General features: G+C 36.4%; 2 protein-coding genes across 2 annotated transcripts in view; both read right to left on the bottom strand.

Moving 5' to 3' along the window:
- Positions 1-3,098, bottom strand: part of LOC111148399 (family with sequence similarity 151 member B) — a 30,597-nt gene extending 27,499 nt beyond the window's left edge. Inside the window, exon 1 of the mRNA XM_022504916.1 lies at positions 3,058-3,098. Within this exon, the coding sequence (XP_022360624.1) occupies positions 3,058-3,082 (25 nt within the window). The 5' untranslated portion in view covers positions 3,083-3,098. The remainder of the gene's footprint in view (positions 1-3,057) is intronic.
- Positions 3,099-16,636: 13,538 nt separating this feature from the next.
- On the bottom strand, positions 16,637-67,621 carry LOC111148275 (zinc finger FYVE-type containing 16). Its single transcript, XM_022504751.1, has 18 exons — positions 67,443-67,621; positions 52,680-52,788; positions 49,596-51,841; positions 48,583-48,679; positions 45,439-45,600; positions 41,718-41,860; positions 39,357-39,735; positions 37,743-37,865; positions 36,903-37,058; positions 36,098-36,322; positions 31,929-32,011; positions 31,084-31,188; positions 30,546-30,693; positions 28,760-28,840; positions 23,917-24,079; positions 22,999-23,104; positions 21,121-21,288; positions 16,637-18,342 (listed from the first exon to the last, which is right to left on the bottom strand). The coding sequence occupies exons 2-18, from the start codon at positions 52,747-52,749 to the stop codon at positions 18,181-18,183; spliced, it is 4,617 nt and encodes a 1,538-aa protein (XP_022360459.1). The 5' UTR covers positions 52,750-52,788; positions 67,443-67,621; the 3' UTR covers positions 16,637-18,180.
- Between the last annotated feature and the right edge of the window lie 4,468 nt (positions 67,622-72,089).

Below are 72,089 nucleotides of genomic sequence, written 5' to 3'. Positions count from 1 at the left end.
CAACTCCTTGCTCAGCAAGGAGTATGCTTAAGATTCTCTCCCTCTCCCTCCCACGCCTCAATCTCTCTCAAATAAATAAATACATCTTTAAAAAATAACAAAGATACTGTAACCTTCTGGAGTAGAACTGCCTGGTTTAAATTTTTCTTTTTCTATACATTCCTTTAAAAAAAAGATTTTATTTATTTATTTGACACAGAGAGAGAGAGAGAATACAGCAGGGGGAGTAGGAGAGGGAGAAGCAGGCTCCCCACTCTGGGGTCAAGTGACAGGGACACACTAGTTACCAGCTTCTGGAAGTTGTATAACAAAAAGCTGGAATACTGCTTGGCCACATCTCTTTGTCTTCATTTCTCACTCTTGTCCAATTCCAGGAGAAATCAGACTAACCAAAACTACTCTCCATTCGATCTACTGAAATTATAGATCAGGTAAATGTCACTTTCAACCAGGACCTTAAGATGCAACATTCCTATTCCCTCACCACTCCTTTGCAACATCATACTAGAAATACTACCTATGCACTAAGACAATAAAAGTAAATAAAAAGTATATAAATTGGGGAAGAAAATATAAAACAGTCTTTGTTCACAGACAACATGATTTTATATGCAAAGAATCTGAAGGAATCAACACAAAAACTCCCAGAATTAGTAAGTGATTTTTGCAAGCTTGAAGGATACAGGGTTAATATTTTTTAAAAAGTCAATTGTTTTTCCACTTACCAGCAAAAACAAGTGGAATTTGAAATGGAAAATGCAATACCATTTATATTAGCACCCAAAACCCAAAAATACTTAGGTATAACTCTAACAAAATATGTACAAGATCTATAAAAGGAAAACCACAAAATTCTAATAAGTGAAATAAAAGAACTAAATGGAGATATTCCATGTTCATGGACAGAAAGACTCAATATTGTCACAACATCAGTTCTTCCAACTTGATCTACCGATTTGAGCAATCACAATAAAAATCCCACTAAGTTATTTTATAGATATTGACAAACTGACTCTAAAGTTTATACGGAGGGCATAAAAACCAAAGTAGCCAACACAATCCTGAGGGAGAATAACAAAGAGGTGACACTACCCAACATCAAGACTTACTATAAAGCTACAGTAATCAAGGCCAGGCAATACTGGTGAAAAAACAGACAGAAAGATCAACGGAATAGAACAAAGAGCCCTGAAGTAAATGCCCTGTAAATATAAAGCCCTGATCTTTGGCAAAGGAACAAAGGAAATACAATGGAGTAAAGAAAATCTTTGTAACAATGATGTGGGAACAACTGGACGTCTACCTGGAAAACAATGAATCTAGAAACAGACCTTATATCCTTCACAAAAATTAAATGCAAAACTATAGAACTCCTTTAAGATAATATAGGAGAAAACCTAGATGGCCTTGGGTATGGTGAAGACTCTTTAGATACAACACCAAAGGTATCACCCATGAAAGAAAGAATAGGTAAGCTGAACTTCACTAAAATGAAAAAAACTTTTGCTCTACAAAAGATAGTATCAAGAAAATGAGAAAACAAGCCACAGACTTGCAGAAAATACTTGCAAAAGACATATCTGATATTGGACTGTTATCCAAAATATACAAAGAACACTTAAATCTCAACAGTAAGAAAATAAACAATGTGATTTTAAAAGTAGGTCACTTTACAAACCGTAAGAGACTCTTAATCTCACAAAACAAACTGAGGGTTGCAGGGGGATGGGGGTAGGGTGAGGGTGGTGGGGTTACCGACATTGGGGAGGGTATATGCTATGGTGAGTGCTATGAAGCATGTATACCTGGCGATTCACAGACCTGTACCCCTGGGGCGAATAATACATTATATGTTTATAAAAAAATAAAATAAATTAGAAAAAAGGTCACTTTATCATCATATATAAAGAAACGCCAAGCATTTGAAAAAGTCATTATATGTCATAATAGGTCATCAGAGAAACAGAAAACAATGAGGTACAACAACCCACATATTACAATATCCAAAAGCTGGAACCCTGACAACACCAAATGCTGGTGAGAGTGGAGCAAAAGGAACTTTCATTCACTGTTTATGGGAATGCAAAATGGTACAGCCACTTTAAAAGTTAGGCAGTTTCTTACAAAACTAAACATATTCTTATCATACAATCCAGCAGTTGTGCTCCTTGATATTTACCCAGAGGAGTTGAAAACTTAAGTTTTCAAGTTACAAAAACCTGCACGAGGATGTTTACATTGGCTTTATGCATAACGGTCAAAATTAGAAGTAACCAACATGTCTTTCAGTGGATCAATAGGTCAATAAACGTTGGTACATCCAGACAACCACCAGGAATATTACTCCAGTGCTAAAAAGAAATGAGCTCTCAAGTCGTGAAAAGAACCTTAAATGCACACTATTAAGTGAAAGAGGTCAATCTGAAAAGGCTACATACTGTATGATTCCAACTATATGACATTCTAGAAAAGACAAAACAACGACTAGTAGTTATAGGAGGTGGGTGCGAATAAGCGGAGCACAGAGGATTTGGGGATCAGTAGAACTATTTTGTATGATACCATAATGAGGGATACAAAGCATTAAACACCTGTCTAAACCGAAAGAACAGACACCACCAACAGTGAACCCAAAGGTAAACTATGGACTTCGATTATGATGTGTCAATGTAGAGTCACAAGAATCGGAAATGTTGGTATTAAGCGGAGGCTCTGCACGTATTCAGGTAAGGGGTATATGGAGAATCTCGGTGACTTCCAGCTCAATTATCCGATGAATCCAAAACCACCCTAAAAAAGAATTCCTTTTTTAAAAGGGCCCAATATTCTTGCTATTCTTGGCCGCATCATAGGCTTTAACACCCACGCGAGGAACCAAGATTCTAAGCCAGTCCACTGAGAGCGCAGCGAGGACCCCCATGAGCAACAGGGCGTGGTGCTGCCGCAGAAGTCTCGCAAAGCGCTCCAACTATAGGTCGGAGGCCAGAGAGCGTGCCGGACTGCGAGCCAATCGTGGGCAGCCTTTCAGGGACCCACAGAGGCGGGATCCGCGCTTACCAGGGCCCCCAGCGGTCGCTGTCATGGCGACGGCCAACCGCAGTCCGCGGAGGCGCGGAGCTGTGGGCCACCGCGGTTGAGCTTCACAGGTGGCGTGGAAACCCTGGAAACCCGATTCAACAAACGACACACAAAGGAGCCGCCTCCCTCGGGCCACGGACCTCCTAGGTGAGGTTTCCAAGCGGAGGCGGAAAGAGAAGCGGTGCGCACGCGCAGAGGCGAAGGCTCAGTTTCTCCAGCGCGCAGTCTCGAGGTTGGCGTGCGCGGTGCAAGTGTCGCGCGAGTTGCTCCTTTGAGAGAGTCAGAAAACGGGTAGTTCTGAAGAACTCTACGTCAGGGAAGGCGGAGGATGAAGCTCCAAGATTGAAAGAAGTCACTGGTGTGGGGTACGATTTTCCAAAGTTGAATATATTTTCTCTTTTTTATTTTAGTAACATCCTAAAATGACATGGAATCATTTCCTCGTAAAAACGAGTGTTTCTTCACAAGGGTACCAAAGTTAACTTAAAATTTTCTGTCTCCCTCTTCCTACCAGTGTTCATTCACGAAACACTTGTAGCAACTGGATTCTCTCACTCGTTGCCTTTTTTGCCCACAACTCTTTACTTTCCGCAGCCAAACTGAAACTAGAAAAAGACCTCAGTGGAAGGTCTCAGTCAGAGCACTGACATTTTCTCGCCCTGTGACTCTAATACATTTCAGTCAGTCGTAAAATTAGGATGACACATCACCGCACACATAACGCAAATGGCAGCCCTTCAGATTTTAATATATTGTAGTCTTTGCCCACTTGGGTTGTAATTATTTCAGTTTGTCTCCAGTCAGGCTTCCAGTGTTCTCTGGAGGTTCTCCAGCTGAGTCAAAAAGATTTCTTGAGTTTCAGAAAACGCTAAATTCTAATGATTTCAGTGTTTTTTTTTAAATCGTTGAGATATACAGTTGGTTGACTCCTATTTGATTTGCAGTTCCCTAATGATAAAAATGTTATCCATTTAAAGTGTCCAAGGCAGTGTATTCATAGAATTTTGTAACCACACCACAGTCAACTTAACATTTAAGTCACCCCAGGGCAGTTACTTTCCATTTCTTCCCCAGCGCTGTGCAACCACAAATCTACTTTTTGTCTCTGTAGATTTGCCTATGCTGGACACGTCACTTAAATGGAATCATACAGTGTTAGTCTTTTGTGACTGGCTTCTTTCACTTAGCATGTCTTGGCAAGGTTCCTCAGTACTGTAGCATGCATCAGTACTTTGTTCTTCGTAGCCAAGTAAAATTCCATTTTTGTATATACCACACTTTATTTGTCCATTCACCAATTAATGGACATTTGCATTGTTTCTGCTTTCGGACTGCTAATAACTAATACTGCTTATAAGCATTCGTGCATAGATTCTATATGGAAGTATGTGGAAGGAATTTCTCTTGAAGTAGAATTGCTGGTTAATATGGTAACCTTATGTTTAACTTTTTGAGGAATTGCCAAACAGTTTTTATTTTATTTTACTTTATTTTATTTATTTATTTGAGAGAGAGTATGAGCGGGAGGGGCAGAGAAAGAGGGAGAGAATCTCAAGCTGACTTCATGCTGAGTTTGGGGACTGACACAGGGCTTGATCTGAAGACCCTGAGATCATGACCTCAGCTGAAATCAAGAATTGGATGCTTAACTGACTGCACCACCCCTGCTGAACAGTTTTTAAAGGCAGATCTCCCGTTTTTGCATTCTCCCCAGCAAGGATTAAGAGTTCCAATTTCTCGGGGCACCTGGGTGGCTCAGTGGGTTAAGCCTCTGCCTTCGGCTCAGGTCATGATCTCAGGGCTCTGGGATGGAGTCCCACATCCGGCTCTCTGCTCAGCAGGGAGCCTGCTTCCCCACCCCCCCCCGCCTGCCTCTCTGCCTGCTTGTGATCTCTGTCAAATGAATAAATAAAATCTTAAAAAAAAAGTTCCAATTTCCCTATATCCTCAAGAATAACTGTTATTATCTGTTGATTTTTTTTAAAAAATTGTAGCTATCTAAGTGGATAATGAAGTAGTATCTCATTCTGGTCTTGATTTGCATTTCCCTAGTGATTAATAATATTGAGCATATTTTCAAGTGCTTATTGACTATTTTCTTTGGAGAAATGTTTATTCAAATCACTTGCCCATTTTTAAAAGAGATTTTATTTACTTATTTATTTGAGAAAGAGACAGAGAGAGAGACAGCACGCAAGCTGGGGGAGCAGAGGGAAAGAGAGAGAGAGAATCCCAAGCATATTTCATGCTGAGTGCAGAGCCCGATGCAGGGCTCAGTCCCATGACCTGAGATCATGACCTGAGCTGAAACCCCAAGAATCAGACACTTAACCGACTGAGCCACCCATGTGCCCCTTTTGCTCATTTTTCGTTGGGTCATTTGTGGGCTTTCTTTGTTGAATTATAAAAATTCTTTATAAGGTCTGACTCCTAGTCCCTTAACATACATGATTTGCAAGTATTTTCTCCCATTTTGTAGGTTGTCTTTTCACTTTCTTGATGCTATCAGCTGCACTTCAGAAGTTTTTATGGCCTATTGGTTATGGTATTAGGTCAGTTTTTGTAGATTTTACAGTTATGAATTGATTCAATTAAAATTACTCTTTACTGTTCATTTGTGAGAGCTGTACACTGAAGTATGTGTGGCATAAAACAATGATGTCTGAGATTTGGTTGAAAGTACTCCAGCAAAGAAATAAAGGGATAGATGAAACAAAGGTAGAAAATCTTGAAAATTGTTGAATCTGAGGTTTGTCATAGAATGGGCACATAGAGCTATATCATCCTATTCTCTCTACTTTTGTGTAGGGGAAAATATATTTTTATGCCAAATACATATCTGATTACTTTTTTTTGGCACAAAGGAAAGGTTTCATATGTTAAGGGTATATGGTGCATTGAAGGAAGAATAGCAGATAAACAGAGCCTTACGAGGTTAGAGTGTGAAAATTAAGCATTGACCTGAAAATTTCGAGATACTTTTGATGATACATATTTATAAATAGGAGTAAAGTGTGTACTGTTAGTTCTGAGTAACCTAATCTGGGTGGGAGTGGTAACTTTAAACAAGGTGAAGCCATTTGTGGAAGTATGACCTTTGATTTAGTATACATAACTCACTCTTGAGTAAGTATAGCTGGCCTTAGGATTTATTTTCCAGTCAGCACTTATGTGTATCTGTTTCTTTGTTTGTTTATTTGCGTGTGTATGTATATATACATATATATATGTAAAAAATTTTTTTACATGTATGGTTGACCCTGAACAATGTGGAGACATGGAGGGTTAGGAGCACTGACCCCCTGCACAGTTGAAAATCTGTGTATAACTTTTGACTTCCCCAAACCTTAGCTACTGATAGCCAACTGTTGACCCAAAGCCTTACCAATAATATAAACAGTTGATTAACAGACATTTTTTGGTCAGATGTATTGTATATTGTACTCTTACAAGAAAGTAAGCTAGAGAAAAGAAAATTAAGAAAATCATTAAAAAATCATAAGAGAAAGTAACATTTACAGTACTGTACTTAATCAAAAAAATCTGTGTATAAGAGACCTGCATAGTTCAAAACTATGTTCTTCAAGGGTCAACCGTGTGTGTGTATATGTGTATACATATAATATTTGTAAATATTAATATTTATGTTTACTATATTAAATATATTTTTTATAGTTTTCTGGTCTGTATCTTGTTCTTTACAAGTTTTCTGTCAGCCTAACTGCTTATTTTTTTAAGTATAAAGCAGTCTATCTTCAACCTCTGGTTGCCTGTAATTACTTTTTAATATGCCTACATTGATAGCTTCCACTTACTTTGATACCCTTTTCTCAGGCTTACTCTGCAGTTCAGAAGACTTTTTTTTTTTTTTTGTTTTTTCTTTTAGTTTTATTTTTTATAAACATATAATATATTTTTATCCCCAGGGGTACAGGTCTGTGAATCGCCAGGTTTACACACTTCACAGCACTCATCATAGCACATACCCTCCCCAATGTCCATAATCCCACCCCCCAGAAGACTTTTTTTTAAAGCAAACGATGCTTAATGTAATCTGCCAAATTTGGAGTCTGCAATGCATTCTTTCTTCTACATAACTTAATGCTAAAATCTGAGGATCCCACTAATTATAAATTCTCTAAATTTTGATTAAAAACAAAAAAACTAATGTAATTCAGTGTAATTCAGGGTTTTGAGAATTGAGAAATTAAATATATGTATATAACTTGGTTCCCTTTAGCTGCTTAAATTTTTTTTTAATTTAATGGATTTGTCAGACATTTTTGCTACTTCACCCAATTAGCTGTGTTTACTTACAGTGTTAAACAATTCATGAAAACACATATATTTATGGAATTAAAAATAAACCTTACACACCATGTAGAATATGAGCACTGGTTATAGTGAGAAGAGCAATGGTCCGAAGGAGACCATTGGGTTCTAGTTTCAGCTATGTGACCTCTAGCTATATATGTAGTCTTTGCGCCCTTGAACTAGGATTTCATTTTGTTAGTGAAAGTAGGGACATTTCATTAGATGACCTTAATGCTTTTTTTCTGCTTCTGAAATTATAAGCAGAGCCATCAAAGCTCTGCATAAATTTAATAGAGATTAGTTTGGAGAGTCCTAATTGCTAAAAAGTTTCTCCTTAAATTCCAATAGTTAGTTCCTAGATGTGTGACTTTAAGCAAGTTATTCTTTTATTATCTTGTCTATGAAATGCAATAATAAACCACAGGTAAATTTCCTTTTACTGAAGTCTGCTCTCTCTGGTAATCACCAAAGCCACTCCAGGTTTTTTTAAAAAAATTTAAGTGCCTGCAAGGTGTATTTTTTACTCTTCTTTTTACTTTTTACTTTTTAGTTTTAGTTTAGTTTAGTTACTTTTTACTTTGTAGCCTATATATTCCATTATATTTCAGAAAGTTTCTTGTAGATAGTATATAATCAAGTCTTGTTTTTTTAGCTAGTCTGTATGTTTTAATTACTATACTACACCATTTCAGTTTAATTTTTTATTTTGTTGGATTTAGGTCTACCACTTATCATTGTCTGTCTCTCTGCTTTTCAGTTCTGTTTTCCTTTCTGGCCTCCTTTCAAATTTTTTTTTATTATTTTATAGAATTTCATTTTAATTTATATATTGGCTTTTTAAAAATATCTCTCCATGCTATATATTTTAGTGATTACTGCAGAGTTTTATTTTTTTAAGATTTTATTTATTTGAGAGAGAGAGAGGGAGAGAGAGTACGAGTGGGGGGCAGGCAGGGAGAAGGAGCAGTCTCCCTGCTGAGCAGGGAGTCTGATGTAGGGCTTGATCCCAGACCCCAGGATCACTACCCGAGTGGAAGGAAGATGCTTAATGGACTGAGGCACCCAGGTATCCCTCTAAATGTTATTATACCAAACTTTTTATAATCTGCTTAGAATTTTTTACCACTCCAAGTAAAATATAGAAACCTTACTACCATATATGTCCTGTTATTCACCTCCCATTAGGATGTTGTTCTATGTGTATTAGATCTATATCTGTTAAGCATCCCACCAGACTGTTATAAATTTTTTATTTCAGTAGTTATACATATTTTAACAAACTTAAAATGTGAAAAAATACTCTATTCTATTTATTCAGATATTACCATTTCTATTGTTCTTTCTTGGCATTTCAGTGTTCCCTTTGATACCATTTTACTTCTCTATGAACTTTCTTTAGCATTTCTTTTACAGCAGTTCTACTGGCAGTGAATTATCTTAGTCTTCCTTTTTCTGAAAATGTCTTTATTTCACTCTGTTCCTAAAGGATGTATTTGTTGGTTAAAGGACTCTGGGTTGATAATTATTAGTATTTTTTTTAAGCACTTTAGAAGTAATGTTCCACTGTCTCTGGTTTCTGGTGAGAAATACAACATAATTCAAATCTTTGTTCTCCAAAAAGTAAACAGTGTCATTTTTCTCTGGCTGTTTTCAGATCTTTTCTTTATGTTTAATTTAATCTGTGTGGTTATGATATGCCTGGGTATGGTTTTTAACTTTTTAGCAATTTGCTGTGCCAGTATAAATGCTGTAAATATAATTTCATATAAACATATGTAAATTTATTTCTTTCACCAAATTTTGGAAGTTTTTAGCTACTATTTATTTCTTAAAATGTTTTTTCTTCTAATCTTTCTCCTCTTCTTTTGCATCTCCCCTAACATGAATATTAGATATTTTTATATTTTCCCATAAGTCCTCAAAGCTTTTCTTTTTCTTTTTCTTCTACTTTTTTCTCTGTTATTCGGACAGGATAATTTCTACTGAAATATCTTTAAATTTGCTGACTCTTCCCTTGGTTGTCTCCATCCTATTAAGACCCTCTGGGAAATTCTTTTATTTGTGTTTTTCACTTATAAAATTTCAGTTTGGTTCTTCTTTTTTTTTTTTTAAAGATTTTATTTATTTATTTGACAGACAGAGATCACAAGTAGGCAGAGAGGCAGGCAGAGAAAGAGAGAGAGGAGGAAGCAGGCTCCCTGCAGAGCAGAGCGCCCGATGTGGGGCTCGATCCCAGGACCCTGGGATCATGACCCGAGCCGAAGGCAGAGGCTTTAACCCACTGAGCCATCCAGGCGCCCCAGTTTGGTTCTTCTTTAAGACTTTATTTATTTATCTGAGAGAGAGCAAGCTAGAGAGAGAGCACAAGTGGGGAAGATGGTCAGAGAGGAAGAAACTTCTTTTTCTTCGAGGAGCAGGGAGCCCGATGAGGGGCTTGATCCCAGGACCCCAGGATCATGACCTGAGCTAAAGGCAGACACTGAACCTACTGAGCCACCAGGTACCCCTCAATTTGGTTCTTTTTATAGCTTCCATTTTTTTTTTGGTGAAGCCTTCTTCCCTTCCATTCATTTAAATAGTGTTTACCCTTGCTTTATGGGACATAATTAAAATAATATGTTAAGTCTTTTTCTGATGATTCTGAAATTTGAGAATTAGCTTTTGTTCCTTATCTTTTCCCTTGAGAGTTGTTTAGATTTCCTTTTGTTTTACATGTTGAGTACTTTTGAATTATTTCCTAGATATTTTGAATATAATGAAACTGTCAGTCCTGTTTAAGTCTTTAAAAGAATGCTTTTGTTTTGTTTTGGTTTTAGCTTGCAGTCCATCCAGTTAGTTCAGAACACATATCCTGGGCAGCTTTATGTGGGTTGAGGTTTCAATGATAATTTAATTTTCTTTTTTTTTTTTTTTTTTTTTTAAAGATTTTATTTATTTATTTGACAGAGAGAGATCACAAGTAGACAGAGAAGCAGGCAGAGAGAGAGAGGGAAGCAGGCTCCCTGCTGAGCAGAGAGCCGGATGCGGGACTCGATCCCAGGACCCTGAGATCATGACCTGAGCCGAAGGCAGCGGCTTAACCCACTGAGCCACCCAGGCGCCCCGATAATTTAATTTTCAACACCGTTGCAGTGCAGTTCCAATCTGCCCTGATTGTGCACCACCCAGTGGCCACTCTGAAACCTGCATACAAGCATACCTCATTTTATTGCACTTCACAGATACTGTTTTTTACTAATTGAAGGTTTGTGGCAACCCTGGGTCAAGCAAGTCTATCAGTGCCAGTTTTCTAATAGCATTTGTTCACTTGGTTTGCTCACTATGGTTTACTGAGTATCTTAAACTCACTGTTGAGTACTGCTTAGAAAAAAAAAAGATTCCTTTCAAAATGACTACTCACTGGGGCGCCTGGGTGGCTCAGTGGGTTAAGCCTCTGCCTTCAGCTCAGGTCATGATCTCAGGGTCCTGGGATCGAGCCCCGCATTGGGCTCTATGCTCAGCAGGGAGCCTGTTTCCCCTCTCTCTCTGCCTGCCTCTGCCTACTTGTGATCTCTCTCTCTGTCAAATAAATAAAATAAATAAAATCTTAAAAAAAAAATGACTACTCACTGACAATGCACCTAGTCACCCAAGAGCTCTGATGGACATGTACAATGATACTAATGTTGTTTTCATCCCTGCTAACACTGTATCCATTCAGCAGCCCATAGATCAAGGAGTCATTTCAATTTTCAAGTCTTATTTAAGAAATACATTTTGTAAGGCTATCTATAGCTGCCTAGATAGTGATTCCTTGGATGGATCTGGGCAAGTCAACTGAAAAGCTCCTGGAAAGGATTCTCTGGTGTAGATGCCATTATGAACATTTGTGACTCATGGAAAGAGTTCACAATATCAACATTAACATGTTTGGAAGAAGTTAATTCCAGCCATCATGGATGACTTGGAGGGGTTCAAGACTTCAGTGGAGTAAGTAACATCTTGTGGTGGAAGTAGCAAGAGAACTAGAATTAGTAGTGGAGCCTGAAGATGTGTCTGAATTGCTACCATCTCATGATAAAACTTGAATGGATGAGGAATTGTTTCTTAAGGATGAGCAAAGAAGTGGTTTCTTGAAATGGCATCTACTCCTGGTGGGGATGCTGCAAAGATCACTGAAGTGACACTAAAGATTTAGGTTAGGTGTGATTTGGGAGTGTTGACTTCCATTTTGAAAGTTTTGTGGGTAAAATGCTATCAAACAGCATCGCACGCTACAGGGAAACTGATTGTGAAAGGAAGAGTCAATCAATGCAGCAGACTTCTTCATTGTCTTATTTGAAGAAATTGCCACAGCCACCTCAACCTTTAGTAACCACCATCCTGATCAGTCAGTAGCCATCAACATTCAGGCAAGACCCCCTACCAGCAAAAAGATTATGATGTACTGAAAGCTCAGATGATGGTTAACATTTTTCACTAATAAAACATTTTAAAATTAAGGCATGTACTTTGTTTTTTAGACATAATCATACACTCAGTGGACTATAATATAGCATAAACGTAACTTTTTTATATCCACCAGGAAGCCAAAAAATTCAAAGTTGACTTGATTTATTGCAATACTCACTTTATACTCTACAGTAGAATACACAGAATCTCTGAGTTATGCCTGTAGTGACCTACGGTGTAGCTCAGCTGCTTCTGGTCAGTTTCATACATGCAGAGGTTGGGGGTGGTCCCAGGATTTTTATACACAAATTTGGAGGTTCACTTTCTTTAGTTCCTTCCTATGATCTTCCCCCACACACTCTGGTCCAAGATCTTCCTCCTAGGTCTTCTGTTAGAAAGTCAGGGCTTTAAGCCTCCCTTCACCATTCCCAGTATTCCACCCTGCAGTGTCTAACTGTGTGCCCCCATTGCATCTGTAGGTAGGGAGGAGTGATGCTGTTTTGCTATCTTTACCTTGGTGTACAGCAAGATTCTAATTCACAGGGTTTGCACATCATGAGGAGGGGGCTGCTGCCTTTCTGCATCTCCCCTGGAGTAAGTCAAATAAATTCGAGTCTGTCTCACAGCCCCCAACCCCTTTCCTGTTTGACTAGAGAGAGCAAACTGTTCCTTGGGCTCTGTGCTAGCTGGCAGTTCATTTTCCTGTTAGGTATCTGTAATTTTTTTTTTTTAAGATTTTTTTTTTTTTTTTTAATTTGACAGAGAGAGAGAGAGATCACAAGTAGGCAGAGCAGCAGGCAGAGAGGGGGAAGCAGGCTCCCTGCTGAGCTTAGAGCCCGATGTAGGGCTCTATCCCAGGACCCTGAGATCATGACCTGAGCCAAAGGCAGAGAGGCTTAACCCACTGAGCAACCCAGCCGCCCCTGTAATTCCTTATTTCTTCTGCTTGGAATCTAACTTCTTAAGTCTGTGGAGTAAGGTCTTTCATTGACTTTGAAAAGTTTGTATTCAAAAATATTTGTTGTATCCTTTCTCCTCTCTCCTGCAGCTAATTAAGCATATGTTAGGGCTTCTCACTATCTGCTCTGTATGTCTGTTTTTCTCCATCCTTCCGTCTTTTTGTCTTTCTGGCTGTACTCTGGATAATTTCTCCTGATTTGTATCCCTGTTTATAAATTCTGCCCACTGGCTGTATTATATTCTGCCATTTAAATCTATTTAATTAGAGCTTAACAGTCCAGTTTTTACATATTCTAGCACCATGTATATTCACATCTTTCCCCAATTAGCTCCATCACTTTGTATGGTTTCCCATTCCCTACAGGTACCTCATATTTGACTATTACTTAAAACACAGAAAGTGAAAATCTAATACTTGTCTAAAGGAATTTTTCATTATTTCTACTAATCTACTAACTTTTGGCTCTGGAGTAATTTCCTTATGTGACGGTTTCTATTTTAACTGTGTTGGTAAATGTTATATTTGAAAAGTAATTTGTGGCCTGCATTGAAGTTACTTTTCTAAGGGAGGATCTATGTTTTTTGTTTTTTTTTTTCCTCCTGGCACCTAGAGGAATCACCAGTGTGGAACCATCCTAAAACAAGTTTAAATGCTTATGATTCTTTGGGTGCTGCAGGCAATTCTAAATTTGACTAGTTTTATAATACTTTATACTTCTGGTTCATCCTCATCCAAAGGCTAAAAACGCTTTGGCGAGGTGGGGGTGGCCACAGGGAAGTACCGATTAGGTTCATGATACTGATTAGATTTACAACATTGTGTGGGCCTTAAATTTTGGTCTGTTCCCTCACCCCATAAGGTTGTCTCAATAGGACCCTATGCCCACTTCCCTTCTCTTTCTCTTTCCTTTTGCACTGAACATTCCTTACTGTCTTAATATCTTGATGCTTTCAGATGATTTTTGTATTTTAATCACCTTTGGTTTTTTTTGAAGGAGTATGGATCTAAGTATCCTAGCATACAATTCCCAGAAACAAGAAGTTTCCCACAATTGCATCCTTGTTCCTACTTGGGCAAACCCTACTCTTTTAATTGGTATTCTCTGCACTTTGCACATGCTACTTGTGGCATCTAATCCATAAGTGTTGATAGGAAAAATGCATAATTTTGTTAGCAAGTAATTACTTTTAGCAATTTATATGTATAGCCGCTCAAAAAATATACGTATCTTATATTAATTGTCTAATATTACTTGCTGCACATAAATCACTAGAAAAGTTAGCAGCTTAAAACAACATTATCTCACACAGTTTCTGAGATTCAGGAATCTGAAAATGGCTTAGTTTGGTGGTTCTCATGAGGTTGCAAACTTTGGAAGGCAGCTACTATTGGGGTTGAAAGATCCATTTCCACTCCTGTGGCCATTGGCTTCAGTCCCTTGCCGGTGGGCCTCCCCAACAGCCTGGCAGCTGGCTTCCCCAAGAGTGAGTGATCTAATAGGGGGAGAGAGACAGAGGGAAGAGGAAAGGATAGGAAGAAAGGGACAAAAGACAGAACGTGGGGAGAAATGCACCAAAGATGGAAGTGATAGCTGTTTACAACATAATCTTAGAAATGACATCCCAACCCCTCTGCCTTATTTTTTTGGTCACAAAGCCCAATAATGTTATGTGGGAAGGGACTACACAGTATGAACACCAGGAGGTAAGGATCACTAGGGACTTATCTTGGAGGTTGGGAAGCACTATATTTTACCAAAAGTCAATTAAAAAAAAAAAAAAAAGAAAAACTTTATTATATTCAGAGGTTCCTAACAAAGCACTTGCGTTAAACCCACTTCTTCATTTGTAGAAAGCATGAAAATATGGTTGTAATCTTATCAGTACAGATGTGCAAAATATTTCCCAGTGTTATATATTAAATTTGTCCAAGCTAAATCCAAAAGAAAGAATATAAAGATCTAAAACTAAAAATCTGATGTGAAAAAAATCTCAGTTAAATGGTAAAAGATAAATTTAGGTGGCAAACTGTCTGGTAGGGGAAAAAAAAGGTTTTAAATATAGCTAACTAAAAAATAAACTTGTAAGTGTCTTAGTAATAAAAAATTCTGTTATGAGAAAAACAGTCCTCCTACTGAAACATATAGTCACAATTCCAGTAATATGCTTTTATCAATCAAAAGTGGTTTGAGAAGGAATGAAACCTTTAAGATTCTAAGTATGAATCTCACAACTCAAAGTAAATTGAGGGAATCAATGTGTTCTTCAGTGTAAACACCATGCTACACTTTGTATAAATGAGAAGAGAAAAAAATACATATATCTATTTGTATTGCTACTACTACACCTAAACCAGGGGAAGATACGTAAGAAACTAATAAAAAGGATTACTTGGTTGAGACTGGAGGGTAGGAAGAACAAGGTAGATACATATAAAGTAGAAGGTAAAACTTGTATTGATAAGTTTCTTATTATTTTTCTGATTTCTGAAATACACACACACACACACACACACACACACACACACACACACACACATATATATATGATTGAACTGATAAATAAAACATTTATTTAATCACAAAGGAAAAATTAAAACCCAAGATGGGTTTATAGGTTTCTGGTTTATTTCAGGATATCTTCGATTAAAATGTGAGTTAGGTTATCAAAGCTATGCTTGTGCCTAAAAAAAGAAAAGTCTGTTCTTTACTTATAAAACAATATCAGAATCTAGGCTGTTATAAAATTAGGCAGTTGAGACACCATAGTCAAGCTTTTGCTTTTATGATTAAATCATAGGGTAAGATATTAATACAACACAGAAGACTCTCTAAAGCAAATCGCCTTAAAAGATAAAGTTCAGTCTTTTTACAATTACCTACTTTTCAGATTTTTATCTCTTACCTAGCCAAATTTCATGCCCACTATCCAATAAGTTCTCAGGTAGCCATCTTCTTAGTGGTATGACCAGCCTTCTGAGTTGTTTTCCTTTTTTGTTTTGTTTTGTTTTGTTTTTGGTGGGCAGCAAAGCAAAGTTTATTAAGTGATAGTATAAAGCTCCTGAAGAGGGAGGGGACCTGAGAGGGTTGCCTCCTGGGTTGTTTTCCAACCACATAGTCAAGATTCATATCTCTATTATAGCAGTAACTTTTACTTCGTTAATTACCTGTCTCATACATTCAGCTCCAATAGGGAAAGAACTATCTTACTCATCTTTCAACCAGTGAAGCTTAACAAAATGCTCTGCACATAGCAAGTATATAGACAAAGTGTGCTGGGTGGTTGCACAGAACAACTGGGCTAGATTTTACTTCGTATTTCAGAGTTTAGAGAAAGAGACCAGTATTAAAAAGCCTCAGATCAAAAACAGATCACTGCAGACTGAATACAAAGAACCATTCTATTTCTTTACATTTAAAAAAATTTAAAAGTACCAATGTGAAGAACATGACCAAATAAGTAACAACTGCATTCAGAAACCTACATCTACAAAGCATACTTTAAAATGTTTCTCCAAAGACACATTATTCCAATTTTTATTAAATGTAGAGACTTTTTGGAAACAAATCTAAAGCTATCCTATCATGGGAAGAGCTCTCCACCATTTGGTTATTTTTAAGTAATTTCAGGGGTGCCTGGCTGGCTTAGTCAGAAGAGCATGTGACTCTTGATCTTGGGGTCATGAGTTTGAGCCCCATGTTGGGTGTAGAGATTACTAAAATAAAAAATAAATAAAATAATTTCAGTATTCATAGGCTGTGCAACTACTTATACTGCAAAATAAACACACAGTATATAAAGAAAACGTAAACTGCTAAAAATAATCTTACACCATTTCAATACATTTCACAGGTTACTTTGTGTTGCCATTTTATTTAATAGCCACAACATTTTACATTGCTTATTAAGTAGCTACTTCCAGAAGACTAATAATCTCCTTCACAGGATATTTTTGGTTAGTACTACAGATGCGATTCAGTACAACCATGTGACCAGTGGAGTAAAATTCTGTCTCTCCTAGCCTGAGACCTTAGATCCTGAGTTATAATATAACCCTGACTTGGTCTTCAAGTTGAGATGCTTCATAAGTATTTTTCTTACATCAAGGCTATTTAGTGTAGTTTCTTTTTCTTGAGATATACAATGAGTGTTTTTGATACAAAAACATATACCATATAAGAATTAAAAAAGCAACAAAATAATGGTTGTATTTTATTTATATAATGTAAATGACAGAACTAAAACATCCCCTACACTTTTTTTTAACACAACATACTTCTTAAAATTTTGCTGTTTGAAGAGGAAGGTTCTGTAAGTTTCAAATACATAGAATTTAACTTATGTTAATATCCTGTTATAAAAATAACTACCATATAAAGAATTTGAAATATGCAAAAGTAATTAGTTCCTTAAAATGTGTATTTAATACATTGGTGTCGATGAAAATATGCAGACTTGACAACAAAGTTCTACGATTTAAAGGAGAAGTTAAAAAAGCCTGTTTTAGGCTTCATTTATTGCTACATAATGACTACTTCAAGGGTCATATGGCCTGTTGTCAATCCCTCTTAGAAGTGGTAAATAATGTGGGGTATATTTTGAAGGAAAAGAGGAAAATAATGCACTGCAATACAAAAATATTACCTATTTATAAATTATTAGACTTATAAAACACATACTGAATCACATGTTCTTGCTATAAAAACAATGTACTTAAATATAGAAGCACAAAATTCTGAAGCACCCACAATTATTTTAAGAATACCCATTTAATCAAGAAAAAAACATATATATATATATATATATATATATATATATAATAATTTGAGAAGAAAAAAGGCAAAATTCTGATTTTTAATCCAAATAATCAGAGTTTATCTAATCATGGAGGTAGGTCTCCACTCCAATTATATAAATAAGTTATCTGCCTTACTCAAAGAATCATCATATAAGACTAAGATCTGAAAACTGTGTCCTGAAATTCATTTTTAACAGACTTTAGAAACCAGGACCTGTACTGGCCTATGTAACAGCTATTTCCCTCATAAGGTTACACCTGAAAAGAGCCTTCATTAAAGTCATTCTTGGCATAACGAGGTATAAATAAATGCAGATATTTTGGCTTTGCATTTAAATAACACAGTAAATGCTACAAATTTATTAAAGATAGAAGAAATCCTTATCTTCGTACTTGTATTAAGTCAAAGCTTCAAAAACTGTGGGTCTCTTAAATTTTTAGAGATTTAAATATTGTGCTAATGATTTAAAAAGATAATTTCCTGCCTAAAAAGCAAAACTTACATGTTTCAAATAGCAAACATTTAGTGTTTGTGGCATTTCAGCTTTAGTGATTTAGTTTTAACAAATTAGTATGCAATATATGATTCATATCTTTCATTAAAAAAGATTTTCTATAATGAAAAATACTAATTCTATTTCTAGTGGTAAACTAGTAGAGTTGGAGGTCCCACCATGGATCACAGGGATTAGAGCACTATCAAGATCATTTAAATAATGTTGAGGAAGAAGTTGGCCTTCAGATCCTGCCTGAAATTCAACCTGCGGAAGAAAAGAATCTTGATAAGTCAACCCAAGAAAGTAAGCATTCTTGTTTAGCTCAGCAGATGAATATGAATTACTTTAAAATATATCATTCATTTTAAGCATGTTAAGAAAATGCTTGATATTTTACTCATAAAATGTTTCACATTCTCCTGTATTTCTTTTACCTTTTACATAAATTATCATTCTCTCTCCCACAGATATCATAAAAATTGTTTAAATGCCACTACTTCATACTTTAGGTTTCCTCTCAATGGACACGTAAACACACTAGAGAACCAAGGTTTTAAATAATTACCAACATGACTTAATAAAAACCTATAGTATTAAAAAATCTACTTAAACTGTTTTGAATTTGTTGTTGCAAAAATATTTAATATTTGAATTTAATGTTGCTGGTAAAAATTACATTTTAATGCATTTGACTAAAAAAATTAACAGGGCTGCTGAAATAAGTTATTACCTCTCTGAAAAAGGAACTTTTAACAGTGAGATAAAAATGTAAGTTCTTTACAAAAGAACTAGGAGTTTAACACAACCTAATTAAAGAAAAGCAGACCCTTAGTATATGACCTCATTCATGTTTAGATTAACCATTCTAATGAAAAACTTGCTTTAAAATAGATTATATTGGATGTTGGCAACAAATGAACATTAAAGTACTACTAGAGTACCATTTTTCACCTATAAAATTCATGAAGTTCCAAAGTTTGATTACATATTGCTTTGGTAAAGATGTAGGAAAAAGAACTTTCTCATACAAATTGTGGTAGAAACCCCTATTTGAGACAATATGGTAATATCTATTGAGTACATTCTTAGACCTGGCAATTCTACTTCTTAGAATGTTTGTTATACTCATACTTATGCAGAAGCAAAATACTGTGGATAACCTAAATGTCAATCAGTGCATACTAAATTTATATAAAAACTAGTTAAATAAATTATGGTACATTTATATAATCAACAACTACTATTAAAAAGAATACATAATAATATGAAGTATCTCTAAAATATACATCTTAAAGAAGCAAGGTCAAAAGCAAGTAAGAGTAAGGGGGGAAATAAAAAGGACTTACATATTTATTTGGCTGTATATGCAAAAAAAATCAGAGACTACAAAGAAATGGGTAACATTTGATTGCCTGACCAGGAAGGGAGGATGAGGAAGAATATGGAGACAGATTTCAGAGTTGGGAGTTAAAAGTGGGAAGGAGATCTTTCCAGGGCTATTACTTTTTATAACTCTACTGTGAACCATGTACATTGTAGCCTGGGGTCAGTATCTCAAGGGGCTACCCATTACAGAGATGACAACATGAGTATTGCTCTCTGGAAATGTTGAATAAGATGGTCCTATTATACACACACTTGTGAGATAACAGAAAATAATATATTGTTCTCTACCTCTGGATTCTGGTACCCAGCTCTTGAAACCCTTGTAATTTCTTAAGTGATAAGAACACTCTAAATATCTCTTGTTCTAATATTTGCATAGGGCTCCTAAAACCCTTGTACATTCCCAAGTGATAAGAGCACTAGGAATATCTTTTGTTCTAATGAGGTGACTCTGGGTGGGCTCCTGGATGGGGACTGGTCACCCGAAAGACCAAGCCATAATTAGAAGCTTTAGATTTGTCAATCCTATCCCTCATCTTCCAGAGAGGGAAGAGGGATTACAAAATGGGGTTAAATCATTCCTACATGAGGAAGTCTCCATAAAATACCTATAGAGGGGGGTTTAGAGAGTTTCAGGGCAGCTAATACATCCATAGGAGGGTGACACACCCCAATTCTACTGGGACAGATGAGAACCTCCCAAACCTCTCCCTATGTATATGTCTTCATCTGTATATCCTTTAATAAAGTGGTTAACATAAGTGTTTCCCTGTGTTCTGTGAGCAGCACTAGCAAAGTAATTAAACCCAAGGAGGGAGTTGTTAGAACTTCTGATCTACAGCTGGTTGGTCAGAAGCACGGCCAATAACCAGGGCTTATGATCAGCACCTAAAGGCATGTACAGGCACAGTCTTATAGGACTGAACCTTTAACCTGTGGCATCTGATGATATCTGGGTAGAGAGTGTCAAAATTGAGTTGAATTCCTGGATATCCTGCTGGTGTCTAAGAACTGCTTGTTGGAAGAGGGAAACTCTCTACATATTTGGTGACCAGAAGTGTCAGAAATGAAGTATTTTGTGTGAGTAGTAAAAGAGATTTCACAGGAAGAAAAAGCCAAAGTAGGGAAGAACTGCTTTTTCCTTACATGGGAAGGAAAAGACTAAGTTTTTCCTCTTTTAACACTTTTGGACTTTTGTAATTTTTAATCGTGAATTTACAATAAAGTCAGAATGAAAAAATCAAAAACCTACTTATCAAGCAGGACTGCTATAGTGCAGAGGTCAGCAAACTATGGCCTGTGGGCCAATGTGGCCCACCAATTATTTTTATAAACAAAGTTTCATTGGAACATGGTGAGCCATTAGTTATATACTGTCTATGGCTACTTGTGCACTATAATGGCAGGACTGAATAGCTGTAAAAGACATCATACAGCCCATAATGCCTAAAACATGTACTGTCTGGCCTTTTACAAAAAAGTTTGCGGACCCCTGTTGCGGAGAGTAAAGGTGATAATGTAGAGGAAGTATGTAGCACACACTGATGTTCAACATTTTAGTTCTCTTCATTCATCCCAAATAAAAAATAACTCCATTGGATTATTTTAATATATGATACATTCATTTAAAAAATACATCACAAAAACATGTCTCACCATATCAGTGTCAATGGAAACTCTGAGACCAATTTTATTCATCCCGTCTCTCTTTAGAGTTTTCAAGTGAGGGCACAGTGCAGCACTACAAGCCATGGCTATTTCTTTTGCAAACTGATAACGAGTTGCTGAAACAGATACATTCTGGTCCTTAAGAAAGTAGAACACCTGAAATGTATTTAATTAGAAAACAAGTCATGATTAAGATTAAAAGCAGCTTTAAAAGTACAATTGCTACTTTCAATTTAACTTTATTAATAAAATTCCAATTTTTTTAAAAAGATCTTATTTATTTGACAAAGGGATCACAAGTAGGTAGAAAGGCAGGCGGGGGGGGTAGGGGGAAGCAGGCTCTCCACTGAGCAGAGAGCCTGATGCAGAGCTCGATCCCAGGACCCTGAGATCATGACCTGAGCTGAAGGCAGAGGCTTAACCCAATGAGCCACCCAGGCACCCCAGAATTCTAATGTTAATGCCATAAAATTCATTAGTTAAAGGCAATGTGTGTGGGACACCTGGGTGGCTTAGTCAGTTAAGCATCTGCCTTTGGCTCAGGTCATGATCTCAGGGTCCTGGGATCCAGCCCCATGTCGGGCTTCCTGCTCAGTAGGGGGCGGGGGTTGCTTCTCCCTCTTCCTTTGCCTCTCCCCCTGCTGGTGCTCACTCTCCCTCTCTCTCAAATAAATAAAATCTTTAAAATTAAAAACAACATCAACAACACTGTGTGTGTAAATATATATTTTGATCTGTAAGTAGTAAAAGCCTAAAACCAAAGATTATGGACTATGGCATGACTTAGCTATTTTTACCTAAAATTAACTTGCTGCAACAAAAGCCCTATTAATTCAGTTTAGAGAAGTGTACTAATGAGTCCACCCTATAACATCACCTTCCTGTAAGGACATCTTAATAAAGTTAAGATCAAAGAAATAATGTTCTATAATTTTTTTGTTGTTGTTGTTGTTGTTAAAGATTTTACTTATTCATTTGACCGAGAGAGAAAGCACAGAGAGCAGCAGGCAGAGGGAGAAAGAGAAGGAGACTCCCCATTGAGCAGAGAGCTTGACCAGGGTTTGATCCTAGGGCCCTAGGATCATGACCTGAGCCAAAGGCTGACGCTCAACCAACAGAGCCACACAGGTGCCCCAATGTTCTATAATTTCTATATCCTCTATAGTTTCTATCTATCTTGTAATGCGTAAAAATCACATAGAATACAAAAAATATTAGTAACAGATTGCCTGACCCAGGAGGCAGAGTGAGTAGGAGTACAGAAGTACACTAAGGGATCGGGAGTCTATAATTTCATATCCTTTTAGTTTAAAAAAAGTTGGAACATGCAAAAATAATTTTCATATGTGAATGCTGACTATAAACTGTTATCTATAAAATATTTTATTTTGGGGGGTGCCTAGGTCGTTCAGTCAGCTAAGCAACTGACTCTTGATTCAGCTCAGGTTTTGATCTTGGGGTTGTGAGTTCAAGCCCTGCATTAAGTAGGCCCAGCATGGAGCCTACTGAAAATAAATAAGTAAATAAATAAGGTTTTTTTAAAATTTACGTATATATTTTTTGTAAAATAAGAGCAAAATGAAAATAATATGGTCAAATAACATATACTGTACAAAGATGGCAATGCTGCCAAAACTTAATTGTGAGCTGGCAGGGAGTACCAGCATACAATAGCCTGAAATAATCTTATAGAAACCCAAATCTGGTATATAAAAGGCAGTCTAGGGTGAAAATAAATGTGTGTTTCAAGATGTAATGTAAAAAGTATTAATAAGCTGCAATGAGAAATCTCCCAAGTTAAAAAAAATTTAAAAAGCCATATCCAAATACAATATGTAAAGGGAAGGAATCTTCTTTCTCAGTTACCTCTGTACACTTTACAGTTTTCTCATCGGTTTCAAAATCTGCTTCCAGTCTTATTTTTTCACTTGGAAATCCTTGTAATGATATTCCATCCACTGAACTAATAACACTATAGGATAAAACGTGTAGTATTAATACCAAATTGCTTTCTATGAAATATTAGATTTGAACAAATAAGGAGAAAATATATGAAAACTATATATTTATAACACTAGGTAGCTCAATTACATACAAAATAATTAAAACTATAGTCCATCCATTTACCAAGACTTACTGATTGTGTAGCAATTTATATATATGCTTTCATATGCCCAATTCAGACCTGAGGTTTAAAATGCCTTAGTTTCCTAACAGAAAAGCGGTCTCATGAATTTTAAAAACTTTAGAATTTTAAAAACTTAGAATCCCTCAGCATTAGCCCTCTTTTTCCTTATTTGCTATAGACCCTTTAACCAATCTCCAAAAAAAAAGAAAATAATAATTGAAAAGAAGGAGTGGCAGTAATATTCTATGAGGCCTCTAGTGTGTGTATTATTTAATTCAGTTGTTGTATTTATAGTGAATCAATAAAAAACAGACTAAACACTCAAAGGGAATCCTTTACTTACTTCACAAAAAAACAGATACGAAACAACAGAAAAAGTACACTGGCATTGAGGTCATTGCTGCACAATGCACATTTTATCACGGTCCCCTCCCAAACTGACCACCCTTTAAAAGTTTATAGCATTCTGGCCAAGAAAATACACCGAAGGCTGGTTAGGTACATGTCTGAAAAAACAGACTATATTCATTAGTGTGAAAGCATTTAAATTAATGGTATAATTCTTTATTTATTCAAAAAATGTTTAATTTGTTAGGACATTTTTATCCTTCCCCCTCCACAAAATCAATTACATTTTAGTAACAGAAAATTCTTACCCTTTGTTTCCATTTTCTTCAGAATCTATCCAGCAGATATCCACATACTCTCTTAGGTCTACAGCATCAACTTTCCCACATGTAATTTTAAAGTCTTTTTGTTCTCGTAGAGCAAGCCGCAAGCCATCCATAGTCTCTGGTGTTATTTGTACCATCAAGCCATCTAATAATGAGGTATGTTTCACATCCCTTTTATTAAATACCAATTTATATGTCTAATCCATAAAATTTGCTATCAAAATATGTTCTGCATAAGATACAAGGTTTACATCATCTGTTAAATAATCTTAATGATTGTTTTCTACTACGAAATATGAAAAATATTTCAAAGTTAAGGATTCTTTTTTTTTAAAACAGTTAAATAATGGTGAGATTTTTCATTACCAACTATAATGAGATTACTGATGCCCAACTGTCCTTTCATAACAACCAGCCATAAAACCAGACAAAATGTATGAGGCAGTTGTTTTCAGATACTGAACAAGAGGAAGTGCAATACTGTGACTCCTAGAGGAAAACTCAACAGGTAAGCCTACAACTGTCCAGGCTCCTTGCTTTAAGACAATTCTGCCTGGTGACCCATTAATGGCAACATTGGCCTGAGAAATCAGAGGTTAAGTTTGGGGAAGTCTGGAATCTGGAATCTGGAATCTGGGGTCAAGACATTGAAGAGGAAGGCACCAGAAGACAGTGTGTAAGGGTCCCTTTGAGTCCTTGGACTAGAACTTGGGACACAACTGGGGACACATTAATACGGTGAGACTAGATGACTCCTAAAAGAGAACAGCTATTAGGTTTGGGAACAGAAAAAAGATATTAGATATCAAGCAATGCTGGGGGATATTGGCAGTATGGACCAACCACAGTTGAGAGACCTTATGAGCATTTCATTAACTTACACTGTGGCAAAGCAAAATAAAGCCCTTACAAAATCTGTAGGCAAAATGGATTCAAAGAATGAGTCCTGCCAGACTGTAAACACCTTAGGAGTTCCACAGATCCATCTGTTAACAAAGTGAAAAATACAGACTACACAAGCTCAACATGATATGCTATGAAAATGCCTGCTTAAACATAAATAAGCCTTCTTCAGAGAAAGCTAACAGAATCTAAAGTCTTAAAACCTATTAACAATGACAAGTACATAATCAAAAATTACCAGAGAGAACTGTAAGAAAATGAGTCTCCATACAAGTATAACCAACCATGAGATAGCCAAGACAATGGATTAAATACACATATACTTCAAAGCATCTATTCTAAAATATATTAAAAAAAAAAAAGGAAAGCAAATATGGGCTAAATGAATAAACAGATTTACAAAATCTTAACAGAGAAATAGAAACTTAAAAAACCTAAAGGGACATTGTAGAACTGAAAAGTGTAACCTGAAATTGAAACCTCAATGGACAGGCTTAACAGTAGACTGAACATGGCAAGAAAAAGACTCAGAGAACATGAAGAAAGATCAATAAAAATGTTCCAATCTAAGGAACCTAGAGGGGGATACCTGGGTGGCTCAGGTGGTTAAGCGTCTGCCTTGGGCTCAGATCATGATCCCAGGCTCCTAGGATCAAATCCTGCATTGGGCTCCTTGGTCAGTGGGAGCGGGCTCCTTGGTCAGTGGGAGCCGGCTCCTTGGTCAGTGGGAGCCAGCTTCTCCCTCTACCTTCCCCTCCCCCAGCTTATGCTCTCTCTCTCTCTCTCTCTGACAAATAAATAAATAAAATCTTAAAGAATAAAGAACCTAGAGAAAAATGATTAAAGAAAAATAAACAGCATCAAGGACCCAAGGAATGATATAAAACAGGTATATCTATAAATATAGATACACACATGCATACATACATATATAAATATATAGATATCTCCTAGGAGAAAAAGATTGGGATTTTAAAAAATTAATAATGTAAGAAATTCCTCAAATTTGATGAAAAATATTGACACACATATCCAGAAGCTCCATAAATACCAAGCAGGAGAAATACAAAGAAAACCACACTAGGGCATATCATAGTAAACAGGTGAAAACCAAAGATAAAGAGGGTATCTTGAAAACAGACTGGAGAAAGGGCACATTAAATACAGGAAAAGAAATATAAAAAATTATACTGACTTCATTAGAAACAACGGAGGCCAAAAGACGAGATGACATCTTCAAGGAAAATTAAAACTTTCAGAGAATTCTATAACTACCAAAAATATCCTTCAAAACTAAGAATGAAATAAGGACAGCTTCAGATAAATGAAAGCCAACCAACTTATATTACAAAAAATCCTACTGACTTCTTGTGTCTGCTCCAACATATAGAGAGCCTGGATGTTGTCCCTTCCATTCTCACAAGACAAATGCTGAACAAACTGAAAATGAACAACTCTTAGATAGAGAACTGAGGTCACAGGGCAAACTCTCTCTCTCCTCTAAATAAATAAATAAAATCTTTTTAAAAAATCAACAAAAATATGTCAACACAATAACATTTATTTAAAAAAAGATTTTATTGGGGCACCTGGGTGGCTCAGTGGGTTAAAGCCTCTGCCTTCAGCTCAGGTCATGATCTCAGAGTCCTGGGATCAAGCCCCACATCGGGCTCTCTCCTCAGCGGGGAGCCTGCTTCCTCCTCTCTCTCTGCCTGCCTCTCTGCCTACTTGTAATCTCTGTCTGTCAAATAAATAAATTAAAAAAAAAAATCTTAAAAAAAAATTTTTTTTAAAGATTTTATTTATTTTTATTTGAGACAGAGAGAGAGAGAGAGCAAGCACACAAACAAGGGGGAGGGGCAGAAAGAGAAAGAGGGAAAAGCAGACTCCCCACTGACTAGGGAGCCTGATGAAGGGCTTGATCCCAAGACCCTGAGATCCTGACCTGAGCTGAAGACAGACACTTAACTGACTGAGCCATCACCCAGGTGCCCTGGCTAATTATTTTAAATAAGAGTTCAGGAGTATAGCTGATTATAAAATAAAAATACAGAAATAAAAATGAATTTCTATATATCAAAATAGAAAAAAATTTTAATTTAAGAAGATAAATTTACATCAGTAATAAAATCTATGTTACAGAAATAAATCAAAAGATACGTGGGGCTTGTGGGTGGCTCTTGGTTAAGCGACTGACTCTTGATTTCAGCTCAGGTCATGATCTCAGGGTTGTGGGACTGGCCCCCGAGTCAGGCTCCATGCTTGGGATTCTTCAGTCTCTCTCTCTCTCTCTCACTCTCCCCACCTTCCATGTCCCCTCACCCTGCCCCTCTCCCACCCCCCCTCAAATAAAAAAAAGATATGTAAGACCAATACAAAAACTGTAAATTTTTATTTTTAAAAATGTTTCATTTTTAAGTAATCTCTACACCCAGCATGGGGCTCAAACCCACAACCCTGATATCAAGAGTGGCATGCTGTACTGACTGAGTCAGCCAGGCACCCCTATAAAATTTTATTGAAAGACATTGAATATTTTCTGAATTGAGGATAGCCTGTTTTTATGGATAGGAACACTGAGAATGGAAAATATACCAGTTTTTCTCAAAATTAATCTGATGACTTAATGCAATTCCAATAAAAATTCCAGTGGACCATTTAGAACCTGTAAGTTGATCCTAAAATTAATATGGAAAATCAAAAGGTTTAGAGGCACTACTGAAAAAAGGAAAAAAGCATGTGTGTGGCATCAGAGATGGAAGGGCTTCCCATAAAGCTATGTTTGAGATAGTATGGAGGATGACATTAGTGAAAAAGCAGACATAACGATCTCCAAAAATACTCTCCTCCTAAAGAACAATGAAACTAATAAAAAGTCAGAAGAAATTTTTTCAGAACCCTGGAAATTAAACAAAGGCTTGCAGCAATCTGGGGAGTATTTATTTAATACTTAATATTTTGGCCTGATCTTCATAAGAACAGCAAGCTTTGTTCTTTTTGTCATTTTAACCTTCCTATTCCCATTCACTCCTCTATAGCTCAGTGGAAGCCTTAGAAGCCAATAGCCTGGAATCATGGTGAAAACCAACAGCCTGGTAGCCACTGGAGGCTGGAGCTCCTTCAAAGCCTCATTATCAGAGAATTATATATATATATATATATATATATACATTTTTTTTTTTTTTTGGCATGTCGAGTATTTTGCCCAGTGCAAAAAGTTTTTTTCTAGGGGCATCTGTGAAAAACAATTAGAAGCCAATGATTAACATCTCAGCTACCTGTGGCAGCAGATAATAGCAGATGCAAACAGACCAACCAAAGACTTAAAAAAGGAAAAGCTGGTGAATGAGAGGTCCATAGGGTTCTGAAAAGCTTTTCACATATTTCTGGGAATTTAGAAGGCCACACACATGTACAATACTGTATGCATACTCAAGATGTTTGCATGCTAAAGAAATGCCCTAAGCTCTTACCTCAGGCTGACTTTTAGGCTTTGTACAAGCAGGAAGTACAGGTTATGGCAAAGTTGTTATGCTTAATGTAGACCCAAATATTGACCATGTTCTACTTCTTGAGCTGGGTAATGATTTCATGTTAAGTTTGTGGTACTGTGTTTTATAACTGACATATGTTCTTTTTTTTTTTTTTTTTTAATTCAAAGATTTTATTTATTTGGCAGAGAGATAGAGAGCACAAGTAGAGCAGCAGGCAGAGGGAGAGGAAAAAGCAGGCTCCCTGGGAGCCTGATGCGGGGCTTGATCCCAATACCCTGGAATCATGACCTGAGCCGAAGGCAGACGCTTAACTGACTGACTGAGCCACCCAGGCACCCCCATATGTTCTTTTCTAAGTATCAAATTAATTTTAAAAGGAAATGGAAAATATCTTAACATTAAAACAATCCTAAAGATGAAACTCATACCTTCAACTATGCTGGACTTAGCAAGAAATCCTGAAGATGTTTTTAGAGCTCCATTGAATACCACAAAACTTGCACCTGTCACTGATAAGAAAAATACATTTATGTTTTAACTTGCCTTTTTTTTAATGCTATGTTTGTTAACTGTATAATGTGGAGCATGGCACATTTAAATACTTGATAAATGCCCATACCACTTATATTAGAAAGCTAATAAAAAAAGCAAACTAAACCAAGTTAAGATAAAATATGGCATAAAGGTTATGGAATGTTTGTATATAATAACTGATAGCTACTGTACTACTTAAAATGTTTGTGTCCCTGTCAGTGGAAATATGGGAAATCAAATATATACCACTGGTAAGAGCATAATCAGAGGAATCTCTATGGAAGACAACTTAATAATTACCTATTAAAATGATAAATATATATATTCTTTGACACACCAATTCCACAACTAGGAATTGCACATATATACAAGGTTATTAATAGTGCATTTTTATAAATAACCAAGAATTGGTAACACCTATGTCCATTAATGAGACAATTATATGATGTACACAGATAAAGTGAAAAGTTATGGAAAATGCAGAAGTTCTTTTTATACTAAAAGAATCATCTCCAAGGTGTGTTAAAAGCAAGGTGCAGAATGGAACACATGTTGTGACTTATTTTAAAAAAGTGGAAGAAATTTGCTAAAAATTATTTTTAAAGTAAGAATTAAAAAGTGGAAGAAAAGATGTGTGTGTGTTTACTTAAATATACATGCAAGCAAAAATGTTTCTAAAAGGATATACAAAAAACTGATAACATTGGTTTGGTGCCTATGGGGAAGAGGAGAGGGTAAACTTGGAGTCAAGGGAAGAAAGGAGATTTCACACTGTAGATACCTATACCTTTCAAATAGGTAGCACATATACATATTCAACAAACAAATATTAAATAGTTGTTACATTTTAATTACAAAAGTATTAATGACATATTAAGTAAAAAAAAAATAAAAGTGTGAATATCCAATATAAAACCATTTATTTAATAGATATATACTAATATAAGAAGGAAATATATTAAAATGTCCACAATGGCCGTATCTTGGCACTTTTCTTCTTTTACTACTTTTTAAAACTTATTTCTCCAACTTACGAAGTAAGTATACATTACCTTTATAATCAGAGGCTGCTAATTTTACTAGCAGTCAGGATGTCAGACTGTGTTAAATATGTTATTTTAAAATGTATTAATTTTCTGAAATACTCACTTCTACTTAAATTTCAGTATGTTAGGCAACCCTACTGCAAGGATTTGACAATCACAGAAGTCACTGAGGCCATTCAGCCAGAACTGAGAGTAATGTGACTCACATATGCTCGCCACCATCTTTACCATTTCTATATCCCCAGCTACTTACAGTTTTATAAACCATTCTTTATCCTTATCCAGGCTTTACTCCCCTAAGAGGAGTTGAAGCAGAGAGCAAACAAAGGTAACACACACCCCATTCCAGAAAGAAATTAGTGAAAATAAGATTCACACTATATAGGATAAATTAGACCTGAAGGTATCAAAATAAATACAGTGTTCCAAGTCTTTAAAAAACCTAATGTAGCCCAAGAAGAAAACACAAACTAGAAGCAATTTTTAATCTGTCTGTGTAGCTCAAATTTTAAATGGTAATGTATTATTACCATCAATCAGCAAAAAGTAAAATATATATATTGCCCCTTTAAAAAGGAATTCCATTTATTGAGGTAGTTTTATAGATCAATACTAGAAACCAACACTTACTTACCTTTTCTAGGATGGCCAGTGGCACTGTTGGCCTGTGTTTGATAAATGCCATCGTTTTGTATACAGACTAGGTGAGAATCTGCTTCAGTACTAAAACTAGCTCCAATGCTAATGACATGCTCATTGGAAGAATTTATAACCTTCATTACCTAGAGAAAAACAACACTCATTTAGAAACACTACTAACATGTTTATTTATTTAGAAACACCACTAACATTTATTAGTTATAGTCATTCAAAGGGCCACATTTCTGACCAGCTTCATAATTATCAAGCTTTGGTCTGGATAACTCCGAGAATGTGATGGAAACAAATGTTTTACAATAAAATTACCTTAATTAATAGATAAAACAGTAAAGAAAAAAGTTTTAAAGAACAGGATAAAACAAATCCCTTATTAGGAAATAAATCTAAAATTTCAAAAATAGTATTTTTTTGCCATTATGTATTAGTCTGATTCAAAACAAATTAACACACTTTTAAAGAAATCTAATGTCCAATAATTATCTTCAAAATCTGTATGAATAAATTAAACTTACATCATTGTATTTTTTCCGAGGTATTTTTATGCAGCTCTTCCCCATTTCCATATGAATTAATAGCTGATCTATATTATGCAAGGTATATTGGTAATTTCGAAGGTCCTACATATAAAATAATGACATTTCCATAAACCTTAAACTGTCCACAAACATTTTACCCATTCATTAAATCCTTTTATAAGACTGTCCATCATTTTAAGACTTCTGATACATAACTATCAAAATGCCATCTAGAAAGCACTGCCAACTGAAAAAAACCAACTAATCCTTCTAACTACTCCACAATAGTAATAAAGAATATCATTCTCAGGAAGAATTCTGTAGTATCTGGGGGTGAACTCACTTTCCAATTACAGATCTTCCACACTAGGTCTTCAAAGTAAACATGTGTAAGTCCACTAAAATACTTTTCTATGGTTATAGATAAAACAATTACAGAGAAAAGAGGTGGAAGGGAACCTGAGCTTATCTAATCCAATTCTTCCTATTACAAATGAGGAAATCTGGACTGCAATTTGCTCAAAATCCCCAAACTGATTGACTTAGTTAACACTTTTGCTAACACTTCAACAACTGTGTAGATCTCACATTACCTACAAGTGAAAGCACTGCAGCAGAATGAATCAAAAAACATTTACAGTCAGGTACACATTAGATGTGTTCCAAAAAGCAATTCATTAAAAACAGAGCCCATTTATGCTAAATAAATTAAGCTATATTATAAATGAACTTCCATTATACCAAATATGCCAAATTAAAATCAGAAAATATAAATATGTAGAACATGCTAAACAAAATTTTAAAATAGTAATGTAAAGACACTTAATAGTTTGATTACTCACAACGAGTAAGTTCATAATAGTGTGTCCTATTTCTCCAAAAAGAGGTTTTCGGCCTCTAACACTTGTTAGAGGAGCAGGATATGCTATACACAAGAAAGGAAAACTAGTTACTGTCAAAAAAAAAAAACCCACAAAAAAAACAAAAAAGTCTTGAATTTATTACTTTTACTTCTCATTTCTCAAACTTTATGGCTAAATACCAGCCAGTCAGTTCTTTGGGGAAAGTGAGAGCTACATTAACTTACAGTGTGCATCTACTGGATGCTACACTGAACTAGGAACTTTATATATAACATCTTATCTAAGCCCTAAAACAACTCAGTGAGGCAAATATGTTTACTCCTACTTTATTAATGGGCAACTAGAGACATAAGAGATTAATAAACTTGTTTATGATGACTAAGTTAATAACCAGTGAAAAAGATTTGAAATTTAGGCTTGCCTGATTCCAAAGCATTTCATCTTTTCATTATACATGTTGTTTCCACAAAAGGATGATGACAGGAAAATTATAGTAACTGGATAGAACCCTATAAAGTTCTGATAATTTAAAGAGAAATATGAAGAACTCAAGATTTTTAAAGCATGTATAATTAATGTTAAATTGTGCAAATTTATAGACAACAGTAAACTTTTATAGTTCTTGGGTCAGCCTGATAAAAGGGGCACAGAGAGTAAGAGAAGTCAGTGCAGAGAAATAGAAGGAACATGAAGTCGATCACCTAACTACTTTTCTCTTTCTTTAGGGCACTGTAAGTGTTATTCACCAAAAAGGAAAAGCTATTTGGTTGGCAATGGAAGAAAAGGAAGGTAAGACAATTTCTATAATGATAAAAAGCGGAAACCTTTTTAACCTTCAGTTCTCAGCCTAGATGACTAAGCAAACAAACCTCTCTCATATCTTTTATATGAATATGTATCCTTAAAATTCTAAGAAAACACAATACCTGACACCTATTTTAAAAATTTAAGTCAGGGGGCACCTGGGTAGCTCAGTGGGTTTAGCCTCTGCCTTTGGCTCAGGTCTCAGGGTCATGGGATGGAGCCCGGCGTCAGGGTCTCTGCTCAGCAGGGAGCCTGCTCCCCCCTCCCACAGTCTGCCTCTCTGCCTACTTGTGATCTCGCTCTCTGTCCAAAAAAAAGAAAGAAAAAGAAAAAAAAATTAAGTCAGAGTGACTCACATCTTTGTTACTACCAACATATTTTTTTAAGTGTTTTGTTTTTTGAAGATTATTTATTTATTTAAGAGAGAGTGAGAGAGAGCACAAGCAGTAGGGAGGAGCAGAGGGATAGGCATACTCCCTGCTAAGCAATGAGCCTGACATGGGGCTCGATTCCAGCACCCTGAGATCATGACTGGAGCTGAAGTCAGACACTTAAATGACTGAGCCACCCAGGTGCCCCTATTTTTTATTTTTATTTATTTATTTTATTTTTTAAAAGATTTTATTTATTTCACAGACAGAGGTCACAAGTAGGCAGAGAGGCAGGCAGAGAGAGAGAGAGAGAGAGAGAGAGAGAAGCAGGCTTCCTGCTGACCAGAGAGCCCAATGAGGGGCTCCATCCCAGGACCCTGGGATCAGACCTGAGCTGAAGACAGAGGCTTTAACCCACTGAGCCACCCAGGCACCCCTATTTTTTAATTTTTAAAAGGACAACTATGTTATTTAGAGGACAGAGGCTGCAGACTGGAAAAAAACATAGGGCATTAGTGGTAAAAGACATTAAAATGATAAGATATGATCAAGATAAATGATGCCTTCTTACTCCATCTTTTATGAATAAGGGAACATCCTTTACAACTGGATTGAGGTAATTTTATTTGGAACAGTATTTTCAAAAGGTTATGACTTAGATATTCTGTCAGAGTTATAAAGGACTTCATAAATCATTTAAACCAACAGTGAATGGTATTCCAAATATCTCAATGTAAGTGTAGATAATCCCCATTTGAAAATTACTAATTTCAGACCACTATTTTCAGTCTCTAATCTTGGGACTCTAATTTTTCCCATTAAATCTTCCATACATCCATTATCTCTAACAAACACATATACATACATAGATCACATTTGCAAGTTCATATCTAGAGGCATGGGCACCAGTAACATCAAAATGTCAGTATATCTAAAATCCAGCAGTACACAATGAACTCAAAAAATAGTGAAGACTAATTAATTTCTATGTACAAGCTTCCTCCCATCCAAAAGTTTGCTTTATACCACTTGATTTTACAAAAGACCCATGTTAGAACCTGTTTTCACTAACTGAAAGAAATATGAAATAGGTTTTTGTGTTTATGAAATGGTACTGGCTGGGGAGCCTGGGTGACACTGTTGGTTGAGCTTTCAGCTCTTGGTTTCAGCTCAGGTCATGATTTCATGGGTCGTGGGATGGAGTCCTGCATCTGACTCCATGCTTAGTGCAGAATCAGCTTGTGCTCCTCTCTCCCTCTGCCCCTTGCCTCCTCAAATAAATAAATAAATAAATCTTTAAACAACAACAAAAAAGAAATGGTAATGGTTTCTTTGTTTTATGCCATTTTGGCTTACAAAAGGTTTCACAGGAACGTTCTACTTTCGGACAGTGGGAAAAACTTGTATAACGGGAGATTTTTATCTTCATCATCACTAAACAGCATCATAGCTTTGCACCTCCAACCCCTGTGATCCTTTGAGAAATCCCACAAGTTGCTCCATGGTTTTCCTTCTTTGTGTGTGAGAAAAACAGATTTAGTATCTAAAACTGATACTGACTAAAATACGGGGCAAACTTAAAATTATATGTCGATATAGTATGTGATGACTTAAGATTATATATTGACTTAACTTTCCATAAAAATAGCATTCAAGTATTTATAGCAGAGACAAAATATCAGGCTGAATGGATGAAACACTTGATGCAAAATAAACTTTCATAAGCTCCGTAGTTTACACAGTAAAAAACCTGCGATGACATTTCCATTTTGATACTTTTTACACAACAGCATCACATATTTAAAACCTAAATGGTGGGCTGCCTGGGTGGCTTAGTTGGTTAAGCATCCAACTCTTGGTTTCAGCTCAGGTCATGATGTCAGGGTTGTGAAATCAAGACTAGAGCTGGGCTCCATGCTCAGTGGGGAGTCAAACATGCTTAAGATTCTGTCTCTCACTTTGTCCCTCCCCTGGCTCCCATGCACTCCCCTCTCCTCTCTAAAATAAACAAACAAATCTTTTTTTAAAAAGTCCCAAATGGTAAAGACTTCCCTCACAAAATCAAAGAGTTTACTAAATTTGCCAAAGAGATTTATATCTTTTCACTGAATTTGTCCATTTTGAAATATTTATAAATTTTATAAATCCCCTCCATTTAATTTTCCTCCAAGGAAATACCTATTTAATTAGAATCAAATGCCTAAAACTTCATTTGATATACTTTATATGCAATAAATAAATAATTTCTTGAAAAAAGTCAAGGATAGGGGCGCCTGGGTGGCTCAGTGAGTTAAGCCGCTGCCTTCAGCTCAGGTCATGATCTCAGGGTCCTGGGATCGAGTCCCGCATCAGGCTCTCTGCTCAGCAGGGAGCCTGCTTCCCTCTCTCTCTCTCTCTCTCTCTGCCTGCCTCTCCATCTACTTGTGATCTCTCTCTCTGTCAAATAAATAAATAAAATCTTTAAAAAAAAAAAAAAAGAAAAAAAAAGTCAAGGATAAAGGGTGGGAATTCAAAAATTTTAACACAAAAAATGATTTCGACTTAGAAATGAACATATACATAAACTGGAACCATTATTTCACAATCCTTCATGTTTGGCTTTATGATGTATACAAATTCAGAGGGGAAATAATTTAGGAAATATAGGAAACATAACAAATACAGAAAACATAACAAAATGAGCTTCCTACAGTACATGCTTTTAAGAAAGCCTTTCAATGTTTTCTGTATTTTGTTATGAGATTAAAAAAAAATTTTTTTAATTATGAACATCTAGAAACTTCATGACATACCAAGGTTGTCTAGATGACTCATTTGGAAGTAGAAGAGGGTTGTCTTGGAATTTTAAAAGTTTATCAAAACAAAGGTAGTCCCCTTAAATTCATTAAAAATTTTATTTTAATGATATCCCTGAAATTCTTATTTTACATTTGTTACATTTGAACCTATGTGATTTATTATTCTAAAACTTACCTTTATATTCGGCACCCAGTCTTAACATTAAGCGCATAGGAAACACCTTTGCCCAGGGAATCTCTAGCTTCTGAATAAGAATTCCACAAAGAAAAGGATTACTTGGTAAAAGGAGATCATCAAGTTTCTGAAAAGTAGGTGTAATAAACAGAAATCCTCCATGATCCTTACTACTGAGAAAACTCTCAGTAAAAGTAATATTGTCCAAGTTTTCTATGTACTTTCCTGGAAATAAAACCATTAATAAAAAGACTTTAAGTTATTTTAAAGGCATTCTGAGTTTGAATGTTGCACTATAAACTTTCTTAAATAACAGCAATGTGGGATTTTTTTTCTTATTTCCATACTTGAAGAAACATCTATTGAATAACTTGTTTGTACAAAGTTCAGTTATTCCTGGAGGTTGGGAATTGTGAACAAAAATATGAAAATATTTTTAACCATAGGGGGTTTTAAATTTTTCTCTTTACTGCATGTGTGAAAATTCATCATCTCCCCCAATCTTAGACAGATAAGTATAGAAAACGTATAAAAAAAAAATCAAGAAGGCAAATATATTTCCATCTTTAACATAAAAAAATTTAAAAAAATTTTTTAAACTTTCCATTTCTAAAATAAAAAAATTAGTATAAAGACAACTAATCACATAAAATGCTAGATTTAAGGAGACTGAAAATGATAACTAAGAGCTTTTAAGAAATCAGTCTTTTCACAAATCTTTAGTACAGTTAGCCTAGCCAAAAACATAAATGCCTGTAATTAATCCATCCCCCCATTCTGAACAGTTCAAAATAAAACGCTATACCTTTTAGAGCATCCTTATAGATGGTGATAAATAGTTTGAAGATGTCCTTTGGAATAGTATCTTCATTTGGCAAACATAATAAAAGAATCATAATTTCTGCCTGTCCCAAGCCATGCAGTCCATTGGTCGAGAAGTACCAATATTTGTCTGAGGAATCTTAAGCAATAAAAGCATACAACTATAAATATCAACTTCTGTTAGCTGAAGAAACTAATACAGTTGTCTTTTGCATGAAGCACAACTTTTCAAATTCCTTATTTTCCCAAAGTTCTCCTCACAAAAAAAAAAAAACTTTACAACTAAATTGTTTTAAGATTAATGTAAAAAAGAGAAGGGATCTTTGGAGTCAATTAATAAATAACACTAAAATAAAAATAAAAGATGTATTAATAGGCTGAAATGTAGTGTGGATAAGAATCAAGTTTGTTTCAGACAATGAAAAGCTGAGAGATTCATTGATGAGTACTGAGGATTATTTACTTTCTTATTTTTAATAAAAAAAATGCTTTCTTTAAAACTGTATTGTTACTAAATCAAGATTCTTGCTTAATTAAGTTTCAGTTTATCAAAAAGCTATATGAAATATAGTCAGTTGTATTGTGAGCACCAGGTATAGCTAGGAGCCCATATCCTTAACCTAGGACTGAATGAAGGACACTAGTAAAAATCTTTAAGTTGGTTTCAAGTCCCATTGAATATAAATTTGCAAAATCTATATTCATAGGTGGCTGACAAACCAATATTCAAAGCTGATTACTTTTCATGGTTGCCAGTCAAAATTTAATTAATTTCAGAAATCCCACATACCAATTAGGCAAAGAAAGATCAATCATTACTTACAAAATACTAACTTGACATTCACCAGTAGATTAGCATTTAGGACAAATGTAACAGGATGAAAACTTTTGCCTTCAAGAAGCAAAATGATCCGCTCATGAGATGGGTGTTCCTCTACTACAGGCACTAAATCATGAAAGTAACATATTAGTTAGAATATGACTTCCTGTTAAATATGCTTGCAATAAAAAAAATTATAAATCCACCAATGGCTTGATCAAACTTAATAACAAAAGCAAATCCATTTCATAAAAATCAGTTAATACCCTAGACAATTATTATATACTCATTTTTACTTTTCTACTTAAAGGTATTAATATTGAAATACATATAAATCCTGATACATTAAATTACATATATGACATATATGCAAATATATTGATTAAATAGTATATTTATATAATTTTAGCCCCTGTACAATTTTAAGACAAACATTTTTATAAAGTGGATTCGAGACTGCCAGCCACTCCAATTATAAATTCTGAAATTTGGGGCACCTGGGTGGCTCAGTGGGTTAAAGCCTCAGCCTTCGGCTCAGGTCATGATCCCGGGGTCCCAGGATCAAGCCCCGCATCGGGCTCTCTGCTCAGTGGGGAGCCTGCTTCCTCCTCTCTCTCTGCCTGCCTCTCTGACTACTTGTGATCTCTGTCAAATAAATAAAATCTTTAAAAACAAAAACAAAAATACATACATAAACTAATTCTGAAATTCACAACTCTTGAAGTAGTCTAGACTCAGGTTGTACATACTGCTTGCTGCCATATGCCCTATGTTACTGACCAAGAATCAAAAGGATCTTGAAAATAACAGGAAAATATGTATGGCATGAGAAATACAGGGCTTAAGGTATTTCTGTCACTATAGCTAGGTTCATGAAATGGCTCCCAGTGATGGAACAGAGATCCTCAACTTCATTCCCCTATATTATCATGCACAGAACACAATCATTTCGGGTTGCATGATGCAGCATAATGCCTGGGGTGACAAGGATGTATCCCTAGGGAACTACTCTGAGGTGGGAGATAGTCAGAGAATCTCCAGCTTGGAAAGGATCATAGAGATCAAATAGGTGCTCATCTTTTACATAGGAAACTGAAGCCCAAAGAGATTAACATGTTTCAAGTCATAGATGTATTAAGTAGCAGATGAGAAACTAAAATTCCTAGCTTTGCTGTTCAATCCAATACTCTATTTAGGCACTATGCTCCTTTCTTTATTTAAAAAAAAAAAAAAAAAAATGTTCTATGGAGGGGGAGCCTGAGAAAAAAATGATAGAGAGTTAAAACGCTAATAAATGGGACTATTTTCAGGTTTAAAAGTGTATGAGTTTCCCTGTCAAACTAAACTTTTGCCTCATTCTAAATTAGGGACTCAAAGTGAGATAAATGAGTCATATTCAACTTAAAAGTTCAGATCTTTTTAGAATTTGGTTTCACATAACAAGACTTTTTGTAAAATAAAGATACCAAGCTATAGTACATATTTCAACCAGACTGTCTCAGCTTAAAAAACATGAATTTCACATGTCACAAAATTTACCAGTACATTCTTTCAAAAGAAAGAAAGAAACAAAGAAACAAAGAAGACCCTCTTTTTAAAATTTAACTATTAACCTACCTGATCCCTTTTCTCCAGATGCAACCAGAAGAGGGGGCAAACTGTCCTCATCATTAGGTAGAAGACTAATCTTATTGCAAACATTCTTGTCAATACCACACAGTAACCTATAATCTGAAGTACTAGCAACAGGTAAATTGCTGTGAACTAAGACACCAGTAGGACTAGCTGGTCCCTCAACTTCTGCAAAAACATCATCACTTAGTGTAAAAGAACAAGAAGTAGGTAATCCTTCAGTGCCTGTGCTTATGGGCAGTTTTTCCATAGATGGAACCTGAGAAATAGGACTCCGAATTATCTCATTTCTTGTAATATCTCCTATCTCATTGTTTGCTTTTTCCACTGTAGTAGAATGGGCATGATCCACTGTGTTTACTGTCTGTAAAATATGGAATTAAAAAAAAACCATCAGTTCATATTCTCTATTCAACTATGAAATGTTGATCTCTATAGCCAAAGATACCTTTTTAATAAGAATAACTAAAACCAAAATGGGCTCAGAAACTCTTCAGAAGCCAACTTTGCTAACAAACAGTACCACTTTGCTCCTTTAAATTCAGAAAAGTAAGGTTTAGCTTTACTATATCATATATTTGGGTAGATATTAATGACTTTAATTTTATAGACTAGAAGGAGGAGGCAAGGAGAACCTCAGTATCCTGTACCGTACCACACAGTAAGCAAACTTAGTTGAACACAACTCTCCTTCAGACAACAGCCAAAAAGCCTTGAGTGGAGATAGGGAGCAAGGGACAGATCGGGGTGGGGGGAAGGCAGGAAGGGGAATGGTTAGGAAGCAAAGTGGTAGGTGTATTCCTCAACAGTAACCACAAATAAACACTTCAAGCCAGCTTCAGTTAAGCTCCTTTCTTTTTAAACTGGGCAAACCTGAGTCAGTATTAAATGAAAAGCATTTGTGAACTCAAGTAAAATTTATTAGGCTGTTTAGAACTTTCATTTTGTTAAAATATCAATTGAGGATAGGTGTTTATTTAGGGCTCTTTTGTAAATTCTAGCTCATGAAACCTGACAAACGGCATAGGTTTATATGGTATGTGAAACAGAGCAGGATACATACCTATCTTGTCTAATATATACACACAGGATAAACCAGGCAACTGGCACAGAGTAGATGCTCAGTAAATATCTGTTTACTGAATAAATACATTCCTATTTCATGTATGAATACTTGCTTCTATGAATATTTTGCTACTTTACAATGAAAGTTCTTACTGGGCTGGGATTCTGTATTACATATCTTTAACACCTAGCACATTTGTGTAAATGCAAACATTAATACACTATAAGACACTTTAGTGAATGTTTAAAAATCATTAAACAAATATTAGTCTGGGCACCTGGGTGGCTCAGTTGGTTAAAGCGTCTGTCTTCAGCTCAGATCATGATCCCAGGGTCCTGGGATTGAGCCCCGTGTCCCCACTGGGTTCCCTGCTCAGCGGGGAGCCTGCTTCTCCTGCCCTCTGCTGATCCCCCTGCTTGTACTTGCTCTCTCAAATAAATAAATAAAATCTTAAAAAATTTTAAAAACCCACAAATATTAGTCTAAATTAAATTACTAAATCTCAGTTCTATTTCCCTATACCAGGGGTTCTTAAAATATGGGTCAGGGTTCTCTGAGGTCCCTAAGACCCTTTCAGGGAGTCATTGGGGTCCTAGGATTTTCTTCATATAATTTAACCAAACAACATATCACAATAGACAGAGTGTAGAAGCAGACGTGAGGATCTTTTTATTAAGTCAGACATCAAAGAATTTTGCAAAAATGTAAAACAGTGTTATTCCTTTCACTAAACTTTGGTTTAAAATATGGCTCATAAAAATATTATTTCTATTAATATAACTAATTTTGAAATTTTTAATTTTTCCAATTTTAATTTAATTAGATAAATACATTTATTTATTTTTTAACTGGGCTCCATGCATGGAGCCCAATGCAGGGCTTGAACTCACGACCCTAAGATCAAGACCTGAGCTAAGATGAAGAGTTGAGACACTTAACTGACTGAACAATCTAGGCACCCCCACACAATTTTAATTTTAATATGGTAATTATCACTAGGTATGACCTCATAATCTATAGCTCTTTGAAGTTCTCAAAAACTATGCTTTTATCCCTTTATGCTTCTAGGAGCATAAAGGGATCTTCGGATCAGTAAGTTTGAGAATCATTACCTTAAACTGACATTAAAAAAGGTAAAATCTATAATATACTCACTACTACATTATATGTTTGCCATTTTAGGAAGGTTTTAAAACAAGTAAGTACTCTAATAATCACACATGAAATATATTTAAAATAAAATGTTATTAAATTAACAAGTCATTCTTTAGATTCCTTACCAAGGGCATATCAGGTAAGAGAGGGCTCATGTCTTCAGAACATCTTTTATTTCCAGATGATAATTTTGTTGTATCTGCAACTTCACCATTGGGCAGTATACCATCTGCAAACCATACTCTCTTCTGTTCTTTGGAGCATAATCCTAGAATCAGTTTAAAAAGTAAAGCACTTGAATTTGTTATACTGCAATGGTTTAATACTAAATCAATTGGGAAATGTTTTCAAAACCTTTCTATCCACTGGGAAGACCTGCCTTCTCAGGGCTGCAAAGGCCTACAGAAGTGGCCTTTTGTGATTCATCTAGCTGGAATGGAAGTCTTTTCCTTTTTTTTATACAAAAGGCAGGAGTAACCCTAGGAATCACATACTCAGAAATAGAGTGGATAGGAAAGGTTATATCTTTAAGACACTGGAGCAGATTTAAAGCCCATATTACTAGGTAGTGAGTGAAGAATGAATAAAATTTAAAGACGAAGGCACAAGGTAGAAAAATGTAGACTGGAAGATGACAGATAAGCAAAGAAAAACATGGGAAGAACAGAAAAAAGTATAAAAAGACTAAAAAAGATATAGGATCACTTGTGCATCAGAGGTCATTTTCTTAAAATTCTTTATTTAAATTAGGTCATTTCTTCTTTTTAATGTATTTAATAAGAGAAACATGTTATTTTTTGTTTTTATAATGTGGACACAGAACTTTAATATTTTCTCCCAAATTTGGAGGAAGTAAGTAGCTATCAGAATAAATATGTGTTCTCTTTTGTTACTAAGCATCCATCCACAGAGGAAGGTTATGAAAATAGCTGCCAGATGGTTTTAGGACAATATAAAAATCAAAGGATCAACATCTGCCTTCCAGAACACAATACAGATAACACTGAGAAAATTGGAATTACATACAATTTTTGCAATATGGGTAGACATACTAAATAAGGTATCTTTCAGATATTTGCAATCCTTTTATAATTTAGTAATTCAGGATGTCAATATGAAAGAACATGTAAATTTTTTTTTTTTTTGGTTGGTGGTTTTTGTTTTTTTTTTAATGTATTTATTTGACATAGAGAGAGATCACAAGTAGGTACAGAGGCAGGCAAAGAAAGGGGGAGCAGTCTCCCCGCTGAGCAGAATGTCCAATGCGGGGGCTCAATCTCAGGACCCTGAGACTGTGACCTGAGCCGAAGGCAGAGGCTTAACCCACTGAGCCACCGATGTGCCCTGGTTGTTTTATTTTTTAAGATTTTATTCATTTATTTGTCAGAGAGAGAGAGAGAGCACAAGCAGGGGGAGCGGCAGGCAGAGGGAGAAGCAGGCTCCCCACTGAGCAAGGAGCCTGATGCGGGACTTGATCCCAGGGCCCCGGGATCATGACCTGAGCCAAAAGCAGAAGCTTAAAACTGACTGAGCCACTTATGTGTCCCAAGGACACGTAAATATTTTTAAAGCATATTTATTCATTTTAGAGTTGTAACATATAACCATATATGCTGAATCTCCTTATCTAAGTTATGATGACAGAGTATAGCTACATTAAATAAAATGAAATCCAAAGTAATTATCAGAAGTATCTGAATTTGTTTTTAACTGACATTTACAGTTATTTTCTGGCAAGTTAGAGACTAATAGTTTGTATTTTAAAATGTACACAGGCTTGGTTGGGGCGCCTGCGTGGCTCAGTCACTTAAGCAGCCAACTCTTGGTTTTAGCTCAGGTCACAGTCTCGGGTTCCTGATATTAAGCCCACTTTGGGCTCCACACTCAGAGGGGCATCCTAAGAGATCAGGGCACTGCTGAGAGAGAGGATTCTGTCTCCCTCTGGCCCTCCCCCCGCTTGCTCATTCTCTCACTCTCTAAAATAAATAAATAAATCCTTAAAAAAAAAGTATATAGGCATTACTCAAGGTCCTAAATTACAACAGATTATATAAAAAGAACAGAGAGCCAAAAATTTTATATAGATTAAAGAAAACATACTTATTGTGGTAAAATATACATTTAAAAACAGATTTTTAAAGAAAGGGAGTTATGCCAGTTATTTACCTATTGTCTCTCAAACCCAAGCCCACCCTTTTATAAGGTGCTCTTTGATGCCAGGTCGAAGTCTGGAAAAGTACAACTCCCAGACCCCCTTGTTGGCTGGCTCTGGTCACATTCTGCTAAGAGCACTGGTGGGAGACTGGAAGTGGGAAGAGAAAGAATTCTGTTTCTAGTTCCTGCCAGGATCCTTGCAGCAGCGGTACCACCAGATATAGGTGCATGCCCTGTGATTTGCAGTACTCCAAACATCAAGGCTGGAATACTCCTTAATTCAACTAAACACCAATCCTATGAAGCCCCTTGATGGTTCCAGCATTTGCTATTTGGTATTCTTCCAGAAATCGTACCACCAGTCACACCCTGAATTCCAGGTCTGAGAACCAAACACCTCTTAGTACTCCGGAACTGAGTTCTAGAATATTGCCTTCCGCCTTTCATTACTCCAACCCTAGGAGCAGTGGTTGCTTCCAATAGTTAGTAGTCTCTGACTCACTCTCTGAGTTGCTCTTCCAACCTTCTAACACACATGCATACCAGTTCCCTGTACCAAATTCTTATTTTATGCAATTTTATTTTTTTCAGTGTTGCAAGATTCATTGTTTATGCACCACACCCAGTGCTCCATGCAATACGTGCCCTCCTTAATTCCCACCATCAGGCTCACCTAATCCCTCATCCCTCTCCCCTCCAAAACCCTCAATTTGTTTCTCAGAGTCCACAGTCTCTCATGCTTCATCTCCCCCCCAATTTCCCCCAGTTCACTTTTCCTTTCTTTCTCCTAATGTCCTCCACATTATTCCCTATGCTTTACAAGTAAGTGAAACCATATGATAACTGACTCTCTCTGCTTGGCTTATTTCAGTCAGCATAATCTCCTCCAGTCCCATCCGTGTTGATACAAAAGTTGGGTATTCATTCTCTCTGATGGAAGGATAATATTCCATTGTATATATGGACCATATCTTCTTTATCCACTCGTCTGTTAAAGGGCATCTTGGCTCTTTCCACAATTTGGCAATTGTGGCCATTGCTGCTATGAACATTGGGGTACAAATGGCCCTTCTTTTCATGACATCTGTATCTTTGGGGTAAATACCCAGTAGTGCAATTGCTGGGTCATAAAAGCTCTATTTTTAATTTCTTAAGGAATCTCCACACTGTTTTCCAAAGTGGCTGCACCAACTTGCATTCCCACCAACAGTGTAAGAGGGTTCCCCTTTCTCCACATCCTCTCTAACACTTGTTGTTTCCTCTCTTGTTGATTTTGGCCATTCTAACTGGTGTAACGTGGTATCTCAATGTGGTTTTGATTTAAATCTCCCTGATGGCTAATGATAATGAACATTTTTTCATGTGTCTGTTAGCCAAATTCTTTCCAATATCTAGTCTGGTCTCTCTGTCTTCACTAAACCTTATCAAACTAGAAATTCCATTAAAAAATTATCTTTAGGGGGCGCCTAGGTGGCTCAGTGGGTTAAAGCCTCTGCCTTCAGCTCAGGTCCTGATTCCAGGGTCCTGGGATCGAGCCCTGCATGGGGCTCTCTGCTCAGCAGGGAGCCTGCTTCCTCTCTCTCTCTCTGCCTGCCTCTCTGCCTACTTGTGATCTCTCTCTGTCAAATAAATAAATAAAATCTTAAAAAAAAATTATCTTTAGTCTAAGACACATCATTTTCTTCTAGTTACCTTCAACATTTGGTTGTTTAAGTGCTGAGATCGGTAAAGTTGTAGGTGAAGGTATACTGGATGTTTGGGTCTCCTGAAGAGGCTGGATGGTGGCACATTCATCAGAATGATTAGATTTAAGATTAGAACCAGTTGGACTCATCATCCTTTCAAATGCTTGAGCTAGAAAGGGAAAAATATTAAAATATTGAAATACTTTTGAACTTCAAAGTAAATTATGTTAAATTATCTATTTTTCAAGTTGTGAAGAGAAAGAAATCAATGGCTAAGCAAGAAAAAGTAGTACTTGGCAAAGATAATGTCCTTTCTCCAGTTGGCAGCACTCCACTTCAGTATAAGCTGCCAATCAATTACTTCAATATTATATTTGGTAAACGTTTATCTACTAAAGAAAGTAACCGTTATTTAATATGACTGTCTCTATTTTTGTCCTTGTACCCCTATAGTCTATTTACAACACAGTTCAGAGTGATTTCTTTAAGACATAAACCCTATCACATCATTCCTCTGTTTAAAATCTTTTAATGGCTTCCCAAGTGGAGTGAAGATTTCAGTTGTTACAGTGGCTCTCAAAACCTACACAGTCTATATCCCTATCTCCTCTGCCTTCCCACTTAGCTCTCTCTCTGACCTCATCTGTCACTACTATCCCACTTGTTCATTATGATCCAGCCATCCAGGCCTCCTGGTTCTTCAACAAGTCAAGCAAGCACTCACCTAGTCTTTGCTCTTGCTGCTTTATTTGGACTGTTCTTCCCATAAAAACTCACATAGCTTTATTCTCTCACTTCAGGTCTCTGCTCACATGTCATATTATCATAAAGCCTAACTCTGCCTATCATTAAAAAATACTACCTCTTGGGGCACCTGGGTGGCTCAGTGGGTTAGGCCTCTGCCTTCGGCTTGGGTCATGATCTCAGAGTCCTGAGATCGAGCCCTGCAGCGGGCTATCTGCTCTATGGGGAGCCTCCTTCCTCCTCTCTGCCTGCCTCTCTGCCTACTTGTGGTCTCTGTCTGTCAAATAAATAAATAAAATCTTAAAAAAAAAAATACAACTCTTGCCACCAATCTGTTACTATCTATCCCTCTTATACTCTACTCTAATTTAGGATATTATCACCATCTGATAATGTCTTTGCTTACTGTCCACCTCTCCCCACATACCTAATTTCCATGAAATAAGCTCCATGAGAACAGGACTATATTCTGTTCACAGCTGTAACTCCAAAATGCAAAATAGTGCTTGAATACTGCTGAATGATTTTTCATCCAAATGACATGCAACAGCATTGGTAGCTTTCCCCTCATCATTTCTCCAAACCAATCTGCTATAAATGTCACCACTGCTAAAGTAATCCTCCTTGAGTACCCCTGAATTATAGCACTGTCATGAAATGGCTTCAACTCACGAAATAAAATCCATATACCTTACCCTGGGTTTTGAGTAATGTCCAACTTGCCCCAAATCTACCTAATGGCACTCACATGCAAGATTCCCTGAAACTTATACAGTCTCAGCACAACTTCCTCGTTATCCATAATCTCTAATTAAACTATCTTTTCTTTTAATCCTTCATGGAATTTGTCTTACAAACCTTGAGCCATCTTTCTCATCCTATTTAATAACATTATTTTAAATGATCACTTCTACCATCTTCCACCCTAAGGTTGATATTAAAATAACTGGTATTTGTTTTTTTTTGTGGTATAGAAATTAGTGTTAAATAGAACCCTAAGTGAAAATACACTCTATAAGATATCGTAACACAATAAATAAAACAGACAACTAGATAACCAAATTCATTCCAAGATATTTTCTTTGATAAACCAAAGCATGATCTCAATATCCTACTGAGTCTCTTCAATGACTATACCTTCTCCTCTCCTGGACCCTTACAGTTAAAATGTTTTAATGTTCACCCAGAAATCTGAACTGTCAACTCAAATAATGTTTCAAATCTTAATGGCTAATTATTTTCAAGTGGGGAGGGAGAATTATGTGGGAACTTGCTCTCATATTTCTGAATTCCAACAGGTTGTCTGGCTAATAGCCCCAGCAGGCTTCTAGACTACTGAAATAGCACAGGAAAAAATAAAACAACTATAAAGTCTTAAACTAATCTCTTCATAAACAAGGTTGGTAAGATGGAAATATAAAAAGTTTACACTCTATTATCTTCCAGAGCAGAGGTCAACAGCAGGGAGAAAAGCAGCTTACCTCAGGCTAATAGACTCACATCAGAGCTTTTTGGAGAATTGCTGAAAAAATTTATCTTCATTCAAAAGAGAAAAACAAATTATTATCAGGTATTTATTCTCCTGGCTAACAGGAAGCAGTACCTGAGCTACTATACAGGTCTGGTATTGAAAAGTCCCAAGTACTATTTGCTGGGAATTAAACTGTCAACAAATCTTTGAAAATGCCAAGTACTCCAAAGGCCAAATGTGTCTTTGAGGGAAAAAACCCACAATACGATGCACACACACACACACACACACACACACACACATATACTCTGTGAGAACACAAATAAGACCACCAAGATTATTGCTGATAATGGTAGCTAAGCTAGGGAGCCAGAAACAATGGGAAATACATACAAACAAAATTCCAAAATTGAGAAGGGAAAAAATGTATGAGACAAAATGTGCCAATACTGTGACAGTCCTATGAACTTATCTATAAAATCATAAATATTATTACCTTATTTTGCATTCCCATCTTAGGGTATAATTTTCAAAAAGGTGGGAACTATTATCTTGCTTTATGCTATTAATTTATAACACTGAATTCTACTTATTGTTAAGTATTCTGTAAATTTTTAGATTAAGATGATAAAGATGGCAATGATGATGACAAAACAAATAGGAAGATGAAATGCAGCATTTAGGGACTTGGTACCTGTTAAAAGTTAATGAACTGCCACTCCAGAAACTGAATGCTTCCTTTCCAGATTGGTAGTATTAATTGTGAGAGTAGAACAAAAAGAAGAGAAACCAAGCCATGGGATGTCCCACCTAAGCCAGATAAGTCAACACTAGGTCCTCGCCTTAAGAAAATAAAGAAGTTTATCTTTGTCACAATCCAATTGTTTTTAAGATATATTAAATTACTGGAAGAAAATATGTCAGGTTAATACTCACCTTTACTAATAGTCTCAAAGCAGACTACACATACTCTTGCTTCCTTTTCCAGATATTGTAGTTTACATTTCCTATTACAACAGACACCACAAAATACCTATAAAGAATAAAATATCAAATTTGGTTTTGTGTGAACCATGTTTATACCTATGGAAGGCAGGGGAGGAGGCAGCCCAAAATGTAATTAACCAAACACCATTTTTCTGATTACATAAATAATTTTTCTAATCACTATAATCACAGGTAGTTATTAAAATGGTTCTTTTTTGTTTTACTTCAGTGAGATTTCTGCAATTTCAAATTGTGTGTCTGACAAGAAGAATTCCTTTAAATCAATTCTGTTAATTAGAAAAGAACAAAAATTTTCTTTAATGAATAAGTTTATAAATTTAAAAAGCTTCCTGTGGTCCTTTATTTAAAACTTTTAAAAGCAGAGTATTATTATTATTCTAAAAGAGAGGAGAGTTGATCTGAGACCAACATAATACTGGAAATTGCTGAATAAAAAATGCAATGTTATTTCTATAGGCAACCCTTAGAGTTTACAGACAAAGCAGTCAGAATGCAAACAAGGTCAGCTTCAACATTCTGAAGCTGTGGCAGCCAATTTGCTTTTCCCCCCTCTATGTTTCCCTAGATATAGACTGTAGCACTGCAGAGTGGTCTTGAAATTAATCCAATGACACAAGGGGATATGACTGAATTGGGGATATGACTGAATTTGGGACATCTCATGTGTTATTGTTAGAGGGATAAAGACATATTCTTAGATATCACAAAAACTAGTAATTAGCATTCCTCATTTCCAAGTACATTATATTCAAGACAAGGTGACATTCATTCACCCTCAAGCAATCTGAAAAATGACAGTGGTTTATATATTTCCACGTAGATGAAAAATGATTTTTAAACGAGTCAAAACTTTTAATCATCTCTTAATCAGCTTTTCTGTCACATTAAATTTCATTTAAAATGTCTGAAAAGAATAAAAGACAAAGATTTTTATAACTCACTTTCCCACATGCTCGGCAGTGGTGTCGCCGTTTTGTAAATGTAAATTTGACTTGGCAGTTCATACAGTTTGGAGCTTCTGAATCAGGAACCCAAGTAGGTTGTTTCTGGCCCAAAACCATGCCTTCTTTGCAAGTGTTTACTGGTAGAGGTTCTTCATTCACAGTTACAAAAGTGGATCCACCTTCAAAATTACTTTCTATATCGATGTAATTAGAGTTGAAGCTAACCTGAGGATCAGTTGTAGAATCAGTAGTACAAGTGGTTGGAACAATCATATTTGCTACGCTGGGCTCACTTTCAGGCGTATTTGGAACATCTGGTTTATTTGGTTCCTTTGAACCCCTTGGTCTTGATGGAATGTTAAACAACTGCTTTGGTCTGGCCCCCCCAACATGAACAGATTGACTGTTAATATCAGAGACTGATAATTCATTTGTAATCTCAGGTTTACTGTTAGATAACCCTTGTTCAACTGGAATTGTACTTTTTTCCCCTAAAGAAAGGCCACCGTTTTCTGCAGTATTCTGTTTATCAACTGTTTCACAAATCAATATAATGCCAGGACTTTCTCCAGTAGCGCCTGTTTCAGCATTGAAATATGTATTACTGACGTTCCTATCATCTGGGCCTTTCATGTCTATCTGATTCATTTGAGATTTTGAGTCATTCACACTTTCTTCAAACGATTTTATGTTACTGGTCTGAAGATACTGTTCAGTCAGAAAGGCATCAAGTTCAGCATCACTAATTAGTGCACCACTTTTCATGCCTTCATCAATATTAAAATAATCTAAGTCTTGCCCATCGATATCATTGCCTGAAAAAGGGAGATTATCGCAATGATCAGGAAACTCTGGGGCATCAGCACCAGAAGCCTCCATCTGAGATTCTGTAGCTGTAGAAGAATTTGCATTACCAGGGTGATCCAAAGACTCAACTCTGATTATCATCGGGTTGGACTCTACCTTTCTATTTCCCACCTGTTCCATTATGTTTTTACATTTTTCTTGTTTCAAAAGATTAGTCTCCTCCAATGGTTCCCCATCCAGAATAACACTCTTCTGTATTTCTTCATGTACTGGCACTGCATCTTGTATGTTGTCTTTATGTTCATTCTGTGGTAAACAATCACCATGTGCTTTACTTTCAATTAATGATCCACACAAAGACCCAGGTACTGGAAGACAGGTCAGTGAGGAGTATACCTCTTCACCTGAAACATGTAGAGCTGGAGAGGAATCTTGAGTTACATCTTGATTATCATCTTTAAGATTTACATCTCTTGAGCCTTCTTTTGCAGACTGTTTTATAACTATAGCAGTCCTATCTTCCTGAAAGGAAAAGTCTGGTAATTTGAATCTTTCATCTTTTGCATTTGAATCATTTAAGTATAAATCTTCATTTTTTGGAAAACTGCAAGGCAAAGCACTTGTGCGGTCTCCTTCTACTAAACATTCTGTGGCAGCTATGACTGCCACGTCTACTTCCTCTTTTACCAAACCATTATCGGCTTTCAGCAATTCACATGGCTGGTCCTTGTGTTGTAGACTGTCTTTGGCATCAAACATTTTGGAACTTTGTTGAGTCAAAGCAGATGGCATGTTAAAATCAACAACTGGTTCTAACTGATTAAAGATCTTTTTATCCTTTAAATTCTCTTTCACACTGTAATTACATGAATCTGAAGTTGCTGTATCTACTTTTGTACCCAATTCTTCAGTCTCACTAATTTCTCTGTTTTGTAATTCAGAGTTGACATCATTCTGTTCCTCTATGACATGGTCCGCTGAAGAAACACAAAGAGTTTCTGACACTGAAGATAAATCCAATCCAATCAAAGAATCTGCACTAGACTTAAAATCATCTGGCAATAACTGTTTAATATCTTCTTCACTATTAGTTACATGAACTAAGTTACCCGTGTCACTTATCAGATCACAGACAGGTTTACTACATCGTCCCATATAGAGAGGCTGGATATCATGTGAAGTGCCACCATCCACAGAAGAAAGGAGATCAAGTCCTGTTACATTTTTTTCATTTTGTATGGAAGCTAGTCCCTCAAGTGTTTTGTTAAGGGAAATCTGATTTGTTTCATAGCATGTTTCTGATGAGGCACAACAATTAATGCATTGTTGATCCTTTGGTAGCAGTGAAGTCAGCTGTGAGGAAGCCAACTCCGAAGAAACTGAACAGTGGTTAGAATCATATGCGTTTTGCTCATCTTGGCGATAATCTTGTTCATCTAATTAAAATAGAGATATAATGTTATTCAGGAAAGCCAAAGCAAAATTATCACAAATACGTTAAGATTCCTAAACTAACTAAACTTTTGTTTAGATCAGAAATAGATTACTCTCTTACGAAATGATAATAATCTCCAAAAGTAGTTTTATTTAAACTACTTGGGGTTTTTACTTTTCAGTGTAGATGTCAAGTGTGATAGAAGTTCCACTCAAAATAACTCAGGTGCACTATAAAAACCAGACTGAGGTAGAGCTGAAAAACAATCCAACCTTTTGGTTTTCTCTCTGGTTTCCTAGTCTTCATTATTAGATGAGTAAAATATCTCTCATATTAATGAAATACCAGTTTATATAAAGTTTTTAAGCTGCTTTTAGCTGGCTCGTATGTTGATTTTTTAAGATTTTACTTATTTATTTGACAGAGAGGAATCACAAGTAGGCAGAGAGCCAGTCAGAGAGAGAGGGGGAAGCAGGCTCCCCTCTGAGCAGAAAGCCCACACGGGGCTCAATCCCAGAACCCTGAGATCATGACCTGAGCCGAAAGTAGAGGCTTAACCCACTGAGCCACCCAGGCCCCTCGTATGTTGCTTTTAAAGGTCTTTTAGTTAAATTTGTATCTGTAGAGAAAACTTTTACTTTCTTTACTTCTATTTCTGGCTATTGGTTCTATTCAGTATAAGAACAGACTAGGTATGTTATAATGAAATGTGAACTTACACAATATGACCATGTGACCAAAACTGAAACCAAATTTTGCTAAGAGTACTCTATATCTGGGATAACTGAATCACAGACACTTAAAATTTCTTTAGTATCAAAAATTAAAAACCAACAAACCTGGATTCTGTTCAAAGTCATCAAGGAGTTTGTCCAAGTCACTGACTGCTGCTTTAAAATAACTGTCCATCCTTCTTGTACACTTATTCAGAATTTAATCCTTATATGCCTAGAAAATAAAAAGTTATGAAAGTTTGTTTAATTCTCTAACATATAAATATTATGCCATCTCCTGAATACCAAGAAACATAAGAAAAAGATACAAATTGCTTTGAGTAATCTATAATTTAGTTGGGGAAATTGCCTCCTTATATACAAAATGACATGAAAACCAACTATAACAACATAACATACATACATACACTATTGTAAATTTTAAAAGACTTATCTAAGTAACTCATGTTACATAAGTTACATAAGTCAAAGAATTCATAATTGAAAGTTAAAAATAGTTGTAAGTACCATATGCCAAATATAAGACAAAAATATAAAACATACTACATACAAATAAAAATACTTCATACAAAAACTTGGGGGATTCAGCAGAAGTGGTACTTCAAATGCTTAGAGCTTTAGATGCTTATATCAGAACAGAAAAAAGATTAAAGACTAATAAACTAAGAGCAGGAGTTAAAGAAATAGAAAATGAACATACGAAAGAGGTACAAATAAGTTAGTTTTACAAATAAAGGAGATAAACCAACTCCACAAATGAGCCCGACACCTTAAAGGAATCTATCAATGACTAAAGGGATAAAATCAAAAGGGCAAGGAGCCTAATTGATAGGGGGCTTTTACCATCTTAAATGGGACAACCAAACATCAAACGAATGAAGGCTACAAAGTACTGAACACAAATCAAATAGATAAAAAACCAAGAGATCACAATGATACTAAAAACAAAAACAGATAACACCACTCATTAGAGGGTTGCCAGGGCACAAACTTATTACTCTGAGAGTTCATATATTAAGGGAAAAGAGCCAATAATTTATCCACCCCTTTATTTACAAAATGTACTTTAGAATAATAAAGTAGCTACTGAGGGAAATTTCTTTAGATAAGAATTCCAATCAATAAATACAGATGGGTATTAAAATTTTAAAAATTATCTCTTGGAAATCCTTAATGCAACTAATGGACTAAGCAATGGTTATCAATATATTCTAGAAGTGTGAGATGAAAAGTTGGAGGGTAACTTTATAATGGTGGGAATAGGCAAACACATCTGACTTCCACTAATCAATTTTACCATCAATAAATGCGGAAGACCCAAACATTATGTGCCTGGTGTGGAAGATAACATCACATATAATGTATTCCTGCCCCAAAAAACTGAACCTGAATCTAATCAAGCATTTAGAACTGAGTATTTATAGGAAATCCAAGCATAGAGGGACAAGTTAGGTGATAGCAAAATAAAGCAATCAGCTAAACCCAGAAAGTGAAACACTGTACAGCAATGTCCCTCACATGGTCTCTGGCGAATAATCTTTTTTTAAAAAAAAAATTTCCAATCTGTTCCATACTGTTACCTTTTTAAAGCTCAATAAAAACAATACAAATTCTGCAGTAATACATACAAACAAAAAAATAGACATTATGAAGCACACGTGAACAGTTGCCTGGGGTTAGGAATAGTAACAAGTGAGAAATAGGGGCACCTGGGTGGCTCAGTGGGTTAAAGCCTCTGCCTTCGGCTCAGGTCATGATCCCAGGGTCCTAGGATCAAGCCTGGCATCAGGCTCTCTGCTCAGCAGGGAGCCTGCTTCCCTTCTTCTCTCTCTGCCTGCCTCTCTGACTACTTGTGATCTCTGTCTGTCAAGTAAATAAAATCTTAAAAAAAAAATTAAAAAAAAAAAGAAGTGAGAAAAACGAACAAATGAGAGTGTTTTACAAGATAGTTGCCATAAACTGAAAATATTTGAGGTCCAGAAAAAATAAGGATACTTTAAAGTGAGTTAAATAGATGTAACAAGCTTAAGAGTGACCTGAGTGAACTGGAAAACCTAACTGAAGAAATGACCTAAAATGCAACCCAGAAAGACAAGAAAGAGGAAAATATAACAGGTGAAGAGACATCGATGGTAGAAGTCATCCATCATGGGAATGGAGTCCCATACGGAAGCTACAGAGCATGAAACAAGGATGCTTGAAAAGATAATCCTAGGAATTTTTCTAGAATTGATGAAAAACACAACTCAACAGATACAGGTAACTCATACCAAGCAATTTAAATAAAGAGAAATTCACAAGTGGCCACTCTGGAGTGACACCTTTGTACTCCAAAGATTGAGTACCCTTAGGGAAAGGTGCTCTTAAAAGGAACAATAATTATGCTGGCAACAGGTAAACTTCAGAAGAATTTTCAGTAACAATGGTATGTCATCCTGATTTAACAAAGCACATTACTTCTTTTACCTCTATTTTTTTTTTAAGATTTTATTTATTTATTTGACAGACAGAGATCACAAGTAGGCAGAGAGGCAGGCAGATGGGGAGGGGGAAGCAGGCTCCCTGCTGAGCAGAGAGCCTGATGCGGGCTCGATCCCAGGACCCTGAGATCATGACCCCGAGCCGAAAGCAGAGGCTTTAACCCACTGAGCCACCCAGGCGCCGCTTTTACCTCTGTTTTTAAATTGTGGTTATACCCTATATAATAGTATACAAAAACGCAGACACCAAAACAAACAAAAGGAACTTGGAGAAAAAGACAATGCAGGAAATAGAAGAAAACTTCAAAGAAACTAATTAATATTCTCAGAAACATAACAATGCAACTATGACACAAGGATGGTAAGCCACAAATAAAGAATATATGGAGGGGGAAAAAGTGATCATGGAAAGTGATAGCAAAAATCTTAAAATTCAAAGTGGGGCTTGTTGGATGCAGTGAAAGCAGTGCTTAGAGGAGCATTTATAACATAAGTGCACAGGTTAAAAAAAGAAAGATCTAAAAATCAATTGTCTAAGTTTCCACCTTGGAAAACTAGAAAAAGGAGAGCAAGGAGAACTAAACAAGTAGAAACAAAGATAACAAAGAACATAAGAGAAACCAATAGACAAATAGAAAAAAAAAAAAACAAAACAAAACACTGAAACAAAAAACTCTTTTCTTTGGAAAAAAATCAGTAAAATTAATAAACTAGGCTAATCAAGAAAAGAGAGAAATACAAATTACCAGTATCAGAAAGAAAGGGGGGATATAACTACTGATGCTATGGACACTTAAAGGAAAATAAAGGAATATTATTAACAACTCTATGCCCACAAACTTGATAATCAGATGAAATGAACCAATTCCTTGGGAGACACAAGCTACCAAAACTCACACAGGAAGAAACAGATAACCCATGGGCTGCCTGGATGGCTCAGTCAGTTAAACGTCTGCCTTCCACTCGGGTCATGATCCTACTCTGCAAGGGGCCTACTTCTCCCTCTCCCTCTGCCTCTGCCTCCTGCTCTCTTTGCTTATGCACTCTCTGTCTGACAAATAAATAAATAAAATCTTAAAAAGAAACAAAAAAGAAAAAGAAACAGATAACTCAAATACCCCTGTATCTATTAATGAAACGGAACCAATAATTAGTAACCTTCCATAAAACAAATAACCAGATCCAGGTGGCTTCACTGGTGAATTTTACCAAACATTTAAGGAAGGAAGAAAAATATATTTCATAATCTCTTTCAGAAAAAGGAAGAAGAGGGAACCCTTCCTAATTCACTTATAAGACCAGCATTACTCTAATACCAAAACCAAATAAAAATATTACAAGAAAGGCAAACTACAGACCAATATTGCTCATGAACACAGACATAAAAATCCTCAACAAAATATTAGCAAGTAGAATCCAACAATGTATAAAAAGAATTATACATGACAACCAAGTGGGATTTATCCAAGTATGCAAGGTTGGTTCAACCTTTGAAAATTAATTAATATAATCTACCATATCAACAGGATAAGAAGAGTTATATAATCATATTGATGGATGCAAAAAAAAAAATGGCATCTGACAACCTAACATCTGCTCATGATAAAAACTCTCGGCAAATTATGAGCAGAGGGGAACTTCTTCAATTTGATGAAGAGTATTTAGAAAGTATCTACTGCTAACATTATACATTATGATGAGAAACTGGATGCCTTTCCACCAAAGACTGGGATCAAGGAAAGGATATTTTCTCTCACAACTCCTATTCGACATAGTACTGAAATGAAATACCCCCCCCACCCAGTGCAACATGAAAAGGGAATAAAAAGTACACCATTTGGAAGGGAAGAAATAAAATTGTCTCTATTTGCAATGACATGATTTTCAATGTAGAAAATCCTCAAAACTCACCCCCTGAAATAGAGTAATGAATACAGCATGGACATAGGATACAAAGTTAATAACAAATATCAAATGCATTCCTATATATGAGCAAGTAACAACTGGAATTTGGAATTTTTTAAAAAATGCCATTTATGATAGGACCTCAAAAAAATTAAATACTTAGGTATAAACTTAATAAAATATATAAAGGACCTATATGTGGAAAGCTACAAAATACTGATAAAAAAATCAAAGATCTAAATAACTGGGAGATATATTCTATTGTCAGGGATAGGTAGACTCAATATTGTTAAAATGTCAGTTCTCAGTGCAACCCAATCAAGACACTAGCAAGCTATTTTGTAGGACTTAGGAAACTCAAAATTCTCAAGTGTATATGGAAAAGAAGACAAAATAGCCAACATAATGCTGAAAAAGAAGAGCAAATTGGGACAACTCACTCTGATTTTAAATTTAGAAGGCTACAAAAATCAAGGTAATATACTACTGGCAAAAGAATAGACATATAGATCAATGGAAAAGAATAGAGAACTGGGAAATAAATCTACACAAATACAGTCAATGCATCTTTGACAAAGGGGCAAAGGCAATTCAAAGGAGAAACGCTAGTCTTTTCAACAAGTGGTGCTGAGAAAACTGGACATCCCTATGCAAAAATATGAGCCTAGAAACAGACTTTACACCTGAATGTTTTTAAAATGGATAAAAGACCTAAATGTATTTAAAATGGGTAATAAACCTAAATGTAAAGTGCAATATTGTAACACTTCTTGAGAAAATCTACATTAGCTTGGGTTTGGTGAGGAGTTTTTAAATGTAAAAATGGCATGATCCATGAAAAAAATGATTAAGCTGGACCTTATTAAAACTAAAAACATCTGCTCTAAAAAGGGCACTGTTAAGAGAATGAGAGGAAAAGCCACATCCTGGAAGATAATATTTGCAAAACACCTATCTGATAAAGGACTTGTATCCAAAGTCTACAAAAAAACACCTAATGTTAAATAATTAGAAAACCAACGATCCAATTAAATGGGCAAAAGTTCCAAACAGACACCTCACCGAAGAAGATACACAGTTATCAAAGAAACATATGATAAAATGCTCCACATCGTTTGTCTTTAGGGACTGCAGATTAAAACAATGATACCATTTTACATCAATTGCAATGGCTAAAATCCAAACAACTGACAATACCAAATGCTGCAAGGGTGCCAATCAGCAGGAACTCTATTTACTTCTGGTGGGAATGCAAAATGGTACACCCACTTTGGAAAACAGTTTGTCTCTTACAAAACTATAGTCTTACTATATGATCCAGCATTCATACTACTAGATATTTACCCAACTGATTTATAAAGATTTATGTCCACACATGAACTTAGGTGTGATTGTTTATAATGGCTTTATTTATAAGGGCCAAAATTTGGAAGTATTCAAAATAACCTCCAGTAAGTAATAGATAAATAAACTGTTACATTCAAGCAATGGAATACTATTCAGTGATATAAAGAAATGAGCTAACAAGCCACAGAAAGACATAGATAGTTTTAAATATGTATTGCTACGTAAAAGCAGCCCATTTTTAAAAATTTACACAGTGGGGCCACCTAGGTGGCTCAGTCAGTTAAGCATCTGCCTTTGGCTCAGGTCATGATTTCAGGGTCCTGGAACTGAGCCCCGAGTTGGGCTCCCTGCTTAGCAGAGTCTGCTTCTTCCTTTGCCCCTTCCCCACTGCTTATGCTTGCCCTCTGTCAAATAAATAAAAATCTTAAAAAAATTTTTTTTAAATCTACACATTGTACGTAGGACTCTTGAGTTGGCTCAGTTGGTTAAGCATCTGACCTCTTGGCTCAGGTCAGGATCTCAGGGTCATGAGCTTGAACCCTGCATTGGGTGCCATGCTGGGTGGGAGCCTGCTTAAGATTCCCTCAGCCCTTCCCCAGCTGCTTGCTCATTCTCTATCTACAACAAAAACAAACAAAAAACCAAAAACCAGAAAACACTACATATCATACCATTCTAATTGTATGACATTCTGGAAAAGTCAAAACTACAAAGAGAGTAAACATATAAGTGATCACTAGTGGTTTGGGGTAAGGGATAGGATGAACAGGTAAAGCACAGTGGATTTTTTTAGGGTGGTGAAACTATTTTGTATGATACTATAGTGATGAAAACAAGACATTAAGCATTTGTCAGGTTACAGCACAAAGAATAAACCTTAACATACTCAAATATTAAAAAATTATTTAGAAAACTGGGTGATTTCAGAATGGAATGCCGAATGTGAGAAAAGGGCCAAATTTATTACAAATATATAAAACAACCTTACTGAAAGGGGTGGAGGAATACAGTGTTACCTTTGGAAATGAGGGAGTCTGTAAGGCTGAAGGCAAAAGGAACACAAGCATTATTCTCTAGTTCATAAAGCTGTTTCCCAAGGGGGTATGCGTTAACAATTCTGAACCATTATACACGTACACTGGATTGAAAAAGTAATTGGATGGCTGATGACAGGAGCCAGGTTTCTCACTGTTGGAAGGGAAGGTTAGATAAGCAAAAGAGAAGGAAGCTAAAATGTTCCACATGGTAATGGATTTGAATTGGAGACACTGGTATAAACTCATAGGTAGCTTAACATGGATAGAGATGGTTACATATCTGTCCTAATTTTTTACTTGAAATACTTCTAGATATTAGTATAAACATGTATATCTCTTGCTCTGTTAGCTGACAGGGCCTAGAACCAAGACATCATACTTAGCACCCAGAACATGGTTTCTCCAACAAAAGGAACCAAGGCTCCTTGGAGAAATGGCTGACTCTAAGACTGGGGCAGAAAATATACAAGATGAGCATGGAGCATCTTGTAATCCCAGAAGTAAAGTGCATGTACACATGCATGCATGGATGTATACACGCATACAATGAAGGAGGTATGTCAAAAGAATACAGGAGTCAACTGAAAGAGCTCCCAAAGGCCAAAGCTAGAAATCTGAACAATAAAACATATAAACCAGTACAGGCTTATTACCCATAGCATTAAAAAAATGAGTTCATACTGAGATAAATAAACAGGGAACAAGATAAATCTCCCACACAGAAAAGTTCTAAATAATTTGCATAGATACTTTGCTCTCAAGGAAGTGCAACATAACTCCCTGCTCCTTAAGTGTGCTGCACATATTTTCTTCTTAAGAGTACAGTACAGAAAGGGAGAAAAAATAACTTCATAGTGAAGAAACCTGACCAACTCTACCTCAAGCCATTGGATCAAAGAAAACATCAACAGTGTTAAGTCATGTTGACAATATGTACCCTTGATATGATGTGATGACAATGGCATTTTATCTTGTTGTCTTCCTCCTAAAACACAGTACCCCAATCTAATTATGAGAAAAACATCAGAAAAACCACATGTGACATTCTTCTCAATAGTGGACTAGTATCAAAACTCTCAAGAAAATAAAAAACAGAACATCTGAGAAACTGTCACAACAAAGAAGAACCAAAGGAGACAAGACTAATCAGGGTAATGTGGTATCTTGGATAAACTCCTAGATCAGAACATATTAGGGAAAAATTGAAGAAATGTGAACAAAGTATGGACTTTGGTTAATACTAAGGTATCAATACTGGTTCACTCATCATGATAAGTGTACCATATTAATGTAATATGTAATAATAGGGAAACTGGGTAGGGGGGTAAATGGTAACTCTCTGGACTATCTTCCCAATAATCCTATAAATCTAAAACTGTTCTAAAATAAAAAGATTTTTTTTTTTAATGAAGTGAAGGCATTGGAAAATAGACTTAAGAAAATATCCTAGAGAGTAAAACAAAAAGAAAGGGAAAGAAAATAAGAAGAAAGATTAGAAATTTAATCTAACGAGGTCTGATACTCAAGTAACAAGAAGTCCAGGAAAAAAAAAAAGTATAGGAATAAACAAAGGAAGAAATTGTCAAATACAATACCTCAGAACTGAATGATATGATCACCAGGTGGAAAGAGCCCAGTCAAGGCCCAACACAATGAATGAAAAATCCTTAGAGCCTCATCATTGTGAAATTTCAGAATACCTGAGTGATTTACAGAAAGATCAACCCATTTCAGGCTGTAACAGCATCCCCCACCTTTCCCCTACACTCTTGACCTCCCCATCCCATCCTGTTCACCTTTGTCTCTGTTCTAAAGCATTCATTTAACTTTACAACCTTCTAACTTTTTGTATAATATATTTATTATATTGTTTACCATCTGGAACAACTCGTCCCTCCAAGAAATTAAGCTGCATAGGGTAGATATCTTGTATTTTTGTTCACCAATATATTCAAAGTATCTTGAGCAATGCCTGCCACAAAAATTACGCTTACTACAAACCTAGTGAATAAATATAAAAGTTTCCAGAGAGCAACAGCAGGTCACATATAAAGGAATGGTTATCGTATCTGGCACTGGACTTCTCAGCAGCAATATTAGAAGGTAGAAAACAATGGAACCATGCATCCAAAATTCTAAAAGTAAATTATTTACAACCTAGAATTCTATATTCAGCTAGTATGAGGGCAGAATTTTAAAAAACATATTTAGACAGGCAAGAATCTAAAAACGCTGCCTCCCATTCAGTCTTTCTCAGGGGCCTACTAGAATATGTACTCTATCAACATGAGGGAGACAACAAGAAAGAGGAAGGGCTGAAGTCGGAAACAGGCTATTCAACACAGGGAGAGACAAATGCAATGCACAGATGATCATAAAAGGACATACCTCAAAGACAGCCATGCAACAATAGGCCTAGAAAGCAAGGCAAGACTACAGATGCAGAGTGGTAGGCAATTACAAGAAAGATGTTACAAAACAAACAACAGACATTTTGAATCTACCAAAAGGAGATTTACATATTTTGTCTGAAGTGTTCTTAAAGTTATGGGCGCCTGGGTGGCTCAGCTGGTTAAGCAACTGCCTCCAGCTCAGGTCAAGATCCCAGAGTCCCAGGATAGAGTTCCGTATTGGGCTCCCAGCTCCACAGGGAGTCTGCTTCTCCCTCTGACCTTCTCCTCCCTTATACTCTCTCTCACTCTCTCTCAAATAAATAAATATAATCTTTCTTTAAAAATTAAAAAATTAATTAAGTAAGTAATTAAAGTTATAAAGGAAGGGTGCCTGGCTGGCTCAGTCAGTGGAGGGTGCAGCTCTTGATCTTGGGGTTGCAGGTTTGAGCCTCACACTGGGGGTAGAGATTACTTAAATAACATCTTAAAATATATAGGATACAACATTGGGGAGGGTATGTGCTATGGTGAGTGCTGTGAAGTGTGTAAACCTGGCGATTCACAGACCTGTACCCCTGGGGATAAAAAGATATTATATGTTTAAAAAAAATAAAACTTAAATAAAAAAAAATATATATATAGGATACATTAAAAAGATATTAAACATACATTTGTAAAGATACATAAGAGGTAGATAATACAGAAGAACTGAGGTAGGGACAGCTGGGTGGCTCAATCAGTTAAGCGTCTATCTTCAGCTCAGGTCATGACCTAGGATGGAGTCCAACATGGGCTCCTTGTTCAACAGGGAGCCTGCTTCTCCTTCTGCCTGCCATTCCCCCTGCTTGTGCACTCTCTCTCTCACAAATAAATAAATAAAATCTTAGAAAAACAAAACAAAACTAAGGTAATTATAAACTCTAGGAAAAAAACCCAAAATATTATATTACAAACAAATAGTACAATATACCTGGCTTACCTGTACACATTATGCACATGGTTAAATGATGTAAACACTAAATAGTCATTTAATTAAAAATTAGCACGGAACTAATCTGCAAATAAGAGGTGATGAAAAGTGCAGTGTTTAAAGGTGGAGGCTTGTGTAACAAACCTAAATTCTCATCTCCTGTAATAGGAAATTGGTAAACTGCAGTAGGATGGGGAGATAGCTGTAAAAGTAAGCAGGTAATTTAAAAACCTAGAGGTGAAAAAGAGTTGAACAAAAAATAAAGAGCTGAATAGTCTATTCACTCTGCAGGAGCCTTTCTCAGCAAGGGTTCTATAAGAGAATGAAGGCTTAATGCCCTAAGGCATCCATTTTAGGTAAGGAACTACCTTCTTTCCCATGCTTAAAAGTGTTACTAGTTTTAAACCATCACGGGGGGGGGGGGGGGGGGGGGGGGGGGGGGGGGGTGGGTGTGTGTGTGTGTGTGTTTAAGGAAACAGCACTGCAACTTATGTTCCAGATGAGGAACACTGATTGAAAAAGACTGCTGCTGCAGAGTGGGATTCAGAAGAGAGGACTGGGGCAAAAGATTATTACTTTTCATTTTAAGCCCTATAGTCTTATTTTACTCTTTAAATTACGTACAAGTATCCCTTTGATAAACATTAACATTACATTAAGAAATATAATAGCAAAAAGTAGTAAAGGAACTCTGAATATAGAACATATTAAAAACATAAAGCACAGAAATGAGAATCATAGGAATCTAGAAATAGTCTCTCATTAGAAAAAAAACAATTTTTCTAAAAAAGTATGGAGTTCATGAAAATCCTATTTACAGAGTCATCTCTATTACAGCACTGTACTACTAAGCTTTATGTCATCTGAGGTGCCTAAAAAGGTGCAGAAAAGGTAAGATAAATAATAACACAATTCAACAATTTATATAAGTACTGTACATGAAACCTTTTAACATGAAATTTGAAGCTGCACATACTTCCCATTTCATTCAACTAAGATGTACTTAGCGTGCCAATAATCTACCACATACACTAAGAATACAAAAGGAATATAAGATATACTCCCTATTCTGAAGAAGTTTATTTATGTGTACATATGATAACCTATTTTATTTAGGTAATATTTCTACTCACCTGACCATTTATGTACTCTCAGATTTACAATAAAAAATTTACAGCATTTTACAAAAAATGGTTTTAAAGCATCTCTTCATGATTAAAAAAAAAAAGTGGCAGCAACATAGAAGATTAACCAGAAAACCAACAAAACCAATAGGAAGGAGACTCCTAAAATGGTTCAGATGAGAGATGATGAGGGCAAAGCAGAAGGAAAGGAGATCTATAGCAAAGTGGCTAAAGAGTGGGAAATTCTGGAGGGTGAAAGCAAGGGAGAAAGCTAGCATTACTGCCAGGTTTCCATCATGGGTGACTGGGTAGACGGTGGTACCACTGACCATGACAGGCAATACAGAGAAGAGCAGGACTGAGGGAAAACATGAGTTCACATTTGGACTATTGTCTGCAGTACCTTGAGAACATCCTGGGGAAGATGTCCAATAGGCAGTTGAATATAAGGATCTGGAATGCAGGAGAAAAGTCTGAGATAGATAAAAGATTTGGGAACTGGCAACACATACCTGTTAATGGATGAGATTACCTAGGAAGAGCATATAGAAAAGGACAGGAGCCTGACATCAGGTAACTAAAGATTACAATAAATGTCCCTAAAGCCCCTCTGGATAAAACTTTCATAGAGTTATATGTACTTCTATAGGATAATAGCCAATATATAATGCTAAATGACAAAAAAAATCAAACTGCAAAACATCATGCACAGTACAAACCCATTTTTACAAATAAGTTGTTAAAAAAAAAAAAAAGTATTAGCAAAGACACAGAAGAAAAATATGGACGGCCAACACCAAACTGTTAATGATAGTATCTGTGATTATGCAGGTCTTTCATATCCACATTATGCATCTCTACAGTATTTTAGTTTTGTTTTGTTTTTGTTTTTTTTTTTTACAAAAATGCACTACTTCTGTAAACAGGAGAAAAGATAATTTTGTTCCTTTCCTAAAAAAAGTATAGAGCATATCCTTAAAATATAAAAAAAAATAATGAAAATCTGTTAGAAAAACACATTGACATTGGACTATAAATGTGCAAATAGTACAAACAACTAATAAAATTATGAAAAAATATTCAAAGCACAATCTGTACTATCAATGTACTATGAGTTAGAACACATATCATTTGTTGCCTACTAAATCAGAACACAATTTTTCTTTTTAGCAATCTCCACACCCAACATGAGGATCAAACTCACAATCAAAAGTTGCATGATCAACTGAGCCAGTCAGCCACCCCCATAATTTTTTTAATAATAAAAGTGCTCAATGTTTGTAAGAGTATGATAAAAAGAACATCTCAGATACTACTGATAGTAAACTGGTATACCCTCTCAGAAAAACAATGTAACAACATGTATCTACAGTCCCGAAGAGATTCCATTTGATATTAACGATTCTTTTTAAAAATTTAAGAAAATAATCCAAAGCAACTGAAAACATGCAAAGATATTTCATCAAATCATTAATTGAAACCATCTAAACCCCAATATTAGGACACAAAAGAAAATTACCCAGGCATCCTAAGTTAATTCTACTTTTAGAGAAACATTAGCAATTGTGTGGGGGAACACATCACAAATAACTTTCAACTTGAAATGTTCCTAATAGTGCAAAATTGCGTAAGAACCTAACAGCACATTAATACAATAATTAAATCATCTTTCTCAAACTGGTCTGAGGACCCCTGGAAGACCTCAGAACTTTTTAGGGGGTCAGCGGGGTCCTTCCTTTTCCAAACACCTATCTATGCATGGCTGGATTTTGCTAATGTGCTTTAGCAGACAAGACAACCCACCAGATTAAAGGGAGAAGCAAATAAGAGAATCCAGCTGTCTTCTACAAAGCCAGACATTAGTGATCTGCAAAAATAAAAAACAATGCCACCCGTCTCACTAAATTTTTTAAATATATTTTTCAGAAATATTTAATTCAACATGTGAAGGGCTTTTAATGCATAATTTTTGGAAACTTTCTGAGTTTTAATTTATAAAATACTAAATATATTGCATTAAGAGAAACTCTTTTAGTTCTCAATTTTTAAATTTGTAAAGGGATCCTGAGACCCACTGGGTTAAAAAACTGTGATACTATCATATTATGTAACATTGGGATTATAATTAAGTGGGAACGCAGCTTTATCTGTAATGTAACTGTTTCAAAAGATATTTTGCTCATGCATTACTTGTATAATCAAACATCAAGTTATACTTATTAAGATTTTTAAAAACATAGGTAACACTTAAATTTAAGCGAGAAAAGCAGATAATCCAACTCTATAAAATCATCATAATTAAGAAAATGCCACGAGAAAAAAAACCTGTAAGGTAAAAAGTCAAAATATTAACTGTGGTTGATTATCTTTAAATGGTGAAATTATGGCTTATTATTTTTTCGTAATCTTTATTATGTTTAAGATTTTGTTCTGGACCCTAAGCATGCAGTTTAATATCTACGGGAGGGAAAAAAAGGGAGAAATGGGGTGAAAAAAATATATAGTTTTCCTGGGTCAAAAACCATTACACTTCCGCCAATTCAGAAGACAACAAGCTCAAAATAATAATTTAAGGAAGCTAAATCGACGAACCAATTTCCTATTTTGTTAAATGAAAAAGAACTTATCAAGTGTATGGGCTGGTTTCCATACGAGTCAAACAAACAAGGACACTCAGTCTGGAATAATTTGCTATCACGGTAGTACAAGTAAGTTAATAGTTTAAAAGTCAGGTCACCTTTCAGAATTTTTCAGCGGTGCCAAAGAAAAGGGAGGAAAAAAGAACACCGCCGCATCCTTCTGTCCAAAATGATGAGAAATTGCATCGGTGCGAGAATGGGGTTTGCGAAAGAGCAAGGGCAGTGATGACAGATTCTGCTAGAGCCGAGTCCTCCCAGCGCAGAAACTACCTCTCCGCGGGAACCACAGTCCCTTCAGGTAGGCACAGCCCCTTCCCTGGCGGGACACCCCTCTCCCTACACCCGCCGCGGCCCCCTGGACGCTCCCTGGCAGTCCGACCACTCGAGGCGACTCGAGGCGGTCGGGGTGGGTGGGACCCGGCAAAAAGCCGCTGAGATTGCCCTCCCTGCCCGGTCCGGCCCTCCAAGCTCTACAGAGCGGACGCGAGGTTTGAGGGTCGTGATTCCCTGTTCAACTTTGCGGCCTAGGAAAGAGAACAAGTCGGGGGCCCAGGCTCGGCCCTTGGAGGAAAAGGAGGGCCAAAGCCGGCACCCAGGTCGGCGGGTCCAGCGGCCAACCCGCCCCCTCCGTGAGTGCAGCAGGAGTGAGGAGAGGCCAAGTTGCCTGTTAATGGGGCTCTTACCTCCCCACACCCCAGAGGAGCTCTCTGGGGACTCGATGCGACGCCGGGCAGAGGAATGAAGAGCGACCCCGGCCGGGAACCCCGGGGTGCGCTACGTCGGCTCAGGGTTTGTTTTCCCCCCCGACCTGTTGGGGCGGGGGGTGTGGGGAAGAGAGCTGAGAGCGCAGGCGCACAAGAGGCTTTCCTACGGCTCACAGCCCCCCTCCCTCCGCGTCCACGGCCTCTGCCAGGTCCCGAAGCGCCTGCGCGCTGCTCTGCGGAGTCCGGGCTGTGGGTGCCGGGTTTCTTACCGGAAGTGCCTGGGAAGGTTGTGGGATGATGAGGCAGCTTGAAGACCGGCTTTAGATGAGGACTCGGTTTCCCACTAGACGCCTGGAAGCCGGAATCGGGAGGCAGACTGCGTCAGTGTCCGGCTTCCTTTGCCCTTCGTTGACCTAGACTCAGCTTCCCCCGCCCCCCTCCGCAGCTGGCGAGGCGCACCGGCCTGTACCGGACACGCCTGCCGCCGGGCAGCTAACCAGGCCTGCTCCCCAGAAAGCCTTTTTACTTCACCCTGGCCACCCTCCTCTTCCTCCCGGCCTCAACAAAAATGCTCCCACCCACCCCCGAGCTTCAAGCCTTTCAGCTGACTGCCTGTTCCCAACGCTGCTGCCCTTCCCTCTCGTTTAGTTCTGCTTTTCTAACAGTGACCACAAGGACAGCTGCCTCCCCGCGTCTAAGAACAAAAGCTAACCAACTGGAGAAATAAATGCTACTCATGCGATGTATGTTTGTGCTTGTTAAGCTTTACTATTTTTACAAGTTTTCTATAAATTTAAATGAGGGAAGAAGAGATAATCTCTGTGGTAAGAATAATCCATCTGTTGCCAAAAAATTTTACCAGCTCATAATTCATACTAGTCTTTAAAAAAAATTTCAAGAGTTAGGGGCAACGGGATAGCCAGTTAATTCAGGGGAGGTCATCATTTCAGGGACCTGATCCCCAGGATCCTGAGATGGAGACCCGTTTGGGGCTCCTAGCTGGGTGCAGCGTGGGCTTGACATTGTCTTTCCCTCTCCCTTTGATCCTCTGGTTTGTGCTTGAGCGCTTGCTCGCTCTCTCTCAGATCTTTTAAAAAATTTCAGTTATATCAGTAGTATTTCATTCAGATGTGATTTATGGTGAAGAATTTGAGATTGAGTTCAAATTCTAAATCTGCAATTCGCAATTACAGTTTGTGATCTTTCAAAAATACTAAATCTTGATTTTTTTTTTCTCTAGCCTTGATTTTACTAAAGCGAAATTGTGTGGTTTTAGTCTAACAGTAAAACTTATTGATAGCGTAAAATAATTTATTGAGTATCTACTATGTGACAGTCACTGCATTAGATGCTTTGCCTACAATATCTCATTTATTCCTAAGCAAGTCTACAAGTACAGTATGCATTTTCTCTATGTGTTAGGGGTTATTTACAGATAAATAAAATGGGGTAACCGCCCTTATGGAACCAAAATCTAATAGCTGAGACTCATATACAAATGTTTATTTGGGATAGAAGTATTTATATAGAACTATTCATATAGTATAATACATACTTATATATGTAGTGTTAGGACAAAGGATTGAAACAAAACAGTGAGATCTTAGAGATTAATAGGAAAGATATACACATGAATGGTCGGTTCACAAAACAGGAAATTTCAGTGCCTACTGTATATTTTACTAATGTTCAAACTCATTAATAATGAAATGAAGACAAAAGAGATATTTCCAGTGGATCTAATTAGCCAGTTCATTTAAAATGTGAATATATTCCATTGGTGAAGGGGGAGTGAAATGAGCACTCATCCTTTTGGGAATATAAATTAGGACAAAGATTTTGGAAAGTTATTTGTCAAATCAGAGCAAGAAATGTTCACATGATCTAAATTAATAATTTCCCTTCTAGAAATTTTAAGAACATATTGCAGAATACAAAGATTTATATGAAATAACAATAAAGTAAGCAAACTCCCCCAAACTAGAATGCCTTTCATATACAAATGGAATTATACTTTGTATCACATTTGTTTATGGGTATTTCCTCTGTGTAGTGCATTGTGCTAGGAGTTGTAAGGATTACAAAAATGGATAATTCATGAAATTTGCCCTAAGAAGTTCACAATTCCATGTCATTCTCTTATTTACTAACATAAATAGTTGAGAGGTTGCTGCAATATAATAAAATTGCAAGCTCTTTTTGTAGCTTCTTTGTCAATTAAATTTCCTATGATTTCTTTTGTTGATTGAAATGAAGAAGAAATCTGCACATGGAATGCAATGTCAAGTAAAAATATTAATGAAAAAGAGTCCTTGCAAAGTTTGAGTAATACTAATTGAAAAACTCCATGTGTCATATTTGACCTCTAAAGATCCCAATTTATAACTAAATGGTTTCGACTTCAGGAAATCATTCCAATCGTAACTTTTTTGGCCAATTTATTCCTTAGACTTTAACTAATCATCGCTTAGACCATAGCATTTTTTATTATTTTGAAAGGCAACCAGAATCTTGATTATTTTAAGAGGCTTAAATTCCACAGTAATGTGAATTTACAAAGCTGTTCCCTTTCCATTAGTAATCTGGATGGCGAAAATACCAGAAGCAAATGAGAATAACAGTTACAATTATTCATTTGTTTCATGGCCGGTCTTATACTAACAAGCAATTTTAGAACTAGGGGTTCATTGCTCCCAAACACAGAAGGCGACATGGAACTGTTAACCATTAGTATTTAATGCTATCTAAACATGTTAGAATACCCATGTTATAAGGAAAATAACTTTTTTTTAAAAAATTATCTGCTGGGGCACCTGGCTGGCTCAGTGGGTTGGGCCGCTGCCTTCGGCTCAGGTCATGATCCCGGGTCCTGGGTTCGAGCCCCACATCGGGCTTTCTGCTCAGCGGGGAGCCTGCTTCCTCCTCTCTCTCTGCCTGCTTCTCTGCCTACTTGTGATTTCTCTCTGTCAAATAAATAAATAAAATCTTAAAAAAAAAATTATCTGCTTAGGGCCACTTAGATTAGCTATTTGGAGCAACGTCACTAATGAAGAAATAGTTATAGTTTTGGTGATTATGAGAATAAATTTTTTTAAATGCATAGAAAAAGTTTGGAAGGAAATCCACTAAAATACTGATTATCTTTGGAAGGTGAAATTATGAGTGATTTCTCCTCTTTTTTTCTAGTTTTTTATATTTTCCAAATGTTTACAATGAGAACATATTACTTTAATAATCGAAGGAGAAACTAGAACACTTTAAAAAAGTATTTCTAAATTTATAATTGAGTCAACCAATTATTTCACATTCCTTATGCAATCAATACATTGCATACTGGATACAGTCTACTGCATGACTATGAGTCATTAAGAGTGAAATGACCCAAAAGGATGTTAAATGTCTAGATACTGTCTTAGAGGTGGCAACAAGGTACAGTTATCCCCAGGACTCATATATGATACAGCTTCAGTGTAATGACACAGGTTCTCTTAGCAAGGAAGTCAGAATTCTTTGCCAAGTATTTCTAATTGTCTCCTCTGGGCAAATGATGGTAATGTATTTCTGGGCCCCTTGTGGTTGAATAGAGCCATGTGACTGATTCAGGCAAGTGAACTGTGAAAAGTGAGTGACATGTGTCTTTCTAGACTGGGTTCTTTTTACCCACCAGTGTAGGATATTCTAGAACTCACTTCCCCTCTGGCACAACAACAAACAAGACTTGATACTGTGGCTTCTCCATCAGTGTGAGTTCTTGAGAGACTCCAATGAACAGATCACTTTTAGAATAAGAAGTAAACTTTGGGGCGCCTGGGTGGCTCAGTGGGTTAAAGCCTCTGCCTTCGGCTCAGGTCATGATCCCAGGGTCCTGGGATCGAGCCCCGCATCGGGCTCTCTGCTCAGCAGGAAGCCTGCTTCCTCCTCTCTCTCTCTCTGCCTACTTGTGATCTCTGTCTGTCAAATAAATAAAAATAAAATATTTTAAAAAATAAAAAAAATAAAAAAAAAAAAGAAGTAAACTTTGTTATATGCCACTGAGATTTTGGCCCGTGGGGGTGATTTGTTACTGCAGCATAGCTTAGCCTGTCATGGCACATAAACTTTGTTTAATGCTTCTGAGATTTGGAGGTGGCTATTCTGAATGATACACTGGGTGCCTCAATGAGACTCTCTGTGACAGTGTTGTTTGCTAAACTTTTTCCTTCACAAATGAATTACTACTCAAAATTATTATTATATACCAGCTAAATACATTTTGTTGTAAATGAATGCTTACCCCTACTACTTCTCAGAGTGACAGTGAATTTTTTTTGCATTTAATTTTTTTGCTATAGAAAATGTCAGCCAGGGGTACCTCAGTGGCTCAGTCGTTAAGCGTCTGCCTTTGGCTCAGGTCATGATCCCAGAGTCCTGGGATGGAGCCCCACATCGGGCTCCCTGGTTGGCGGGAAGCTTGCTTCTCCCTCTCCCTCTTCTGCTCCCCTGCGTGTGTTCCCTTTCTTGCAGTGTCTCTCTCTGTGATATAAATAAATAAAAATTTTTTAAAAAGTCTAAGTAAAAGCAGAGGGAATGTAAAAGTAGAGGCAATAGTGCAATAAACCTCTCAGCTTTAGTATCAACAACTCATGGTCACATCTTGTTTCATCTATAAATTCACCCACTCTAGCCCTTTCCCCTCAGCTGGATTATTTTGAGACAACTCTCATTTTTCACATCTTTTCACCTCTAAATGTTTCTTTCTACATGTATATTTAAAAGTAGAGGGGCACCTGGGTGGCTCAGTGGGTTAAGCCTCTGCCTTTGGCTCAGGTCATGATCTCTGGGTCCTGGTATCGAGGCCTCCATAGGGCTCTCTGCTCAGCAGGGAGCCTGCTTCCCCCTCTCTCTCTGCCTGCCTCTCTGCCTACTTGTGATCTCTC

This window comes from Enhydra lutris, unplaced genomic scaffold (assembly GCF_002288905.1).
Source record: "Enhydra lutris kenyoni isolate GAN:26980312 unplaced genomic scaffold, ASM228890v2 scaffoldscaffold19, whole genome shotgun sequence".
Taxonomy (NCBI): domain Eukaryota; kingdom Metazoa; phylum Chordata; class Mammalia; order Carnivora; family Mustelidae; genus Enhydra; species Enhydra lutris.
The sequence above is the reverse complement of the archived record's forward strand: the minus strand, read 5'-3'. Positions and strand labels throughout refer to the sequence as shown.

Excerpts from the sequence above, each read along its gene's own strand:
- LOC111148275 (XM_022504751.1), bottom strand. The coding sequence starts at position 52,749 with ATGGACAGTTATTTTAAAGCAGCAGTCAGTGACTTGGACAAACTCCTT. Across the intron at positions 45,601-48,582 it reads CTTTGAGACTATTAGTAAAG|CTCAAGCATTTGAAAGGATG; the intron begins GTGAGTATTAAC and ends TTCCCTTTCTAG. Across the intron at positions 41,861-45,438 it reads TAAACAACCAAATGTTGAAG|GATTATGCTCCAAAGAACAG; the intron begins GTAACTAGAAGA and ends AACTGATTCTAG.